Below are 69,837 nucleotides of genomic sequence, written 5' to 3' on the forward strand. Positions count from 1 at the left end.
GAGAAGAGGAGGAGTCGGCGACGGCACCGTGGCGTTGGCGGCAGCAGTCGACGGCGGAGCAAGCAACGGTAGAGGCTAGACTTTGAAGAAGAAGAAGGAAGAAGAAGGATGAAGAAAAGAGGAAGAAGAAAGAAAGAAAAAAGAAAAAGAAAAGAAATAATAAAAAATATTATAACAGTCGGGTCAACCCGACCCGACCCACCTACGACCCGATCCGACCCAGCAGCCCAAGAAAAAACAACAAAAACGAAAACAAAAAAAAAGAAACAAGCCCAAAAAAAAAGAAGAGCAGGCCATTTCTTAGCAGACCAGCAGCAGCCCAAGCCCAGGCCCAGCGCAGCCTAGCAGGCCAGCACCAGCAGGCCAGGCCCGCACGCACCAGCCCAGCAGAAGCAGGTCCAACGGGTTGGCCCAGCAGAGAAAAAAAAAGAAAAGAAAAAGAAGAAAAAGAGAAGGAAAAAAGAAGAAAAAAAGAAAAAAAAAAAAGAGGTTCAATTCGTGTAACCCCTTCGACGAAGCTCGTGTTTCGGTAGCTTTTCGGTAATTTCGTTTATTTTATTTTAATGCTCGTATTTTTATGTTATTTCGTTTTAATATTATTAGCATTTTATGCATATTTATATTTATATTTTTAATTTAATTTGATTTTTATTTTATTTTATTTTAAATAATTTTAATAAATAAGGCAACGAATCGATTTAACATAAAATCGTTGATTTCATCGCTATGTTGGGTGAATATCACCGGTTTGCGTTAAACTCGATACGCCCTTTTAAAAATAAAAAAATATTCAAAAAATTGTAATTTCAATAATCCTCGTGCTTTTAAAAATTCTCATGTTTCAAAAATCTTCGTGTTTTCAAAATTCTAGTGTTTCAAAAATTTTCTTGTTTTCAGAAAAAAATTTCGTGTTTTATAAATTTCCGTATTTTCAAAAAAATCATGTCTTTCAAAAATTTTCGTGTTTTCAAAAAAAATGACTGTGTTTCAAAAATTTCCGTGTTAAAAAAAAATCTTCGTATTTTCAAAAAATTTTCGTGTTTCAAAAATCTTCGTGTTTTCAAAAATTTCGGTGTTTCAAAGATTTTCGTGTTTTCAAAAACTCCGGTGATTTTTAAAAAAAAATCGTTTTCTAAAAAATTTCCGTGTTTCAAAAATTTTCGTGTTTTAAAAATTTTCGTGTTTTTAAAAATTCTCGTATTTTAATTTTTTTTAAGAAAAAAATTGTGTTTCAAAAAAATGTCTTGTTTTAAAAATTCTCGTGTTTCAAAAAATGTCGTGTTTTAAAAATTTTCGTGTTTCTGAAATTTCCGTGTTTAAAAATTCTCGTGTTTTAAAAAAAAACTTTCATTTTTTTAAAAAAAATTTCGTGCTTCAAAATTCTCGTGTCTTAAAAAAAGTTTTCATATTTCAATCGGATCACGACTAAATATTAAATGGAACTCGTATTTTTGAAAATTAAGACAACATGCGTTTAACGAGATACCAATTTTGGGCATCGCGAGGGTGCTAATACCTTCCTCGCGCGTAACCGACTCCCGAACTCTAATTTTCTCTGGATTTTCACGTAGACCTAAAATTACCTCTTTTTTAGAAAAGGTTAAAAATAAATTTTTCTTCTAAAAAGAGAATCCATTAGGTGTCCGATCACACCTATGAAAAAGATCGGTGGCGACTCCCTTTTCAAATAGATCGAGATTCTGTTTTCAAATTTTCAATATTTATTTCGATTAGCGCCCGTGCTACAATTTTTAGGTCGCTACACACACGAGGTGTCCCCATGGTCGTGTGTGCAAGTCAGATCTGCCCACGGGCTGGCCCCACAGCCATGGGAACCCCACGGGCTGGCCACATGGCCATGTCCCTGGCCACACGGGCGTGTGCCCCTATCTTCAAGGTAAAATTTCCAAAGTTGTCGATTTAATTCCCAATTACTTCTAAAACAAGTATTGGGCCCCGTAGACCCATATTAGGGACTTTATAGTGTAATTTGAGAAGTTTCGATTTGGAAATGAAAATTTATGAGTCGATTTTTATAAATGCTAGTGTATAAGTTCGGTAATACCTTGTAACCCTATTCCAGTGACAGTTTGGGGTTAGGGGGTGTTACATTTAGTGGTATCAGAGCTACTTAAGTTTAGTCGATTCTATGACTAAATTGAGCTCGAAATTGAGTCTAGAGGTACATGCCATTATTATGTTAACATTGAGTCGGGATTGGATGTTGATTTATATATACTGATAAATTAACTCTGTTTTATAGTGAGTAAAAGATGTCTGACGAAAGTATCGAGGGTACCGATCAGGAAATGTATAGTAGAGATGAATTATGTGATGTAAATTAATCTGAATCTGTAACCCTAAGTGTAAACCCAATAGCTAACCAACCACTGAATACTGGAAGAGATAATACAAAAATATTTAGAATGATTGCTGAAGCTCTTCAAAGAGCGGTAGGAAGTATGCCTGCTACTATTTCTACTCCTCCTACCCGACGAGCTCCTATTAGGGAACTGCGAAAGTATGGAGCTACAGAATTTCTGGAATAAAAGGAAACTGATTCAACAATAGCTGAAAATTGGTTAGAGACTACCAAGAGAATTTTGAAGCAATTAGAATGCACACCATAGGAAAGTTTAGTATGTGTTTTTTTTCTGTTATAAAAAGAGGCTTACATATGGTGGGAATTAGTGATTCAGAATATACCAGAAGAATAGGTAAACTGGGAATTCTTTCAACAGGAATTTCAGAAGAAGTATTTGGGAGAGACATATATGGAAGACCAGAAACAAGAGTTTTTGATGTTGAAACAGAGAGATATGTCCGTAGTGGATTATGAACGAGAATTTCTGAGACTGAGCAGATATGCAATTGAATTTGTACCGACTGAAGCTGACAGATGCAAGCGACTTCTAAGAGGACTGCGAGATGAATTCCAACTGCAATTGATGCCTCTACGGATTACAGAGTTTGTAGATTTAGTAGAAAGAGTTAAAATGATTGAGCAAGTACTGGAGAATAGTAAAAAGTCTAAAACTGTCCATTCAGGTGGAAAACGTCTTAGAATAACTAGTTCAAGTCTACAATTCAAACGATCGAGGGAATCTCGTGGTAGTGGAAGATTCAGTTCAAGATCAGAAAGATGAGACAGAAGTCGAAAGAGACAAACTATTGTATCTACTGGCAGTATCAGAAGCCCAGCTCAGAACGTTGAAATTCCAGAATGTGAATATTATGGAAACAAACATAGGGAAGAATGTAGAAAGTTAACTGGGGGTTGTTTCCATTGTGGATCCACTGATCATTTTGCAAAAGACTGTCCGAAAATTGGTAAGGCAGCACCAACGGTATCACAAAGATCTGAATCTGTTTCCAAAGGCCGAGGTTCAGGCCGAAGTGGTTCAGTTGCTAGAGGTGGAATTAGAAAGGCTAGTGAAAATGCTACACAGCAATCTGAAGTAAGAGCTCTGGCCCGAACATATGTTTTAAGAACTCGAGACGAGGGGGATGCTCATGATGTAGTGACAGTATATTCTTATTATATTCAGAACCTGTTTATGTTTTAATAGATCCAGGATCGTCACATTCCTATGTTAATACAAAACTAGTTGAGACGGGAAAGTTAAAACCTGAATTGTCCAAAGCAACGATAGAAGTGTCTAGTCTATTGGGGCAAACTATGTTAGTGAATCAGATATGTCGAGAATGTCTATTAATGATTTAGGATAATATTTTTTCTGTTGATCTGTTGATTATGCCATTTGACGATTTTGATATTATACTGAGCATGGATTGACTATCAGAACATGGAGTAATTTTGGACTGTTATAAAAAGAAATTCACTATTTAGAATAAAAGTGGTGATCAGATTAAAGTAAATGGCATTCGGACTAGTGGGACTATTCGTGTTATTTTAGCAATTAAAACTAGTAAGCTTCTTTATCAAGGATGTGCTGCTTTCTTAGCATATGTTATTAATTTCGATTCAGTTGAGAGTCAATGTAGTAAAATCTAAACTGTATGTGAATTTCCTGATGTGTTTTTTGAAAAATTGCCTGGATTACCTTCTGATCGGGAAGTTGAATTTGTGATTGAAGTATACCCGGGTACAGATCCAGTGTCAATACCTCCATATCGAATGTCACCTACTGAGTTGAAGGAGCTGAAGGTACAACTGCAAGACTTATTGGATCGGGGGTTTATAAGACCTAGTACATCACCATGGGGAGCTCCAATGTTATTTGTTAAAAAGAAAGATGGTTCGATGCGGTTGTGTATTGATTATCGACAGTTGAATAAGGTAACTATCAAGAATAAATACCCGTTACCTCGCATTGATGATTTATTTGATCAACTAAAAGGATTTTCTATATTTTCAAAAATTGATTGGAGGTCGGAATATTATCAGTTGAAGGTATAGGAGAGTAATGTATCGAAGGCAACATTCTGTACACCGTATGGGCATTATGAATTTCTGGTGATGCCATTTGGGTTAACAAATGCTCCAGCTACTTTTATGGATCTTATGAATCGGATTTTCCAACCGTACTTGGACCAGTTTGTAGTGGTTTTTATTGATGATATTCTAGTATATTCAAAATCTGAAACTGAACATGAACAATATCTTCGAATTGTTTTGCAAATATTGCGAGAGAAGCAATTATATAGAAAATTGAGTAAGTGCGAGTTTTGGTTAACAGAGGTATTTCTTGGTCATGTAGTATCAGCAGATGGGATTAGAGTAGATCCAAAGAAGATTGAATCCATACTTCAGTGTAAAGTTCCTAGAAATGCGTTAGAGGTACGTAGTTTGCTTGGTTTGGCTGGATATTATCGAAGGTTTGTGAATGGATTTTCAAAAATAGCTTTACCAATGACAAAGTTATTGCAAAAGAATGTTTTGTTTGTTTGGAGTGAGAAGTGTCAGAAAAGTTTTAAAACGTTGAAACAAAAGTTAACAGAAGCACCAGTATTGACTTTACTGGAGTCGGGAAAAGATTTTATTGTGTACAGCGATGCTGCCTTAAATGGTCTTGGGTGTGTACTGATGCAAAGTGGAAAAGTAATTACTTATGATTCGCGACAATTGAAACCCCATGAACGCAATTATCCAACACATGATCTAGAATTAGCAGAAGTGATATTTGCCTTGAAGATTTGGAGACATTACTTATACGACGAAAAGTGTTATATTTACACTGATCATAAAAGTCTCAAGTATCTTCTGTCATAGAAAGAATTGAATTTGAGATAGCGTCGGTGGATAAAACTTCTAAAAGATTATGATTGTGTTATTGACTATCATCCGGGTAAAGCTAATGTGGTAGCAGACGCATTGGGTAGAAAGGCTGCAACTGAATTGAAAGTAATGTTTGCACAGCTCATGTATTGTTGATGACAGAAGTCTTTTGGCTGAATTGAGAGTAAACCAGTAATGTTTGATCAAATCAGAACAACACAGTTAGAAGATGAAAAGCTAATGAAGAAGAAAAGCTAATGAAGAAGAAAGAGATGGTGCAGAATGATATGATAGAAAATTTTAGCATTGATGAGTATGATTGTTTGAGATATCAGAATCGACTTTGTATCCAACTACTTCAAAGTTGAGAGAGTTAATACTTCAAGAAGCACATGACAGTTCTTTTGCATTACATCCTGAAAGAACGAAGATGTATCGTAATTTACGAGAACTGTATTGGTGGCTAGGTATGAAAAGAGATATAGTGGAATATGTGGCTAAATGTTTAACATGTCAGCGAGTTACAGCTAAACATCAGATTCCGACTGGATTACTTCAGCCTATTAATATTCCTGAATGGAAATGGGATTGCATCACGATAAACTTTGTAATTGGGTTACTGATGTCAACTGGTAAGAAAAATGTTATTTGGGTGATTGTTGATCGACTCACAAAGTCAACTCATTTTATAGTAGTCAGAATAGATTAGTGACTTCAAAAGTTGGTAGAAACTTATATCCGAGAAATTGTAAGACTACATGGTATTCCTGTATCAATAATTTTTTACTGGGATCCACAGTTTACATCAAGGTTCTGGAAACAGTTGCATGAGTCTCTCGGTACTCGACTTCATTTTAGTAGAGCTTTTCATCCATAGACTGATGTACAGTCCGAACGAGTTATTCAGATTTTAGAAGACATGCTCTGAGCTATTATCTTTGATTTTGAATCAGGTTGGGAACGTTATTTACCGTTAGTTGAGTTTGTATATAACAATAGTTTACAATCAAGTATTCAAATGGCACCGTATGAAGCTCTATATAGTCGGAGATGTCGATCACCAATGTGTTGAACGGAACTGAACGAAAGAAAAGTGGTTGGTCCAGAGTTAATTCAAGAAATGGAAAACACTGTTAGAAATATTCGAGAACGATTGAAAGTAGCTTTTGATAGGCAAAAATCATACGCAGATCTAAAACAACGGGACATTGAGTACTCAGTTGGAGACAAAGTATTTTTTAAAGTCTCTCATTGGATAAAATTTTGAGATTTGGTCAGAAGTGTAAGTTGACTCCACGATATATTGGATCGTATGAGGTTATAGAAAGAATTGGACTGGTAGCATACCGTTTAGCTTTGCCTTCTGAATTACAAAAAATTCATGATGTTTTCTATGTTTCTATGTTAAGAAGATACCGATCAGATCCCTCTTATGTGATTTCAACTGAAGATATAGAGATTCGACTTGATTTGTCATATGAAGAAGAACCGGTTAAGATACTGGCACGTGAAGTAAAGGAATTACGTAATAAACGAGTTCCCTTAGTAAAAAGGAGTAGTCATAATATTGAAGAAGCAACGTGGGAATCAGAGGATACAATGAGATCACAGTACCCCCATCTCTTTTAGGTAAATTTCGAGGACGAAATTTATTAAGGGGGAGAAATGTAACGACCCAAATTTTAAGGTCATTGGAAAAGTGAGTTTTTGGGTCTTCGATTTTGAAAATTAGATTCGTAACTATTTCTAATAAATATTTATGAAGTTAAGTGGGAGGTTAATTAGATTTTAATTAAGTAAATTTAGCTTTATTAGGGCTAATTAAGTATATGGACTAAGTTGAAAAAAGTGTGAAGGTTTAATTATTAACTATAGAAAAGTCAAAGGACTAAATTAGCAAATAAGCCTTATGTGACAAGTGTGTGGTAAGTATAAATACATTTGTATTATTATAACTGGTACAAATGTATGTAAATAAATGTATTTACTTATTATTTAAGAAATTAATAATTATAATAATATAATAGTTAATAATATAATAAAAGAAATAATAAAAGAATAAAGCAAAAGGAAAAAAAAAGGACGAAACAGAACAGGGAAAGAAAGAAAGAAAAAGGGAAAGAAAAAGAAAGGAAAAATAAGGTTTTAAGGTTCAAGCTTTAAGTGGTAAGTCAATTTAATCCATTTTCTTGTAATTTTGGTGTCTATGGAATCTTAGGAAGAAATACTATTTGAATTTTGTTGAAATTTAGAAAGTTATTGAATTTTTAAGTGTTGATTAAGTTGAATGCATGAAAGAATTATTGGTTTAATTGATAGAAATTCAAGTTAGAAGTGAGAGAAAGATTGAATTGTAAAGATACATATGAGTTTTGTTATAGTAGAGATTAAATTGTTTAAATTGTAGAATTGATGTTTTATATTGAATATTAAGAGTTGAAACTTGTTTAAAGTAGGTATAAAATGAAATTTATAAGGTTATTTGAAGAAAAAGAATGGTTATGGTGGTAGGACCTAATTGGAAATATAGTAAAAGTTACATGGAAATTAAAGAGTGTGTTATTAAATAACATATATTGATAACTTTAAATGTTAAATTTTATGTAGCCAACGTAGCACCGGAAACGTCATCGAAAAAGGGAAAGGAGAAAGTGAACGAGGATATCGAATAAACTCGAGAATTTCGGTTTGTATTTCTATAAACTATGCTTAATGATCTAATACAATGTAATTGTTATTTTTAATAGTTAGAATGTATAATGAATGAATGTATAATGAATGATATGATGGAAACTGTTACTACTTCTGTATTGAAATGAAACAATTTGAATACCCTATTAACAGTGTCGGGCTAGTCGGATACAATTGGCATGCCATAGGATTGGAAGTGTTCAGGGATATTCCGACTGTGTGTCGATGAGACACTATATGTTTCGCCTTACTGTTACTATTCCGGATTCGTTCCGAAGTGGTACTTCGTACCTGACTATGACTGTTACTGTTACCCTACGGTGTATTCTGGTTTCGGCCAACGAAACACTGTATATTATCTCCGGTGTGTAGATTGGATACGAGTATCCGTTTAGGTCCGAGTTATGTTAATAGGGGTAAATAAAAGTACTGAAGACTTTCTAATATCAATTAAGTGACTATTATTGATTTACGAATGTTTAAGTTATCGAAAGACATGAAATATAAATATATATGAATTGCTTAACTACAGTGAAGAAATGTAAAATGAATGTAAGGGGTGAAGCTATTAAGATTAAAAAAGTAAAAAGTTTAAGTTACAATGTATATACATAACTTATTATTGTTTTAAGTATTAGTTTATAGAAATACCACTGAGTGTATACTCAGCGTACGGTTTGTTTTCCATGCGCAGGATTAAGTACAAAAGAAAGTTAAGGACTCAGCATCCAAGCCAATCCCGAACTCAAAGTGGTGAAGTACCTTTCTTTTGGTAAAATGGCATGTACCTAGGCTGTTAAGATTTTATTTTGTAAATGATAAGAATGAGCATGAAAGACGTTGTGTAATACCCCGAAAAGTTTTATAGTAAAATATTATCCGTGATATAGTAAAATAAGGAAATAAAGTGACAAAAAGGGAAATTTTGAGTTATGTCAATATTGGGAAGTATACTATGACATATTGATTCAAGAAATGATTAAATTGTAAAAGTGAGAAAAGTTTTGTGGCCCAAGAGTAAAAACTCAAAATTTAAAGGATTAAAGTGTAAATATGAAAAGTTTAAGGACTAATAGTGCAAATATTTTAAGGGTGGAATGATCTAGAAACCAAGGAAAATTGATAAATTAGGACCAAATTGAATAGCTGAAGAATTATGAGGGACTAAATTGTAATTTTACCAAATTAAGTGATGACTCAAGAATGAAATTTTAAAAGATCACAAAGGGCAAAATGGTCAATTGGAAGAGAGAGAAATCTAGAGACAATGATGATGTTGGAGATATTTTAGATAAAATAAATAAATAAATATTAGTTTATTAATACTTTAAAATTGATTTTTAAATGATATTTTATTATTTTATTATTATTTTATTTAATATATATATGTACGGAAAGAAAGGGGAGGATGATATGACCACCTTTCTCATGCAACTAACGTGAGAAGAAGAAGAAGAAAGAAAGTTTTCCTTTTCTTACAATTTAGTCCTTCTTCCAAAAATTCATTATTTTCACCTAAAAATTGAAAGAATTTCTATAGCCATCAAGAGACAAAGATAGCAAGGAGATGATGGGGAGCAAGAATATTAAGTTGGATTCAAGAAATAGAAGCTGGAGGAAAGAGAAAATCAAGTTAAAGATTATTATCAATAGAACAAGGTAAGTATATCAAGATTTCAATATGTTTTTAAGTTTGTTATTATTGACAAAGCATGGAAATAAGGTTATAGTAGAGTTTTCTTACATAAGGTCCTATGTTCTTGATATGTTAGTGAAGAGAAAATAAGAGAAAGTGATGAGAAATGGTGTAGAAAAAGAAAATAAGGGTGTTATAACATGGTAATTAATATCTTGCACTAAAACAGTTCTGGACAGCAGCAGTAGTCTAACTTTGAAAAATCACCAAAAATTTTAGAAATCGAATTATAGGATGAATAAAATATGAGATTAAATCTTATTGAGTCTAGTTTCTTATAGAAGAAATGATGCAAGTAATAGATCTGTAAATCATGAGATATAATGAATTTTGTGATACAAGGTCAGAATGAATTCGAGTTCCCCTGTTTTGACTTTGGAAAATCATAAAAAATTGGATAGAAATAATTACTGGCTTAAATTTATATTTTTAGAATCTTGAATGAGTCCATTTTCAATATAAATAAACAGGAATATCATTTGAATTCTGTACAAGGAGATAATTAATTTTTAGTGAAGAAGGGTCAGAACTGTCAGACAACAGAACATGGGTAACTTTAAAGAATAAACTGTACTTTAAATAATTCATAAAATTCTGTTTTATGGTAAGAATATATATAAGTCTAGTTTTAGGGAAAATTAGAGGATATTAATTTAGAGTTATATACCTCCAGATATGAATAATTTAGTGACTATGACACAGATGGACAGCTTGAATATTCATAAAAGTAAATAAAAAAAATATAGATAATGTTACTTACAAGTGTGTTATATACATTAAGGATGTGGAATGGAGTGGGGGAGGAGGAAAAACATATATGAATATTCATTTAGCATGGCTAATTTGCATATTTTAGGCTCAGAGACTAAATTGAATAAAAGTAAAACTTTATGGGCAATTTTGTAAAAATGTCAGAAATGACCAAATTGCTTGAAATGGATTAATTTTATTATTTAAATTACAAAATTGAATGAAATTATTAATTTAGTTCAAGATAGGGGGAAAACATGTTTTAGAGATTAAATTGAAAAGTTTTGAAATTATTGAAAATTTTGATATTTTATAGAATTCATGGATTGTTATCAATATATATGAGAATAATAGCTGTAAATAAGGATTAAATTGCAAGAATTTTATTTTCCTGACCCTAAGGATGAAATCGTCATTAATTAAAAGTTTAGGGGCAAAATGGTAATTTTTCCTAGAGCATTAATTAAATGCATTAGAATATTAAATGAATGAAAATGATGATCAAATTATTTATAAAGATTTGGACGACTCAACTATGAGACTTGATCGTGGAAAAGAAAAGATATCGGATTAATGAAATTATAAACACAAACAAGTAATGAGGTAAGTTTATGTAACCTGAATTGTATTTTAAATACTTGAAAAATGTGGTTATGCGATAAAATATGATTTGAATGTTCAATTCATGATAATTGATGAAATATTGCTAATACTCGTTATAAATTGAAAATAAATCCCGGTTGAATGAAAGGAAAATTCGATGGATGTCTGAAAAGGAACTGACGGTAAAAAGGATCTAGCCCGGACGGGTGATCCTATTCTGATATAGCCCTCCCGAAGAATACGTATAAAATGGATTTAGCCCAGACGGGTAATCCGAATTAGGGTCTGAATTTAGCCTGGACTGGTAATTCAGACCAAGCTCATTAGAATAATTGTCGTTGCAGGGGATTTAGCCTAGACTGGTAATCCCGACAATACTTTATAAGTTTATATTACAGGGGATTTAGCCTGGACTGGTAATCCCACTATAAGGATGAGGTTCGCGGGAGTGTGCTCTTTGATATGAAATGTGTAAGACCATGGTTGAAAGATACCATGGCAACCTGATATGAAATGTGTAAGACCATGGTTGAAAGATACCATGGCAATCTGATATGAAATGTGTAAGACCATGGTTGAAAGATACCATGGCAACGTGATATGAAATGAATAAGACCATGGTTGAAAGATACCATGGCAACATGACAGAAAATGAATAAAACCATGGTTGAAAGATACCATGGCAACGTGATATGAAATGACTAAGACCATGGTTGAAAGATACCATGGCAACATGACAGAAAATGAATAAGACCATGGTTGAAAGATACCATGGCAACGTGATATGAAATGAATAAGACCATGGTTGAAAGATACCATGGCAACATGACAGAAAATGAGTAAGACCATAGTTGACAGACACTATGGCATCATGTCAAAGATAAATAAGACCGTGGATGGGAGACGCTATGACATCTATTGAACAATTGATATTCAGGTAATACGTATCAGATGACGAATGGTTATATGAAATGGTTGTGTGAAATGTTTACAAGAACTGGTCATATGGAAATATATGTACAAAATAGTTGTATGAAATAATTATGAAGATAGATAAACGAAATAAGTATAAGTACATGGAATATAATTTATGTTAAGTTTGATATAAACTATTACCGGAATAAATATACATAAAATATATGGAAATGATGGAGCATGAAATATTGATATAATGAAATGAATGATATATGCTTATGAAGAAACGGTAAGAGCATGATATGTTTCATGACATGTACATATATGATTATCTTTGATATGTTGATACAAGGGAATTATGTAAGTTGAGACGATTATTAAACTCAAGTGCGATATGTCGAGAAAATAAGTATATTAATGTTGAATTTAGATGAAATATGTGCAAGTATACTAACAATGATGTTGTTTGATGCTTAGACAAGTGTCAAGCTATTGATTGAATGGTAACATGTTTAATTATAAGAAGCATTGAAATAGTAAGTACTTAGATGAAAATAAAATTTAAGATTTTGCGAAATTTTTTTATGACCCCGATTTAATTCCGGTTGGTTTTTAATGTATGTTTGGGGCTTCAAGGGCTCAATAAAGAGACGTTATGGTTATTTTCAAAATATGAATAATAAATGACTCAGAATTATCTGAAAATGTTCTGTAAACTCCAGTAATGCCTCGTACCTATTCCGGCAATGGATACGGGTAGGGGGTGTTACACGTTGAAACATGGTATGAAATATGCATATTTTGGAAGTTAAACTTACATGAGTTTGACTAGCATGATATTGTTGTATAATTTCGATATGAATTGTGGTACATAATCTTTAAGAGGTATTGAAGTGAATGAATGAATATTTGCTAAGTTTGAATGGCATAAAGAATGACATTTGATTTAAGAACTATTAGTAAATGTTTGGGCGTGAATTAGATGTGTTTAGCATGTGAAAATAACTTAAAAATGGTCAAAAATCATGTTTTCACATGGCCAAGTCACATGGACGTGTTCTCAAGCTGTGTGGCTCTCTGTTTATGTCACACGGGCTGTCCTCACGGTCGTGTGTGCAAGTCAGATCTGCCCACGGCCTGGCCCCACGGCCATGGGAACCCCACGGGCTGGCCACACGGCCATGTCCCAGGCTACACGGGTGTGTGCCCCTATCTTCAAGGTAAAATTTCCAAAGTTGTCGGTTTAATCTCGAATTACTTCTAAAACATGTATTAGGCCCCGTAGACCCATATTAAGGACTTTATAGTGTAATTTGAGAAGTTTCGATTTGGAAATGCAAATTTATGGTTCGGTTTTTATAAATGCTAGTGTATAAGTCCGATAATGCCTTGTAACCCTATTTCGGTGACAGTTTAGGGTTAGGTGGTGTTACATTTTAGGTGATTATCTAATGTTAATTGTGAATTTTGTGCTCCTAATCCTTTAAATTCATGTTTTAATTGTAACAACCCGATTTTCAGTGGTGTAAGAAACAATGGTTTGAGACCACCAAATCCGACGAGTGAGCTCATAAATTTTATTATTCAGTATTTACGAGTCAAATTTGGTTTTAGGAAGATCTTTGAATTAGTAATTTGTGTTTAATAAGTTTATTAGGTTAAGTGGTCTAGAAAATGAGGCATCGAGACCTCGATTTTATAAACCAAGCCGTAAATAGTTTTACAAATATTTACGGAGTGTCATTAAGGTAGTATTAAAGTTTCGTTAAAAAATTTTAACGTTTTGATTATTAATTAATTAAAAAGTACTGAATTGAAAAAGGTGAAAAACTTACTAATTAAAAAAATAGTGATTAAATAGCCTAAATGGTAAATAAAGAAGGGCTAAAAAGGCAATTAGACACACATGGGAAGGCTGAGGCTGCATAAACAGAAAAAAAAATGAAATTAGGTGATTAAGGGGTAAAATTGGAAAATGAAATAAAATTAAAATAGCTAAAAATGGGATTTAATAGTTTCTAGGCAAATCTTCATCAATCTTCAGCCTAAAAATACCATTGAAGAACCCTTAAGAAGCTTGTTTTCTATTTTAGCTCCATTTAAGTTTAATTCTTTCCTTTTTCTTGTAATTCTTGTGTTTTTAAGACTTTTACAATTAGGTCCAACTAGTTATTTCATTAGTTTTTGATTTTATTGGAAATTTTGGAAGTTACCATTGATAAATATTGGATGTTTTTGATGAAATAACATAGATTTAGAGCTTTAATTTTATTGTATGATGATTTTATAAAGTGATTTTGATAGATATTAATTTTAGGACTAAATTGAGAAAAGAAAAAATGTTAGGGTTTGATATTAAATCTCTGTTTAACAAAGCTTGTATGATAGGCTAGAATATTTAGATAAATTTTCAATTGATAAAAATTAGTTCATTTAATAGACTAATTAATAAGGGACTAAATTACAAAAGTCGTTAAAGTTAGGGTAATTGTGTAATTTTGAAGATTGAGGGGTATTAATTGTGAAGTGAATTGAAACTGAAATATATGCTAATGAATGGATAATTTTATATTTTAGTTCAAAAGCCTATAGACAATAATGAAAAAGGGAAATTAGTAGAATAGTCCCTGAACCACTACAAATCTTACAATTTAACCCAAGTAAGTCCGTATGGTTAAACTGTAATGTTATATACTTAATTTATGAATGGTGTTATGTATTTATTTATATCTATTGATGAAAGTAAAATATTGTTAAAATTATGAATTTTGAATTGAATACTCAAAACGAATGGAACGTGGGATTTAGTACAATTGTTCTGTGGTGAAAGATAACAAAGGAAGAATTGACGGAAAATTACCCAAGTTAACCGAAGTTCAACATTTGTTGCGAACTTTCGTGTTTAGTTTTCTATTAGCTTTCATGAGCTTCTGTTTAACTCATATGAGTTTCCGTTCAACCCTAATCGATTTTCGTTCAGCTTTTTTGAGCTTCTGTTTAACCCTTATGTGTTTTCATGCAGCTCTTCTATATGAACTTCCGTTCAACCCTTATGGGTTTCTATTTAGCACTTTTGTGCTTCTGTTTAGCCTGCAGGCTTCTGATAACAATGTACTTATATTCGTAAGCAGTTCTCCGATTCGGTAAGATTTAGTAAATGACTTATGTGGTTGAAATTGAAAGATTTATCGTTTATTACTGATATTGATTTGAAAGAAGTGTGTTCATAGATTTATGTTGTGTTTGACAGGAAGAGTGCATTATTAATTTACTATTTAATTTATTATATTAAGTTTGGTAAGATTTATGTTTAACCTATTGAACTTGCTAAGCTTCATTAAGCTTACTTGTATTGTTTAATGTTCTTTTAGATTAATGTAAGGTCGGGAGATCGGATCAGCACATTAAGCCACACTATCCAATTTAATCGAGTAGCTTTTGCAACGTATACTTTAGTTTATATGGCATGTATAGGGTTGGTTTGGAAATGAAATAATTTGAAATGTGGTTGTGAATGATATTGCTTTCATGTATGTAATTAGTAGTAATTTTGATAAATCAATGAGATAGATCAAGTAGGTAAGTTTAAGTATTTGAGTATTTGTGATGTTATGTCATGCTTAAAACATGATTTTGGCTTGTGTTGATTGCTTGTTTGGGATGTATTGAAGTATTAAAATATTGTGTATAGGTTGATATCAAAATAGGTGAGAAAAGTGGCCCTAAAATGGTCTATTTTCGTCCACATGGGCAGAGACACTGGCGTGTGTCTCAGTCGTGTATGGCACACGGCCTAACACATGGGCATATGCTCCGGTCATGTGTCCCCTGCATCTTTAAAATTGAGAATCAGAATGCCCAGGTTTTTTGCACATGGCCTAGCACACGGGGGTGTGGCTTGGTCGTGTGACCCCTACACTTTAATTTCGCTACACATGGCCTAACATACTAGTATAAGGTTTGGTCGTGTGACCCAAGTCAGAGAGTTACATGGGTATGGACATGGGCTGGGACACGACCGTGTGCCTCACATCGAATGCCCACACGGCCTAAGACATGGGCGTGTCTCTTGGTCATGTGAGCCACACGACTTGGCCACAAGGGTGTGTGTCCCCTGCACCTGAAGAAAATTTTGAAATTTTGGGAAAAATTCTTTGAGCTTCCGGTTTAGCCCCGATTTACATCTAATGCGTATATTGGGCCTCGAGAGATCATACAATGGACAATATGAGTGATTTATGATTGGGTTTTGATATGTGTACTAAATGTTATGAAAGGTTCGCATTTGATCTAAAAAGTTCGGTAATGCTCTATAACCCTGTTCTAGCGATGGATAAGGGTTAGGGGTGTTACATTAATGCTTAATAGAGCACTTGGAAGCAAAATGAGCAAAAAATGAATGAAAACCGGAGTGTCAGAGCAAGTTGCAAAAGCCACACGGGCTGAACCATTTCATACGGCCAGACCACACAACCGTGTGACCTACACGAGCATGTGATAGACTGTGTCATTTCACGGGATTGTGCACCGGACAATGGAAAATCATGATTTTTAGGTTTTTCAAGTATTCTAAGACGTATATATGGCAAAAATAAGAAGATATATAGGAGTGAGCCATCAAAGAATACTCAAGAAAACAACTCGAAATACACCATGGAAGCCGACTTTAAAGTAGATTTCTGTCAATATTGAAGATTCCCAATTGATTTCTTAGGAAGTTACCATGAGTTTCTTTATTTCTTTTGGTTATATTGTATATCAGATTTTTCTATTTTCGAGCATGATCTAATTTTCTAAATAGCTAAGGGAGATGAACCCTATGATGGATTTTTTTGTTTGATTATGCAATAAATATTTAGTTTTTTATTCTCAATTATGTGTGTGTAATTTTTGGTTTGATATTTCTAGAGTATTGATCTATATTTGATGTGCTTAAATCGGTAGTTGAATAGACCTTGTTTAAGATTAAATCTTGCATAATTGAATGAAGTTGCATGCAATCCTAAAACTAGGGCGGCATAAATCTACCAAATTAGAATCAAATATAATAGGGGAATCCATAGCACGAGTTAATGCGATAATAGGAGTTTTAATTAAAAGAAATTCTAATTAATCAACCTAGAGTCAGTTGCTCTTATGCTCGAAAGAGATCTTAGCAAAATTTTGGAATTTCTATGGATCAAGGTACTAAATAAAGAAATTGCATAATTTAGATTAATAGTGATAGATGAAATCTGGGTGGATTCTTTCATGGGTATTGTTTCATTTCTTGGTTGTTATTCGATTATTTTCGTGATTTGTTCTTTTTCGCGCCTATTAGTTAATAAAATTAGTTAATTTTAGTTTTAATCAATCATTTGAATTAATTAGTTATCAATCATTCGAATTATTTAGTTAAATATTAGTACTTGTTGTCCTCGTGGGAATAATATATTTGTTCACCATAACTATTTATTAATTGATAAGTGCACTTGTCTTAATCAAAATTTTAGTTAGTTATGTGATCATCAGCGCTTAAAGGTAAAACTCGACAAAGCTCAACTTTGTGACCTTGCCTGAACACCGCATTATATGAGGCACCTTAACACAATCACTAAAATATATATGGAGAAGAGTTTTTGTCAACACTTGTCAATTCATCGCCTCCACAAAGTTGCAAACTCTCCAATCGACCATCTTACATAGTCCCCTCTCATCGTCTCTACAATGCTCTTAGTTAACAATTCACCACTCTACCACCCGTTTTTATAGAATTTAACACTTAATGGTTGGGAGCCACACCAAGCCAACCTCCCTCAATAAATACTTCCTTTCAACACCAAAACAAAAGAAACAAACACAAGATCAAAAGTAGCTTACATTCTTCACAAACATTCTCTCAACTCAAATAAACAACCATCCTTGGTTGCCCTTTATACTCAACTCAAATAAACAACCATCCTTGGTTGCCCTTTATACCCTTAAGGTGTAAACCTCCACTATTTTTAATAGCTCTTCACAGTATTTACAATACGAACCATCATCATTATCTACTTTTAACACTTCATATAAACTTAATTGTTAATTTAAAGAATTCAATGCACATGTAACATATTCAGGTCATTAGTTATGAACTCGAGAAAGAAAGAAAAGATACATACAAGCAAGATATCAAGGAAGCTAGGAAAGGATTGAAGAAAGGAAGAATATTGACTGTTCAAAAAGAAAAACAACGGTGAACAGTATTTTTCCTAAAAATTGTGGGGCAATTTGGGTACATTCAAAAAGCAAAAGAATGATGGTTCAAATGAAAATCAGACCATGGGGCAACTCCAAGGAAGTTTAAAACCGAAAACTCATGCTCAACACCCTAACAAAAGGAAAGAAAAGTCGAAGTCAAAGGAAACATAATCTGGCACTCACAGATGCTTCAAAATTACCCTACGGGTCTCTATAATCACCAATCAAATGGTTCAAAACATTCCAATATTAAAAAAAAAAGGTCTTCATCTAAAACACCAAAATCAGGCCGTATCCTGATATCAGGGTACGTTAAAAAAAAAGTCTAATCATTTACCTATATTGACGTGTCGATTTCCTATTCGTTCCCTATATATAAATTGAATAAGGAAAACCTCATGCAAAGGAAACATTAACTGCTGTCTCTCTCACTGGTTACTGGTTAGGTTCCAACTGTCAAGTTCGGTTCCCTTGTAACAACACAAAGAAACCAATTCATGCAAGGGTATTTTGGGAATTCCATAGTTGCTGTCTTTATATCAACCGGCAGCTTCCTCTTGCCAACCAAACATAAAGGGATAAGAATATTTTTTTCTTTCTTTATTTTCTTGTTTTCACTTCAAAAATGGACCCTGAGACTTTTGCTAGTGGGAGCTTCTTCAAGTGGGATCCAAGGGGAATGATGGCACCAACGCCGGCTCGTTTGATGGAAGCAGTTGCCGCCGTACCTCAGCCGCAGACGGTGGCTGTGGCTGCTGCTGCTGCTTACATGGGGAGGCCGAGGGAACTTGGGGGTATTGAAGAGTTATTTCAAGCTTATGGAATCAGGTACTATACTGCGGCGAAGATAGCTGAGTTAGGGTTCACTGTAAACACCCTTTTAGGCATGAAAGAAGAAGAGTTAGACGAGATGATGAATAGTGTATCACAGATATTCAGGTGGGAACTCCTCGTCGGTGAAAGGTACGGTATTAAAGCCGCCGTTAGAGCTGAAAGGAGACGGCTTGAAGAAGAGGATTCACGGCGGCGCCACTTGGTTTTAGGTGACACCACCACCACTACCACCGCCGCCAACGCTCTCGATGCTCTCTCACAAGAAGGTTCGTTCGTTATTTTATATATATATAAATAAATAAAAAACCCTTTGATTACGTAATTAAAAGAATCTAGACAAGACTTCCCTTTGACAGTTTCATTTTGCTGTTTTTCTTTCTTTGGTAATATACGTATTTGATGTTCATTTTTATTACAGATACTATTACACGTAAATGTTTTGTATGAAAGCTTTGAAACAATCTCATTTTCCATGCAATAAGCTCGTCGTCAATATATATATATATATAAGAGCACCTTTGCCATCCCTAGGTGCAATAATATTATATGTATGTATATAGTTAGTTTTGCTGTATTTGTTGGGGGGCGTTGAAAAGAGTGGTTGACAGGGTTATCAGAGGAGCCAGTGCAGCAAGAAAAAGAGGCGGCGGGGAGCGGCGGATGGGGAACGTGGGAGATGGTAATAGGTGGAGGAAGGAGGAAGCAACAGCGGCGGAGGAAAGGGCAGAAAAAGGTGGTTGAAGTTGACAACGGGGATGAATTCGAGGGTGGTGATGATGATGATGAAAACGGTGATGGTGGTGGCGGTGGTTACGAGCGGCAGCGGGAGCACCCTTTCATCGTAACGGAGCCCGGCGAGGTAGCACGTGGCAAAAAGAACGGCCTTGATTACCTCTTCCATCTCTACGAGCAGTGTCGGGATTTCTTGATTCAAGTCCAAAACATAGCTAAGGACCGTGGCGAAAAATGCCCCACTAAGGTAACATATCAACCTTTTTTTTAATGTTTTTTTAAAGTTAATATGAATCTTAAAACCAATATGAAATTAATTAAAAAATTTCATATTAACCCTATTTAATTAGTTTTTTGTATTATATGTTATTTTATGATTTGGTTTAAAATATTAGTTATATACATTTTCATATAATAATATGAATTTTTTATATATAAGTAAAATATTAACCATTAGGTTTCACCTTTGTTGTTTTGGATCAATATTTTATGCATAGACATTATAAAATTTTATGTTCCATCCATTATTTAAAATCTTAAAAATTAATTAACTTATTTTCATTATGTGTCATCATGTGTATAAACTTATACATCTTAATTGCATCAAATATAAAATCTATTATTTTTTGTTAATTTTTTCTAAGCATGTTTTTATTTGCTAATTTATGTATATATGTTATCAAGTTCAACATGGATGCTTTTAACATAATTAGAAATTTGGTTAAATTGATATCATTAATTAATTGAATTTTAATTTAATTAAAAATTTATTAAAAATTTATGTTTTTCTTTTTACAAATCGGTATTACTACAATGAAAAAATTTGTCCGTCACACATAAAAACATTTAAACTTGACATCTTAGTATTTAAAATTTTTGACTTTGCCGTTTCAACTAAAACTTATTTTGATTTTTACATAAACTTTTAAAAAATATATTTTTATATAATTTTTTTCACCTACATCATGAATGTATCATAATTTAGTATAATAAAATATGTAACGAGTTGAATTCTAACTTTGAAGATTAAAGCGGATTTTTTTTTGTAAACAAAATTTTAAAACTCTTAAACTTTAATTAATTTAAACTCAAATCAAGTTTTAGTTTTTCAGTTTGCCTTTAAATTTATGTCTAAGTAAACTATTAAAAAAAGTTAAAATGTGTTGTTAATTAGTCTTTAAATTTTTATCAAAATACCCTACTAAATAAATTTAGTCCCTCTAATTAAAAACTTAAAAATTAAGTCCTCACACTTTTTCATATTTAAAATTTTCAGTACAAATATTAAAATTGTAATTTTTTGTCAAAATTTGTTAGCTTGAAATTTTGATTAGGTTGACAAAAAATAAACATGATAAGTTTACAAATTTTAAACAGAAATTACCAAGATAATGGATAAAACTAGAATTCTATACAAGTACAAGGATTAACAACATATTTAAAAGAACAAAAACAATTAGATTGAAATAAGGGTTAAGGGAGTTCATTTAACAAAAGTAAATTTAGTTGAAGGACTTGAATAGTTATTTAGCCAATTTAAAAATATAAGCAAAATTTGTCCTATCTAAAAGCAAAGAAAATAGGCATAGAGGTTCCCAATAAAGCAAGGGGGATTGAAAGCCAGCTGTTACAATGAAAATATGACAGATCTGGTACGGGCAGGAGTAGGGTCTGGGAAATATGGGTTCGAAAGAAAATATTTGCAGGTGGGGGCAGGGTAGGGTCCCTAACTGTACTTTGTCTGAAATCATTTCCTGTCTTTTTTACCCTTATTGAGCTGGCATGCCCCCCATGTGACATCTACTCTCCTTTTTTTTCTTACATAACCATGATTTGTCGTTTTCTCAACCTTTTACTGTTTTATTAAAATACAAAATTTAACTTAATATTAATCAACTGTTTTATTAGTTTTATTATATGATAGTGAACTTTTTTTATATAATTAATTTCTATTGTTCGAACTTGCATTCTCTTTTATATAATAATAACAAATTGATCAAAATATTATTTTAATCGATTATCAATTTGAAACAGGCCAAAATAACAAACCAAATTAGATCCATAATCGAAAAAAATCACCCAAATTGAAGGTGACTAAACCGAATTGGTCTCCTCTATTTATACACCCTATTAATTTCAAATCTCACTTTTTTTGCTAAAAATATTAATTTTATAGTACATTCTCAAGCTATAACCCTCGTTTTAAATTAATTTCTAAACATTAAAATATTTTAATTATGTTCTTAAATTATCAAAGTTAAATCAATAAGAGTCTACTATTACTAAAATCATTAATTTAACTATCAAATGAGACATCAAATCTTATATGGCATAATTTAAAATGTAAAATTTAAATAGAAATAAATATTATCAAAAGAATATTGTAAAAAATCTTAATTTTGAAGTTTTTAAAACTTTTACAAAAGCTTTTATTGTTCACTCTCTTTTTTTTTTCAATTTTACTTTATTTTTAGTTTTAACTTTTAAAGGTACAATTCTTTTAAAAATTTCATTTTAAATTATGTTATATAAGATTTGATGTATTTTTTAACGATTAATTAGTAGTTTTAATAATATAATGACTTGATCGATATAGCATGATAGTTTTAGAATGTACTGAGAATATGTTGAAGCTTAGGATCAATTTATAACAAAAATATCATAGTTTGATAACGTCTAGTGCATTTAACTCTAAAAAAACAAAAATCAAAGTTGATATAAAGTTTGATTTTATTGGTTTTTAATTGCTTTTTTTGTAGGTGACAAATCAAGTATTTAGGTACGCTAAGAAAGCGGGGGCAAGCTACATCAACAAGCCTAAAATGCGACACTACGTGCATTGCTACGCCCTACATTGTCTCGATGAGGAAGCGTCGAATGCGCTGCGGAGAGCTTTCAAGGAGCGAGGCGAGAACGTCGGGGCATGGAGACAAGCCTGCTACAAACCACTAGTTTCGATTGCGGCTCGCCAAGGTTGGGACATCGATGCCATCTTCAACGCCCATCCTCGTCTCGCTATTTGGTACGTCCCGACTAAGCTTCGACAGCTTTGTCATGCCGAACGTAATGGTGCTGCTGTCGTTGCCGCTGCTTCGAGCTCGGTTTCTGGTGGACATGATCATATGGGGTTCTAAAAAGCTTTTGATTTTATATTAATCAGTTGAGGATTTTAGATTATATGTATGGTTTAAGTTGGAACTGAATTAGAAACTTTGAGAATTAATGTAGTTTAGTTTAGTTTAGCGTCTCTAGATTTTAGGTTTATCAGATTGTATAATGTATACTGTACATTATTTCGAACTGAACTTAATTTAAGCAAGAAATTGTCTGCCTTTGTTTTCAAGTCTCTCGCTGTATAATAATCGATTGGTTAAATTTTTCTATCAGTCCTTGTACTTTATGGAAGTTGTGAATTTAATATTTATACTTTTCGAATTTTTAAATTGCAATATTCACCGAATATTATTATTAAATTTATTAAGTTAAATTCTACTGCTTCCAAAATCTGATGGAACAAACATATTATCATATATGTAATGATATGTCAGTTTGTTATTTTCACATAATACTCGCTAAAAATTTAGTTTATGGATTAATGACTTGTGTTTGTGCCAAATATAGGACCTTAGAATGATTTAATTGATAATATAAACTAAATATACAAATATATGTGTAATATAGGATTAGTAATTGAATTTTAAAAAATAGATTTAACTGCAATTATTTGGATTAGGATTAAAATTTTAAAATTCAAAAATTATTATAACTAAAATTAATCAAGTCAAACAATATAAGAATTAAAATTGGTCAAATAAAAGTAGATAAACTAAACCCACAACTTCCATAATATAGTAATAGATATAGTGAAAACTTGATTAGGTTTCTAAGATGCTCGAATTAGATATTAAAATGCATCAATCTAACTCTCTCGATAATTTGAGTGGTTTAAATTCAATCTTAACTTGACAATTACTGAAATAATTTTTTTTGTTAAATTGAAGGGTTTTTTTGGTCTTTTATTTATCTTCTGTTATTATTGGAGAATTCTTAATATAAAACTCGTCGGTATCCAAAATTTTTAAACCTGTTGAACTGTTACAGTTAAGATCAAAAGGTTTTGAAATACCGTTTGGATAATTTTCCCGCCAAAAAATGGAGAATCGACGGAGATTACAGGATTCGGCATCTGAATCAACTTCTTCGATCGGCGCAAAGCTTACGAGACTAGCTTCGCGGCAGGAGGAAGTGAAGATTGCTTATCACCAACTCAAATCGCAGATCAAAATCGGTTTGGCCGAAGTATTTGCTTCTGATTTTCGTGATTTTCCTCTCGTTTGATTTCGTGTTTTTTTGAAGAAATTAAAACGATGAATCGCTGTTGATTTTGTTTTTTTTTTCAGGCAGAGGATGTCTTCTCTTCCTTGGCGATTCCTTTGATGAAGTTGGTTGGTTTGAAAACAGAGGAAATGGCTGAAGAAGGACGGTTCACCGCGATCATCGTCGATGCTGATTTCTCTCCTGTAATCTAGAAATTTTGAAAAACTAAATCAGTAAACAAATAACAATTCTAAGATTAGGTTTTAAATTTGAATTTTGGTTTCATGGCAGAGCCAGGAATTCCATAGGAATGGTCTGAGTCTCACACCTGAATCACCAACTGCAGCTGGAGGAGAATGGAACGATCAGATTTACAAAAAGGTAGTTTAATACATAAATTTTCATTCTGCAAGAACATTTAAATACATTTATCAAGTTCAAAATCTCTAATCTTTCTTTTAGCTTATTATCAAATCAGTTAGGGAAAGTATTGTCAAGTATCTCCTGGCATCCATTTTTTGTACCTTAAAGTCCTCTCACCTCTAATCATTCATTAGCTAAAATTTTACATTAGAAAAGTTAGGAATAAGGATCTAAATCAACGAGAAAAGCTTAGCCAAGAATATTGGGCTTTATGGTGAGGTTTTAATACATAACTACCCTCGTAGACTACATTCAAATGTTATCAATGTATATAATCCGATGAAGATTATCTTGCTCCTACTTTTTTTTTGATTTGGATTGGAGCTTCTGCCATGGTGTTGTATAGCCAAAGAGAATATTTGATGTCATTTCTCTTGGGTCAAATTATGTTTTTCATCCATGTATTATACTCATTTTCGGGAATTTAATTCTTATATTTTAATTTGACATAATTAAATATTCATATTATATTTTAGATCACTAATATCTTTAGAAAGATTTTGTTGGTTGAATGATGTGGAATTTTTAAATTTTTTTAAAGAACTCAAACTTGAAACTTCGTTTTTTTTTATATCTGTGAAAGTATGGTAATTAAAATAGTGGTTTTCCACTATTTTGTCATTCAAGAACAATTTCAGGTTAGCCTCTTTGTTTTTCTTTTTAATATATTCTATATTAGCCTACTATTGGATTTTTTAATGATGTCAGTGATGATATTAACAATAGTAGAAAAAAAAAATACAAGTTGAGTATTATACACCTTTGTATTACACATTCAATAACCCAGTTTTTTATCCTTGCAGGAAGAAAACTGTGCTGCTAAGGCAATAATAGCAGGCAAAGAATTTTATGAGAAGCAAGAAACACAGTTACTGCAGCTTGTCCACCTGCTTAGACAAGTGGAAAACCAAGTCAATTCTCACCAGGATGACATTCTTCAAAGCCTTGCCACTCAACGGGGCTCCCTTCAAAACCTTTTCCGCAAAGCAGTTTATTATATATCTGCTTTTCATAGTCAAAACCATGACATCTTTCTAATCACGCAGAAGCTTCTTCAACTCATATTTTATAAAACAGATGCAGTACTTAGCTCAGTTGAAGATAACGTGCAGGGACTAATGGAAGACTTAGCTGAACGAATGTGTAACCCAATGGTAGAGTATGTCAAAGGCCTGAGAGCTGATTTGAAGATTGGAACATGTGCACGTTTGCTGGACACTGTGGATGAGATGGAAAGATGTATGAGAAATGGTAGGATTGAGTTAGAGGAAGCAAGGAAGAAGGTCAGAGTAGCAGAGGAGGGGAGGATCAAGGCACTGTGCAAGTTAAAGGAGACCGAAGAAAAAGTTAGGAAAATGAAGCAATACCATGAGTTCATTGCTGCAATACAAAACCATCATATTGAACAACTTGCCTCAAGCAAGGTTTAACTTTCCTGCCTTTTTGTGCTTTGTAATTGTGGTTCATTGCTTTCCAGACTAGAGAGATGCATGGGTACAGCTTAAGGCCTGCCACTAATAATTGCTGCCCCTAATAACTTGGTTTGAGTAAATTAGTCAAATTTAGGTAAAAGCATCGTGGAGACCACTGTATTAGAAGTCAGATTGTATTTTGATCCCTGTACTTAAAAAATGAGTAAATTAATTCCTATACGTTAGAACTAAGAGCAAACTAATTTTTTCTATTAAAATTTTCATCAACTTCTTTTGTTAAAAACTAGCATGGTTGATAAAATAGACAGACAGTTATACATGGGTGCCATGTGTACCTTATCTTAATGCATAGGAACTAGCTTCTAACAATAAAAATGATGGAATTTTTAATAAAGGACAAATTTGTTCTTTAATTTAACGTATAGAGGTTAATTTGCTCATTTTTTTAGTAAAATGGACAAAATGTAATCTAACTTCGGGACTCATGGTACTTTTTTCCGTCAGATTTAATGATTAGAAGGCAATTGAAGTCATTGTTTCACTTTCTCCTCATGTTCTTTTGAATATGTCAGGGTATCACTTGGTCCACTAGTAAGGTAGAAACAGAGGCAAATGTGCTCGGTATAGTAATTGATTGATATAATCTCTTTTCTTACTGTTTTATTTGTATAAAGTTGTTAGGCGTGGAGGAAGCTAATGCAAACGATAACAATCTAGTATGGGAACTAGAGAGGAAGATGAGGAAATTTCGAACACCTGGGAGTCCAATGGGGCCTAAAGAACTTGTCTACCATGAGAGAAAAAAGAAGCACCATCAATCTACAAGAGCAAGGTCTTCATTATATCACAGGTCAGTGATTCAGAATAATGTGCAAGCTCTGGGTCCAGAAACCACATGCGTCGACGCTCGGATCCCCTTAGGTTTATCACCTTCATCGGCAGTGCAGCAAGTGGTTTCACGCAAGCGCATCAACCCCTACCCCTTCAATCCTTGATGTCATGTAAGTGGTTTCATGATTTTTCACTATTTCGAATTTAAATGATCAAATGGACCCCGGTTTTATTATCCTACTGTTGTGTGTGACCGCTTTTGAGAAAGATTAGGAAACTTTTAAACCAAGCAGTTGATGAAACATGCTGTTAATTTCATGTTTTAATGTGCATCAAATATTATTTCAAGACCATTCGTATTATATCTGTCATATTATTTCGTACATTCACATCGGGTTTAAATGACAAGTTGGAGTGATACCCGAAGGAACCAACTAGATTCAGCAATATTTCAGATCTATCAATTCTTAAAAGCTGTCCCACTGTCATGGCTTAATTTGAGATCTAGAGTGTATGATTAGTTGGACAGCTAAATTTGGTCAAGAGGTGAGAAGGTTAGTTTGGGTGAAGTGTATTTTTTATTTTATCCTTTATGCTTTTTTATTCTTCATACTTAGAGTTTCTGCTGTCTTTAGTCTCAACAATGTTATTTTTAAAGTTCAAATATATATTCTCTACTTGAGAATTTAATATATTTTATTATTGCATATAACACTTTTGATGTTTGATGAAGTATATGATTATGTTAAAATTTATTTTAGTTTATTTGTAACATGTCCATAAATGCATACTGGGTTGATGTTAGTTTTTGTATTATGTTAAATTTTACATAGTTTATAATAATTCGATTTAAATAATAATTTATATATTTATTTTGATTCGTGATTTGTGTTAAAGCATATATGTTGTACATACAATTATTCACTTATCAGTATTTAGGTAAATGAATTAATTTATAAATGGGTCTAGGATTAAGTAAATTTGGATCCTATCTGAATCATTGTTAGTCTGAATAATTACATCTCTATTTTTAGGAGTCAATTCAGTTCCAATAGTCAAGACAAACATAATAGTCTTAATATGAGTCATTTGCTCATTATGACCCTATAGAGTTTAGACCGTTTAGATTATCTATTAATCATCTTCTCCATTACACATAATTCTTATGATACAACTTAATATTAATTAAGTGAATTAATATTTACTTAATCATTTTATTTTTCATGAAAAAAAAAACATTTAGGACATTCATATAAAAAATATTAAATAATCATATAAAAATTTTATTAATTCAAATAGTTTGAAATATTATAAGTAATATATGACGGAATAATTACATTAAGGGCACAAATTCTATCAAACAAATTCACCCTCAAGTCAATTATGAAGATAAACCACAGATTGATACTTGAGTTAAATATGAGTTAATGCCTGAGTTAAACATGAGTTGTGACACATAAATCAGATTGAAGATACAAAGATTGTCATTTCACAAGTTACAACTCTTGTTGATGAGATAGCACACTGCTACATTCCCTTTAACAAACCTGATAGAAGTTGACCACGAGAGAATGGAGTAAGGGAAGAAATAATGAAGTCTTGATGTTTATTTGTGGTGTTAATGATTTCTCATGTTTCGATTACAGTTCTATTTTTCTTGCTTTTTGGTTTACTTGTTTTACAGCTTGTTGTCACAAGAATCACCATAATCTGCCTGGCCAAAAAAGATATATGGTTTATGCTTGTTGTTATTTGTGCTACTTTTGATTGTGGTTTTTGAGATGCTATTACAAAGGAGAGACATGCTTAGGGGAGTATATTGCACAATGGTTATGACTTTTTCTTTTCTTTTTTACTGTTCTTTTTGATAGACTACTTCTATGCGTAGGATTGTGGTGCTGTTATTTTGACGTTTGTGATAAAAAGGGGGAGAAGTGATGATAGGAGGAGAGAAGAATGTGGATTCTAATTTTCTTTTTTTTTTTTGGGGGGGGTGTGGTGGTTGAGGGAGGGATGAATCTGTGGATTTTTTTTCATGTTTCAATGTTTTTCTGAAGGTTTTTCTTTTACTACAAGTTTTCTTGAAAAATGTCAAATCGAAAAATTGTTAATGTACAAAAATTGTGGTTCACATTATGGTTCAACATGTAGACACATCACAGCTCATGTGTTGTACGCAATTTATGCATCATTTCGATAAATTAACAGTTTTGACTTACAAGCTTATTATTTAGCCCTTAAGCTATGCTTTTAAGCAGCAAAAACTCAATTATTTGATTTGTTATTAAAGAAATAAATTACTAATGATGAAATATGGTGCGGTAATTGTTCATCTCACTCCTTAATCGTGAGATTTGGGATTTAGTTTCAGGGGCGAAGCCAGAAAATTTTTTTAGGGGAGGCCGGATGAAATTTTAATTTTTTATAGTTTATATTTTTATAATTTGTAAAGGATTAAATTGAATTTTTATAATTTTAGGGCGGACCAAAGTGCAATTTTACTTTTACTAATTTAAAATTTTTAAAAAATTTCAAGGGCCTAAAATGAAATTTTCTATTTTAGGGGGGGCTGGGGCCATGCCACCCCCCCGGCTACGCCTCTATTTGGTTTGTTTATGGGAATGAAGCACATTTTATGACTAATCATTACTTCTTTGAATAGCATTCACAGTAAGAAAATTAGTTATTATTATCGACGATAGACACTTTGGTTATATTTGTATGCAAATTAATAAATTAGTTTATTACAAATTAAATTTATAATTATCGTTAAAATTAAAAATTTTAAGTGTGAACTTGAGATAGATATCATTATTATACGTTATTTTTGGACCAATGTGCGCTACATAAATTTTAATCTTGTGCGATTTAAAACTAAAAATTTTAAGTGTGAACTTGAGATAAATATCATAACTATTTATTAACTTTGGACCAATTTCCACTGCATGAGTTTTAATCTTGTGGAATTAAGTTAGAGGTGATTATGGGGCGTGTTGGACCGTAACAAAATTTTAAGCCCGTTTGATAGGCCTTAGGCTTGGTCTAAAAATGGGTATAAAATTTTACCTTGGACCGTAACAAAATTTTAAGCCCGTTTGATAAGCCTTAGGCTTGGTCTAAAAATGGGTATAAAATTTTATCTTTAAGTCCGGCCCAGATAAAAACATTAAAACATGAACCCGACTCGACCATATTAAATTTTTTATATAGAAATAAATTTTAAAAATATAATACATCAAATACACTAAAAACATTAAAATAAATGTTTACTAACAAATTGAAAATAAATTTTTTTTAAAAAAGGTCTTAGTAACACTAAAATAGGCACAACTTAACAAGCAAATGCCTCTAAAATAATAACAAAATTAATAATAAAACAAGAATTATACAATATCCAAACAATAACAATAATAGTGAAATGATAGCAAAATAATGGAAAAACAATAGCAGTTTTTTTTTTTTGCAAGTTCGGGTTGGGTCTTGCTCGAGGTCCGACTCATTTTCTAAACGGGCCTTATTTTTTGTATAAACTCATTTTTTGAGCCTATATTTTTTCTCAAACCCTCTCACTTTTCGGGACGAACTTTCGGGTCGGGTCGAGCCGCCCGATTCATGATCAGGTCTAGATTACATATATGAATTTTAATTTGATTCAATTTTCACAAATAACAATGTAGCACCATTTTATATTTACATATTTCATAAAAAAATTATTATATTTATTCAATTTGATAAATAAATGTATTAATTTATGAGATGTGTATAATAGAATCAAAATCAAAGTTTCATAATACAGTTAAATCATAATCAAAGTTTCATATCTATAATTACACCAAATCATAGATCATTTATCACATTGCATATTTTATCAAAGTATATATGTAAATTTGATATTTATCGTTTGTCAACTTGAAACTAAAAATCAATTACGTAAATATTCTTTAAAATTTTAAACTAATAAAGTTATCCGTACTTTTATTTAGAATTCACATTATATTATTCTAATTAAAATTAGTAAAATTTAAATAATATATTTTTTATTAACCAATTTAAAATTAAAAGTAATTAAAATTTTTATACCTATGTAACCTTTAGTAATTTATTTTAATTTTAAATGAACTAAATATATAAAATTATAGTCAATGGGTTTAATTAAAGAATAGTTGTTTAACTTACAATTAAATCATTAATTTTTTTTCTTTTCTCGGGAATGTTCGTGCATGAAGGGGAGAAACTGAGGTCTTATATAGTCTTAGAAACTGGAAATCTTGTAAGCTGGTAAGCTTTCTAATATCACTGTATTATCAGAATTAAGTAAAAGAATGTAGTTAAAAATTTCAGTTGATTATTGATTCTGTTCTATTTTGAGTAAAGTGGCGGACAACCATTTATATCGCCCTTGCATACAAAGAGATTATGATTTTTATGATAACGAATGGTCTTAGTTGGATTCTGAAATAGTTGTTATGTTGTATCAACTAAGGAGACTCGTGTTACAAGGGAAAAAGGCTTAGTAGATGGATGTGGCGTACCTTCAGGTGAGTTCTAAAAGTGAAGAATCAACTCAAGGCTGAAGCAGAGGTAACGTGTTATATGCGGTGTGTTTAAAGATATACAATCGTTGAGTGTGTTATGTTGAAAATTTGATGTATTGTGGCTGCGTGTGGTAAGATAGATAAATACTCATTTGGTAGTGAGTTATCCAGGATGAATGAATGAAATGTTGGCATAATGCATGTTGTGAAAGGATATGGGGTAGTATGGCTGAGAGTAATTATGACTATGTTGCTTGAATGGTATGATTGGCGGCGCATTATATGTCACACGATAGGCAATATTCGTTGGCTGAGTGTTTGAGTATGTTATGCATTATATTTATGTGCTTGGAGGAAGTTTGGATGGTCATGCATGAGATTGCATATGCATTATATTTATGTGGCTTTGTGGGAGGTTCAGTTGGATTGAGCCAAGAATGGAGATTCAAAATGGTACAAAGAAAGGTGCGCACCAATATATAAGAGCCCCCTTGTGTGGGACGTATAAAAGTCCTTAGTGGGACGAATGGAAATCTATGGACATAGCAATACCGTATATGTGGAAACCCGTGAGGACTATCCAAAATGTGGGAAATCCGTCAAGACTATTTTTTGTGAAAGTCTGTCAGGACTATCTAATATGGGAAATGTTCGCCAGGACTGATGTTGTGAGGAAAGTTCACTAGAAGTATCTTGTAAACATGATTTCACCTTATGTCCGTTTGTATGAGTCCGCAAAAAGGTGATTTATTATTTTGGGTAGGCCATTGTGCCCGTGGTAGCAAATAAACTGAGGCGGATATAAATTATGACGATCTCTCGGCTTATTCTTACAGTTTTGCAGCTACCATAGTTGTGGAATTCATTTTGGTGAAAGTTGCAAGTTCGGTTAGAGATTCAAATCTAAATTTATAAGTACGCATGCTAGTAGCACATCCTATGATTGATCCCACTGTACAGGTAAATTGTATGGAAGTCACATTATATATGACAGTTTACTAGGTTCTTTTGGGGACGATGCAAGGATATTCTCCTATACTTCTGAGATGAAAAAACAGTTTATTTAATTAAGTATTGTATCTGACTATGCGGCTGAAAGTAAGGATTCACGTACTGGAGCCTGTTAAATCAAGCACTAATAATGGTTCATGGTGGAGGGTATTCTCTATGATCTACCCTTCACCATAGGTATGACACAAGATAGATGCACGAGTGTCTTTCTTAAGTACGCAAGTGAGAATTCGCAAAAAGTATTTCGTAAAGAACAGCGAAAGGGTCCGCAAGGAAAATTATGGAAGAAAGGATTGGCGGAAATTACCCGCCAACATACTAACGTCTCTACTACGCAAGCAAGATTTGATGGATATGCTCTTACACCGGCAAGCCATGTGGTTTTCGAATAACAAACTGCTAATTCAATAAATGTTATGTCAACGTCAGGTATGAATTACTTACTAGGGTCAATCGAACATACCATTATGTTGCTATGAATTGCAAGTAAAAAGAGGAATTTGAGAGTTTAAGAAGGTCTCAAGCCAAAATCCGCCGAGCTATGACAGATTGTCTCTTAATCGTAGTGTGCATACGATGGGACAGCCTTGAGGCAAAGCCTCAGGTCTTAGATGTAATTTTAACTAGCTGCATCTAGAAGGTCTCTTTCCAGCTTAGTCAAATGATCAGTATGTTGAAGATTACTTGTAAAATATCAGAGGTCCTAGCATAATTGGAAGTAAATTCACGTCCATTGCAAGGTTCATTAAATAATTGAGATTCTATAATACTCATACCACGTGATTATAAAACTCGATTGCATGTGGCAGGAATGATTAGACAATCGTGTTCTATTATAGATTGCATTAAGTTCAAATGGCGGAAGAGAAATACATATAAACATGTTACTAATCAAGAATGTGTTAGAAATTTCGGATCTTGAGCGTAGCACCTCATAGTTCGGATCCGACGATTGGATCGGACATAGGATGTTACAATTATAACAGTAGATATATATAACAGTAGAGCTTCAACCAATACTTGTAACGTCCAAAAAAAGGGAAAACATTAAAAATTTTGAGCATTCTTGAGCTATACGTTTTCCCCTGATTCAATAAAATCCAGATTCCGTACTGGTTTGTCGATACTGTATAAGTTTAGCTTCAGAATCAAAAACATGTTCATTGACCAACTCCTCTTCTTGGATGAGTTGCAAGACTTCAGTTCAAAAGCAAAAACGAGGATCAAGCAGCAACAGAGCAAAATGAGAGCAAATGCGGAAGTTGCTCTCTCATGGGAACGAACATGCTGTCAGATACAGAAAGGTACTTCTACATTTTGTGCAGTCCGATTTGAAGATCAGAAGATATGGAAATGAGAAGGGGTAAAGAGTGATGCCATACAGCTTTGAAGACTCGTCTGTGATGAGATCGGATTGATTGGGATGGCTTGCAAGCATTGTACCTAATATCGAAAATGTGAATATCAGGATCAGCTGAACCTGATGAGAGGTATAAACCATCAGGAGACCAAGCTTGATTGATAAGAGCCGAATGAGATTCACTGCTTTCTTGTTTCCACCCAAATGAATGCAGTTCGGCATACATCGATCTAATATCATAAAGCCGGAGCTGCTTTTCATGGACCCTGTAAAAAGATACATCACATTGTTTAAAACTTTGGAAGGTAAAGTTATATTACTCTCTTAACAATATATGCCTCGCAATATGTATTCGGAGGGTCATATTACTATACCTATATCCGAATATGCATAGGATACAAGCACTTCCATGAGCAACAATAGGCCAAAAATATCCAAGATTTAGATAGGTATAAATACTATAAAAGTTCTTGTACTAAGAGTCAAATTACATTTTGCCCCCTTTACTCAAAAAAATGAGCAAAATTAGTCCTTATACATTAGTATTAAAGAGAAAACCAGTCCTCTATCAAAAATTTCATACATTTCTATGTTTAAAAACTAGTATGGTTAACGGAATAACCAAACTGTTACACATGGTGTACCGTACATACCACATTCTAACGTACAGGGACCAATTTTTAACAATAGAAATAGATGGAATTTTTAATAGAAAAATCAGTTTGCTCTTCGATCTAACATATAGGGACTATTTTACTCATTTTTTGAGTAAAGAGAGCAAAACACAATCTAACTTCCAATACAAGGGCTTCCATAGTACTTTTAACAACTTAGATATTTTAAATTACGAACTGCAAAACTGATTACAATACCACAATTATGCATAACAGCCCTAGTGCCTAACTCAAATGTATCCAAAATGAAGGTTCTAGGAATATGGTTTGAAGTGTTACGGGTTTATTTCATTACCAATATTCAAAAAGCACGAAAGGTTAATGGTCAACAAACATAAAGAAGCTTTTCTGGTCACAGAATAGATGTTTCTTACCCAGTTTGAATCATGAATAGATTGAAGTCACAAGGATTTGGTATAACACTCATGCATTTACTTTCTATTAGATGCTTGAAGTCTACATGTCCGGCAAGCACATCAAACCCGACAATTCTTTTATCAGCCCCGGCAGACAGTACAATCTGCTTTTGCTGCATCCCTGAAACTCCCATGACAGCAGAAGAATGTAGAGTTCTATGTAAGGTCTTTGGCTTCCATACGTTCTCATCTTGCTCGCCCCAAAGCACCACCGCATGATCACTGCCACCAGTGACAAAACAGGTATCTTCCCAGGGCGTGAATGTTATGCTGTTGATGATACCTTTAACATGAGGCTTATCCTCTAAGTACGTTACATTGGATCTCTGTCATTGCACATGCAAGAAAAACGATAGTTGACTTTATATAAAGATAGTCCCCTACTAAAATGGAAAACAACTGTTCTTACTAAAAGAATTACAGGTTATATTGTTCTTAGGTAAAAATACCATGGAGGCTCTTCTATTTTGCATTTTGCTTTCTTTACTCAAAATTTGAGTAAATTAGTCCCTGTCCATTAGATAAAAAGCAACCTGGTCTTTTCTGTTAAGAATTCCATCCATTTCTATTATTAAAAACTAGCATGGATGACAGGATAACCAAACAGAGAAATGTGATGTGTCACATGTACCTTATGCTGACATACAAGGGTCAGTTTCTAACAATAGAAATTGATAAAATTTTTAACAGAAGGACCAATTTACTTTTTTATCTAATGTACAGGGACTAATTTGCCAAATTTTTAGTAGAAGAGGCAAAATGCTATCCGGCTTCTAGTACAAGAGCCTTCATGATACTTTTACCATCTTCCATAGTCTCAATACATCCAAGAATATATTAATTCGAAATAAATTCATATATATATATAACACTTACCCCTTCTGTTTTCTTAAGATTTAGTACCGATATCTGAGAATCACCTGCATCTGCAGTGTATACAGAAAAAAGGCTGTTTCGATGTGGATGCCATGCTATATCTTCTGGCCATCTTCTCTCTCCCGACGATACACAACTTGTGGTACTAAGCAAAGAAGCTGATGATCTGAAGTTCAATGCAAATAAACAAAAAAAGAACAAGAAAACCTTAGGTCTCAATTGATACAATTGATAAATATATTTGCAATAAGCACCAAATCACAGCCTGATCTAAACATGTCAGTTCTGCAATTTACTCATAAATGTCATCAAAGCAAAAAGTAAGAAAAATTAATGAACATGCCACTCACAGCCTAAATCAATAAAAGTACCATAGAAGCCCTTGTATTGAGAGTCAGATTGCCTTCTACCCCCCTTTACCAAAAAAAATGGACAAATTAGTCCCTATACATTAAATCAAAGAGTAAACAGGTCCCTTCTAATAAAAATTCCATCCATTCCAACTGTTAAAAGCCAGCATGGGTGATGAAATAACCAAACAATTACACGTCGTGTGTCACAAGTACCTAATGCTAACATACAGGACCAGTTTTTAACAATAAAAAAGAATAGAATTATTAACAATACAGGGACTAATTTGCCTATTTTTTGAGTAAAGGGGGCAAAATGCGATCCGACTCCTAGTACAAGGGCCTCCATGGTACTTTTACCTGCCTAAATCATAACATGAAGGGGAGGAAAAAGGATCAATGAATCATACCGATAAACTTCAGAAGAGCTCAGCCTAAAATCAACCTGATATTGTATTTTCCATAGAGAGTCAGAAGATAAACCACTCATTTCAAAAATGGTGCATACAATTTAGGCCTTAACCACAATTATCCTTTTCCTCCATTTCACATGCTCTAACCACACTAACCTTATCATGCTAGCTAAGGTACTTAAAAGACAACCCTCCCCTTTTACCCTAGGGCAGAAGAAATGTCACAGTTAACACCTTTCGGCAAAATGAATGCTTCACTACGTCTATCAAATGTATCATATTCATAATCCATCATGGATATAAAGATAAACCCATGTATCAAATGCATACCATGATATAATTTGAAGATCAATTATATGAAAATTTTGCCTTAACTCACCCTCTACCTTGAATTTGCCACAAGTTGACTAATCCATCCAAAGCACTGCACGTGATACAAGACACTAGAAAAAATAAGATCCATAGAATATAAAGAAACTATAGAATTTTGCATGCTTAATAGTTCAAACAATGAAGTGTATTGGGCCTTCGATCATGCTCCCAAAACAAAAGTTTTCTCATAATGAAAGGCATACCTTCCGTCTCAATTATTAAAAAAACATACCTGGTTACAAAAAGCTGATCATTCACCGGACACACAGCAACACTTCTCAACTTTCTTTTGTGCTGACTTGGGATCAAATTGCTTGAATAGGATCTGATTAATGTTGGTGAAGAGCTACTTTCAACCAAGGGAATCAAGTCCTTGTGTTCCTTTTTTTCTATAGAGAAGGAAGTTTGTAATGTTCAAGTAAAATCCAACATTGAAATAAGTAATCAAAATCTAGTTCAAGGTGATTGCCTTACCAAACTTCCTTTTAGTTCCTCCATCTTTAATTTCAACAACTTCCACATCTGTAGTAGAACTTGTATTAGATTTCTTAGCTCTTTTTCTTACAGCCCTATTAGAGGCAGCAGTTTCTTCGAGATCAATGATAGTTTTCACAACTAACTCTTCCGGTTTTATAGGTTGTGAAATCTTGGGACTTACGTTAGGTATTATGAGTTCCGTTTTTGGTTGCAATAGGTTTTCAGAACCTATATTTATATGTTCAGGACTGACTATTCTCTGCTCTACCGTCACCCTTTTAGTAGCCAACAACGAAGCATTAGATGATGTCAGGAAACGTCGACCTCGAAGGCGAGCCAATTTAGATTGTGAATCTTGAAACCTCTCCTCAGCTTCAAGAAGCTATGTTTCAAAAAAGCAAGAAGAATAAAACAATAAAACAAGGCAATCTGATATAAATGCACAGTAAAAGTACTATAGAGGCCTCTTTACTAGGAGTCTGATTGCATTTTGCCCCCTTTACTCAAAAAATAGGCAAATTAATACTTGTAAGTTAGATCAAAGAGCAAATTAGTCCTTTTTGTTAAAGATTTCATCCATTTATAGTGTTAAAAATTGGCATGGCTAACAGAATAACCAGACAATTATAAACCAATTTTTAACAGAAAAAATAGATGAAATTTTTATTAGAAGGACCAATTTACTCCATGATCTAAGTACAGGGACTAATTTGCCCTTCTTTTAGTAGAAGAGGCAAAATACAATCCGAGGGCCTCCATAGTACATTTATCTCATTACAATTTACAACACACTTGCCAACAAGATAAAAGAAACAACATTATTAACAAGCAACTTGGTTCACTAACAGTATGCCTCTAAACAACATGATAATCTCATAAACCCCATAATAAAATATTTAACAAATAATGAAAAGAGAGTTTCTTTGTATTCTACTACTGATAACAGCCTATAAAAAGTGGTAAATTTTATCAGATTGGTCCTTTCACTTCAATGTCACTTATTTAAACTTTTGTTTCTCAAAAGAGAAGGCATTAAAGCGTACATAGTAAAATGGAAAGAAAAAAATTAAAAATATGAAAAATCGAAAGAGAAAAAACTACTTTTTTTCATCTATTGTTTAGTAAAATTGAAAAATGAGAAGAAAAAAAATTAAAATATTTAACTTACATTTGTCATTTTTCCCCTTTTATTATTCCAATTTAAGATTTATTTATTTTTACACAAAAAAAATTATTTTTCCACAGAATACACTCAAAAATCATTTTCCACCAAAAAAAAAATGAAGGAAGGAAGAACCTGAGATTTGTAATAGGAGACACGTTGGCGAAGAAGTTCAACTTCTTTGGCGCGATGTTCCACTAAAGCCACTAATGCTTCTTCTTGCTCTACTAAGTCGTTTTTGTCTTCTTCATATACTTCTTCTTGCTTAACTCTCTTTGAAATCATTGAACCGTCACTCATTTCTTTTCACCACTTCTTCACCTCACAGTGCCACACCTTCTCGGCTTCCTCAACCCCAAAAACCCTTTGGTGTTCCTTTTCATTCAAGTTCACATATTAGGGCGCGTTCTTGGCGTTAAGAGGGTCTAATTTTTAAATGTGTAATTTTTTATTTATTTTTATTTGATAATTGATGTTTAATTGATAATATTTTAAAATAAAAAAATTAATTAAGTGGTTAAATTAGATCGATAGTGGAATCGACTAAGCTGTTGGTTTATTCCGATGGTCCAATTAACAAATTAAAAATATTAGAATTTAATTGTTTTATTTTTACCAATTCTCGTTTTTATTTGTTTAAGTAAACACTACTAATTTTTTACTTGTTTAAATAACACAATGTTGTTTGAAGTAACTTTAAGCAATTATTTTAGTTTTTTCTATATTACTTTTTAACATTTTTTTAATTCTAATTATCTCATTTTATTCTTTTATAAATATATAAATAATTAACCAATCATTAATTTCACGCAAGGAGTAGGTGATCAGAAGACTAATTGAAAATAATAATAATAATAATAATAATTTGATATATTAATGATGGAATTTTCTAACTCTATATAAATTCCTCATAATTATGAGAAACCAATTTAACACTAGATTTATCAATTCTGACTTGAACTCAAAGTATTTGATCCAATTAATTCAAACCAATTTGATCAAATGATGCAAAATACCTGAATTGAACTGAGATAATCTGACTCGAAAACTCAACTAACACAAAATAATTCAAAACTGAAATAACCCACAAATTTAAAAACCTTTGAAAAGGCAACCCAATTTGTCTAATTGACAGATCTAGCAAGAACTCAACTAATTTCGATGGCTAATGAAAGTACGAAACATCTGCAATTATCAGCTTCACCTTTGCCTCATTTTCAGACAAAAACCTCCTTAAAATTCCTGTTTCTGTTACTAACATAATCTGGCAAATATTGAAACAAAAATTACACAAAGATCTAATGCTTCTCTTATACAACATTTTTCGAACCAAGTTGTTATTTTTGGGTCTTAGTTCGACGAACGAAAGCAGTTCACCATAAAGTAGTCATCCAAGTTGTATGTTACAGAACATAGAAATAAGAGAGGACATACAAGAGACCAAAAAAAGAACAAGAATATATTTCCATTAAAGGTAAACAAATAGCTTCAAAATTCCACAACTAGAAAACTTAGATATACTGTTTCTTGCTCTCTGTATCTCTCTCTCTCTCTCTTTCTCTGTAAGCAATTACACCCCAAATAGACCAAAAGCAGGGATTATACGGATTTGAGAACCCCCGGGGTTAAAAAAATGAGATTCACATAATTCAGGTACAAAAATGAAACAACAAAGGATTCCCTAAAGTTGGTGCATAAGCCCAGGTACTTCTATACAACATGATACCCTTCGATCATAAGACTATCCAAAATTTGAAGCCCCCATTACGCGAGTCTTTATACTCATAATGGCCTATGGGCTTTGATAAAAAAACAAAAATTTTCAAGTTTAGTTTTGGTTATGCATCTTGCTTTCTGAAACTGATTCTCTATAGCCAAAAAAGAGTCATCAGTCCACCATCAAATACAGAGTATTGTCTACAAAAGTTTTAGTACTCTGCAGTTAGAGATGGATAAGTGGAGTGCTCAATCAGAATCTTTGGAAGAAACCAACAATGAGTCGACCCCATTGGGAAATTCCTCTGTGTTAGCTAAAGTTGAAGAACTACCTTGGCAGTGGCTCTCGTCATTGCTAGTTGTTCGAGCTCTCCTTGGTCTTGGTCGAATATTGGTACCCATAGGAAATGGCTCCTACAAAAGCAAAGAAGTAGGAATTAAATACTCGAAACATCCATATCCATTACAGATATGAGCTTGTTTAGGTAAAAGCACCATGGAAACCCTCGTACTAGGAGTCAAATTGAATTTTGCCCACTTTACTCAAAAAAAGGGTAAATTAGTCCCTATACATTAAATCAAAAGACTAAACTAGTCCTTCTGTTAACAAAAATTGATGAAATTTTTAACAGAAAGAACCAATTAGCTCTTTGATCTAACATACAAGGATTAATTTGCCCATTTTTTGAGAAAATGGGGCAGAATGCAATTTGACTCCTAGAACGAGGGCTTCCACGGTAGTTTTACCGCTTGTTTATGGTGTCAAGCTAGCTTACCTGATCACCAGCATTTGGGCCATTAGTGTGAAAAAGAATAGGGCGACATCGTTTATCTTCATTCATCAAGCTCGAATTCTGGAAATGAGTAATAAGAGCAGCCTTTCCCTGGATCCTAGCAAATGCAATAGACGCAACCTTTTCACTGTTGAACTTCTCCCATTTCTTGCCATTGAATGCCTGAAAAGATGTATTGGTTTAACCCGAAGGTTTGATTTATCAAAATATAACCACACAACACACATGCAAATGACAATATTTTACAGAGCTAAGAGATATTAGTGTGAGATATCATCCATTTATCAAACCTTATAGAAGGGAACGATATATTGCGGGTCAATCATGTTGATGAAAGCATAGCCTACATTGAATTTATTCTGACAAAAAATAATTATTTGTAAAAGTTTAGGTTAGTAACATTGAACTACAAGTAAATGTAGCACAACCAAGCATGTATCAGAATGTCGAGGATGGAAAATGCTTAAAGGACCAATTGAGTTACTTGCCTTGAAGTCAATTGGCAAATAAATAAAATCATAAGTTCCTCGACAGTGCTCATCAATGGCTGCCAGAAGCATCTTTGAGGTATACCTGCGAAAATCAACATTTTTCTTAAGTTGATAATCATTTTGAAAAAAGAAACATAGGGAAAGGACAAGCAATAAAAAACCCAAAGGATGAACATTAGCATAACATCACATCAAATTCATTAAGCATTCACCACCTTCACTAACTCACTTCAACATATTACTATAAATGATGAATTAGAATGAACCAGAACCAATACGTCAAGTAGTCAAATAGAAACTACATTGCAAAATTAGTGATGCATCAACAATTAGTCCATTTTGTAGCAACAATGAGATATAAAGGCAAAGTGCTGCTAATCATCACAGGCTATCTGCAACTTTAAGATAATTCATCGCACGGTTTTCTTCAAGCATGAGAAAGTTCAAACAGAAAAAATATTCTAAGAAATAAATTATTTGAATAGTAAATAAAAATAAAAATAAAAATTCAAGGCATTATACATAAAGAGTAAAATGACTGAGGAGCAGTTCACATACTTGTTGGGTATATTTTTAATCATAAGCGTTGTTCTGCTGTCTTCCCCGCGTATGATTCGGTCAATATCAAGTTCATATTGTTTTTTATCAGCATTACTAGTATTTGATTCATTTCTGCGGTATGAAAAGTTTCTGACACGATCATTAGGAGAATCAAGAGATGCGGGCATCATAGGGTTCCTGCGAGGGAAAAAGTGGCACATTTGCTGAGGAGAGTGTACCCCACCAGTTTTTGTCAAATCCATGCAATTTCCACCAACATGAGAAAAAATGTTGTGGGAAGCATATTCCACCGGATGTGATAGCGAGCTACTAGGAAAGCCCACGCTTCCAAGAGATCCAAGGGGAAAACCTGAAGTTTCAGGAGACTCCCCGATATAAGGATGCCGCTTGTCCCAGAATGCAGAATTAACTGGTGGTGCTGAGCCAATGTGGTGGTGTACAGGTGATCCTACATTCAACATTACAGAAGGAGCCCTAGGAAATGCTGGGATATGTGGAAGGCGATTAGCATGAATGCCATTAACAAACGATGGTGAATTTGGCCAAACCATGGCAGTTGGCAGATTTTGCTGGGGCGAGTTGGAGTTGTTCCACATGTAATGGTTTCCATTACGTGACAAGCTTCCATTTCCAGATGACCCAAACACTAGGGAATTTATTAGTAACAAAAAGTTAGTTTTAGGAAAGTAAAATCCAAAGCATAAGTATCATAATTGAATTCAAGAATAAAGAAGAATTACATTAGTCAGAACTTTTAACATAATAAATTGTGAGCTTTATAAAAAATATTAACATACTGAATTATGAAATTCCTATAAATTCACAAAGGGGTGCAACAAAGATGCTGGAAAACAATTTTAATTAATATTGGATACCATAATCAGCTGAGCTTACCCCCTGCATTAGGTTGCATTAGGTGCCCATTTGACCTTGCTCCTCGAATATGCCTATTATCAAGTCCTTCAGCCATCATGGGACTGCTGCTGCTAGCCATGTCTATTATGGTACTAGAGGAATTGAATGGAATACCATTGGCTAAGCTATCATGATACTCAGGTAAAGAATGGGGATGGAAACTTGGTACACCTTGGTTAGCAAACTTCATTTCATCTAGAGCGTGGTCGGGCTCCCGAAAGCTTAAGGGTTTTCCTATCGGTGACACTCTTGCTGGAGAGGCTAAGTTAATTGGCACAGTAGAACTTTGATGAGTTTCAGCAAATGTACTCACAGGTGCAACAACCTGGGTAGACCCATTATCCATGCAGCCAGATGCAGTCAATCCTGGAGAAACTGTCAGAATGAGTATATGAAGCAACAGAAACATTTGCTCTGAAACAACAGTTTATAATGAATTGATCAGATGGCAGAAATTTAAGGGGAAATCATACCACAGTTTCCCGATGATAACTCATCAAAAGGGCTTTTGCATAGGTTAGGTTCATCTTGCTCTGACTCAGGCTGTTGTGTAAAGCTGCAAAAGGAATTCTGATGTATTATTACTTGTAGAGGCCACAGAAAACAAGAACTTTTTTTTACTAAAAGAAAAAAGAATAAGGAACAGAATACAACTTAGATGCACAAAATGCAAATAAGCTATCCCAAAAGTTACCAAACATGATTTACCAACCCCATATTCATATTGAAGTAGACAATTAGCACAGAATCATCATGTTAAAAATAAAAACAAATTCCCACTTTCAGGAGCCAAGATCATGGAAAGGGAGAGAATAAGTTTATGATATTACCATCCAATGCCCCATAGATGGCTTGGTTCAATTTTGATCTGCTTCCCAGCAATGTCACTGCTATTCAATGCTTGAAAAGCAGCTTCTGCAGCTCTAACATCATAAAACTCAATGAATTTGGGATTATGCTTCTGCAGAGTTTCATGGATCTGCCACAAAATTTTATTACATGAGATACATTATCATCCCAAACATAAGGGAATTGTGAAGCTGAAGGAAATTGAGTGAACCCTTTACTTCTTTAATTTCTCCAAAAGCACCAAATATTTGTTGAAGTTTATCGGATGAAACAGAAGAATCAAGGTTGAAAACCACCAGCGTCCCATGGTTCACATCTTTTTCAGATTGGTTTTCCTGAGGTCACAAGATTTTGGAAAATAAATTAATAAAGCAGCAACATGTCACATGAAGATGAAACAAATTGGACAAAACAAGGTTGTAAGTTGAAACAACAGAGAGTAACAACAATAAAAGAAGACATAACCATCCAGAACAAATTGGTTGAAGCCAAACCTTTGGAATTGAATAATGTATATCAAGTTTCCTACGCCTCAATGATTTATTCTGCAGAGCCCTCATTGCATTTTGGGCTGCTCTTAGATCATAATAAGAAATCATAACAAACCCACGATGCTTGCAGGCAGTATAGAGAGTTCGAATATCTCCATATTGCTGACAGAAGAAAACAGGTTGGTCAATTAACTTACTAGAACATGTACCTTTAAAATGAGATTTGATGGATTTGCTTGCAGAAAATCTCAATAAACAATGTATCAGATTCAAAGGAACACGAACCTCAAAGAGAGTCTTTAACTCTGAGTCTTCGACATTGCTATTAATGTTCCTAACAAAAAGTGTCCTAGAAGGATACTCACCATATGGATGTTCACCAACAATTAAGCCATTTGAACCCCCTTGAATGTTGAATACTCTAAGAAGATCAGAATTCCTCGGAACCATGGATACACGATCATCCCCTTCTAGTTCCATTCCTCCACCACTGCTGAATAGGTCAAAGTCTTCTAATTCATCTACTTTACTGTCAAGAGTATCAAGTCCCAAGTCATCAATCACCCCAGAGAATAGATCATCTTCATCAGGAAGGAGATTTCCGATAGTCTGTGCCTCAACTTCTTCCATAGATTTGAAAGGTTCTTCCTCAACGTGTGGAGCAGCTGAACTGGCATGTTGACAAGATAGATCATTCCCTAATAATCTCACTGAATAAAGACAAAAGCAAAGCAAATCATAGATAAAAAATTTATTAATTGTACGCTAATGAAAAGAAAAAGACAGTGAGTAACCAGAAAAAATTGGGGGAAAAGGAATCATTGCAGTGAAGAATGATATCAGCCATGGTTTTCAGTCAGATGGGAAAATGTCCTACTGGGATGAACCTCTAGTAGAGAAAAAGGCAAATAGAGAAATACATGTGTGTGTGTGTCTGAACAGATTAATAAAATAGACAAACCAAGAAGTGATTAATTAACAATTTCATATTTTCTTTTAGAAATTTTAGCAATGATATGGTAGGAAATTAATAGTCATCAATCAAAAGATTCAACACATAAAAAGCTATATAAGCATCTGATATCAGAAAATCAAGAGAGAAACAGTGCAAACATGGAATGCAAAAGCATCTTGACGCATGAGTCCAGACACCCATAGATATGCACAGAAGCTTGATGCTTGTGGTAAAAACACTTACACTTTCTATTAAATACTTCAGAGAATGAACTTGAAAACAGGCTACTTTCATGCTGGATCACATTGCCATAGGTCCTGTTTCTATTCAAGTTCTCTGCTGGTTTTGTATACAGATTTGACATTGATTTAGGATGGTGATTCACAGAATTCCATGAATGCTCAGACAAATTGGTAATTCCCTTCCAACCAATGCTTAACTTTTCTTCTTGATCTCTGGCCAAATTTGATGGGGGTTGTTCCATATAGTCAGTAGACAGTTTTTCCATCGGAGATGAACCAACAATCTTGTCTGCAAAGACCAGAATTTTTTTTACACAAACAGGAAACAAACCATGCAAAAGGTTTTTTGCACAGAAAAGTACATTAAGTTTTCATTTTAAAATATCCGAGATATAGGAATGATATCCAAAGTTTTACATGAGACACCAGCAAAAATTCCATAAAACAAGAAACATATTGCTAACAAGAATAAGAAAAATAAGTGAACTTACTAAACCTATCAAGGTTAATATGCATGTATGCTATCTCAAGGGATAAACCTCATGTTCCCAGAGAGATCTCACAAGGGGTGAATTCTGACAATAAATACAGCATTTGCAAAAGGGGAAAAAAACTAAGACCAACACCAATTGTTGGCTCTCAATTAAACCGAGTATATCACACACTTTTGGAATTAATATATTTGTAGTATTCACTAAACCATAAAGGTTAATGGTGATTCTTAAATACACCCCATATGTCATTCCTAAGTCAAGGATGCATATGTCATCGTAGTAACCAAGAGACTGAACTGGTCATCTATTAAGTTTAACAATGACAAAAGCTACAAGTTAAGTTTTTCTAATCTAAGCCTACAGGCAAGAAATTGACAACCAGTTTAAACAGTCAATGCATTTAAAATAAACCAATTAGAAGCAGAGAGAACAAGCAATTCATTTGTCTATATCTTTGTTCTCACCTTGATTATCAGACATTGTATTCGGCTTCCAAAATCCAACTTGTCTCTGCCCAACAGAAGTAAATGTTAAACAACATGAAATAAATTACTGTTTTTTGATACAGTGACTTGAAAGCTTCAACGAGAAGAAAATGTTCACAATTCAAAAAGAAGCACATACAGGAACCTTACAATTTGTCTAAAACAAGACAAAAAGACCCACTAATAAACTCAAAATATAAAGAAAAATAAAAATTGGGTGCATCATTTTTCCCTACAATACCTCAACTGGGAAAAGAATGTCTTCTAAAAAGCGGGACGATGCCGATGCTGATGCCGATGCATTACTTTGATCCATGACCTCGAATGGCATTTTTCGGTTTTAACACCAGACAATCTGAAAAACTGAAAGCTAAAAGCCCAACATTTGTCAGTTGCAACTCCGCCTGACTTGATGGCCCTATATCAAAAAGCATTCAACAACCAGCAATTCCTAATCAATAAACTTGTAAGTTTTCATAAAATAAAGATAATATAACATTACAAGAAGTTCAAATTTTGAAAGAAACATGAATTTACTAATTTAAATTCTAAACTCTTTCGTTTCAATATATCAAAAATCATAGAAAGAACAGAAGATAGACACAAAAGCTACCTACTTTCTTAAAAATTTGGCAACTTAAAAGCATTTTTAAAGGAAGAACAGGAGGCCATTTTTTTTTTTTTACTTTGTGGTAATTCAAAAATAAATTGAAACATGTAACATTAGAAGGACAGCTTACCTACCAACGACCAAATGAAATTACCCCCGTTGGGTTTCCAAGAAAAGGTACATATTGATTATGGGGAACTTAATTTAAAAGTGATAAAAGAAACATACATGATGCTGATTAAGGTGAATTTTCCATTTGCGAACCAAAATAAAAATTACAAATTTTTTATAAAAAATCATTAAATTCCCAATATTTATATTCTAGTTTCCTTTTCTTTTCCCTTTTTCCCACGACCTTTTTGTAGGCAGCTAAAACAAAACAAATGATTTATGCAACTTCAACCCTGAAAAGAAATTTGTTACCTACAGCACCAGTTTAAACTTTAAACCCAATCTTGCATTTCTTAAATTTGATCAGATCGAGGAATTTAGTCATGAAAAATGCCTAAAGTCTGAAATTAACCTTTAAAAACCCAAATTTGTCAAAGTTTGACCTCAATAAAACAGAAACCAAACCTTACCTTTTGAAGCCAAAACAAAATTTGTTCAAATTTCTGCAAGCCGTTGCATGAATTGATACCCAGGTCGAAAGCAACACTCATTCAAATATTTTTTTTGAAAAAAAAAAGAGCAATTCCGAGAGAGATAAAAGGGTAAAAAAAATCAAGGCATAGAGGAAGAAGACAAAGCAAGGGATCTCATCATCTTTTTCCCTGCATTGCAAGCCATTACTCACCACAAGAGAGAGAGAATACTTTTCCCCTTTTTTTTTGTTGGTTTTTTGTTTTCTTCTACAAAACCATAATTACATAACCATTTAACATCAATTTGAAAAAAAAAATGAAATTCAATTCTCTCGGCAGCTTTAAAGAGAAAGGAAGAAATACAAAATTCTGACGATCAGAAAAAGCGAAATTCCGGCGAGATTTGGATTCTCGCCGGTCGCTGAGTTTTCCCTTTAAAAAGAGAAAACAGAGAGAGAATCAATTTTAGATTTTTGGATTTTAGAGAGAAATATATATAATTAATTAATTAAACGGAAAAAAAAAAGGTGTTTTGCTTTGTTAGTTGCCTTTGAAGGGAAAAAGAACATAAAAAAGAAATAGGCGCGCTGGCGCGACGGCTTTTTATATTTTGTTTTTATTTATTTATTTATTTACATTTCTCGATTAAAAAATAAGGTTAAAATGTGCCATAAATCCCTGTACTTCTCATAAATCTAAAATTAGTTCCTATATTTTTATTTCTAAAAGTTTAGTCTTTCTATTTTTTTATTTTAAAATTCAGGTTTAATGGTTATTATTGTTAAAATTATTTTGTTAAATTTATATTTATTCTAACGTCATTTTTTAGTTACATTATTATTAAGTTAGTTTTTTTTATTTCAAAATATTATACAAACAAATTTAACAAAAAAAAATAACAATGTTAACCATTAAATTAGAAAAAATAAAGGGACTAATTTTCTAAAAATAAATAAATATAAATTAAATTTTAAATTTGTGAAGAATACAGGGACCTATTGTACATTTTAACCAAATAAATAAATAAGTTCCGTCCCTTAAAACACGACCGCAAATTTTGGTGGCTAGTAGTAACCGGGATATAATAAATTGAGATGCTTTTTTTAAAGATATTTTTAGAAATAAATAATATGGTTAATTTTACTAAACGAGGTCTCAAACTTTAAAATATTGTAATTGAATTTTTTAAATATCAACCTAGGTGCCAAGGGACATAAGTCACATACTTGCAAGTATGGTTCCACTTTAGTTATATTAGGTTGGTGGTTTGAATTCGAGTGTCAAAAGATTTGCAGAATCGAACTAGTAGTCAAACCAATCAAACCACCGATTCTCGATTCAATTAGTCTAGTCGATTTTATCTAATTCAATTGAATAAATTATTATATATTAGAGAAAACTAGTTCACCTATCTATTTAACTAGTCCAACCCCTTATTTCAGACTAGTATCTCAATTGATTCCTAGTTTGATTTTGAAAATAGTGCCTTGAGCACAGTTGATTTACATAATTAATGTTATGTATCATACCTTATAAGTTGTATCTCTGCTAATCGAGATGCTCCCCCTTTCAAGAACCCTTTAAGGTTCTCGACAGAGGAGGGAGACAAAACCTCAACACGAGGACAATACATGTTGTTATTAGAGTTTGGTTGGCTACCCTGTGGTTGACACTTCAAGGGCTTCTCACGAATAAGTCAACCCTCCTTAACGATACTAATACTTTAAGGACTCGCTTAGATTATTTTGTTGTACAAATAGTAATTTAGATTTTAGATCATAATTCAAGGACAAGAAATGCAATTATCCCGAAAACAATAATAAATTGTTTTAATTATGAAGAGAAATTTTGTAGGTAATTATGAACTGCTTTGTTTACGTTAGAATTGATAATTAATATTTCTCATATTTAACTCTGTTTTCTAATAATTTTTTATAAAAAATAATAATAACAGATTTACGAAATCAAGCAAAGGCGGGCATGAGAATTTGAAGGCGCCAGCCAGCTAGTTTCAATCCGGCGCCATCTAGTTTTGTAAAGCTCCGCGTATAAGATTTACGTCCTTGTCTTAATATCCACGTGTCATTCATCTATTAGTAGTTCAAATACACCTAACATGATTTTTTGATAAGAGCAAAATTTACAATAAAAATAATAATAAAACCATTGAATTTTATTTTTAATTTGTATTTTGTATAAATAGAATAAGTGTTTTAAATGAAATATTGATGCATGGTAAATATTGGGGAGTGTTTAGGGATGTAGACGCAAAGTGTTTAGTTGATTTTTAGATGTAGTTAGGAAAATATTTAATTTTTAAGATTGAGATAATAGTCTTGTTACAAGGTCTACTCTTATCATGAAGAAAGGGTTATCGATAGTTGAAAGTGAATCTTAGTTGATCTTAGTCGACGGAGCTCTGGAAAGTTATTTGGCTGAATTACGTCTTGTTCATCATTTGTTAAGTCGAAACTGGAATGTTCCTGTTCGTCATATCCCAAGGTTCCAAAATACTATTGCTGATTATATTGTCAAGTGTATGGCAACAAATTCACATAAATTCATTGGTTTGAAAATCGCCCACAATCAACTAGAAGCTTAATTGAGATAGATTATGTTATTTCTTTGAGATATTACTGTATTATTTGGTTTTTACTTTAAACGGTATTTATCTACCAAAAAAATATATAAGAGTTTAAATGCAAAAGTAAAAAAAAAATGAAGAGATTCTATTACAATTGATGCATCTAAATAATCACAAATCAAAATTAATATTATCAATCGAATATATTCAAAATTAAATTAAAATAAATTTAATTCTCTTTTAAATGATTAATAAAATTGTACATTAACTCCCAAAATTAAAATATATATGTTTAGTCTTTTCAAAAATGATGAAATTATAAATTAATACATAACTTAAAAAATTATAACTCGATATCGATTGCCTGAAAAAAATTTCGAATTTACCCCGAATAAATTTAGACTAAACTTACACATGATCCATATAAATTGAAACTTAAATACAAGATTTTAATTTTATCATTTAACCAATACCTCATTGAGGGATAAAAATTTATTTAAATGTTAATTTAATATTTGGGGGGGGTTATCTCTCGGTTGGCTTTTTTTTTTTAATTTATGTAGTGGAAAGTGATGTGTATATAGATCATCCTACAAACATTCATTCCAAGGATGTAATGGAAATGTTTGAACAAAAAAAAAAGAAATGGAGGAAATGGGAATTTTATAAATTCTTTTATAGAAAAAAAAAGAAGGAAGAAAAGAAGTCAAAGAAATCATAGAATCTTTGAAAAATATAAGGACCTTTCATGAAAAAGGGGAGACTTCAACATAATAATCTTTTAATCCTAAAGCAATATAAGAATATAGACAACTCCATGAAACCATGGATATGATGTCTTAAAACACTAAATAAAATTAGGATAATATTTGCTACACTTTTATTTAACCCTCAAATGGGTCATATAATAAATTTACTTAAATCTGTTTCTGAAATTTAAAATTTTCACCTTCATTAAATTATTATTAAATAATACAATAAATAATATAATGTTGATTGAGGTGATAGAATAAATTTGAGGGTTTTTTTTCCTAAATATAAATTAAATTTGATTAAAAAATAAAAATTTTAATTTAAATCAATGTTTTCGTTCAATCAAGAAATTAGAAAATTTCGATTTAACCACCAGTTTAACTGAATTTTTAGTCCAATTCAACTAATTTAATTAATTTACAAATCAACCAATCAACATCTTATTTTAGATCAAAACTCAGACCAATTTCCAATTCAACTATTCAATCCAATTCTACAAACAGTTATTTAAACTAAAAAATTCCAAACTTTAACTAGACATAAAATTTAAAAGCATATTAAATTAATTTCATTTTTCATAAAAATCCAAAATTAATTTAATCATCCTAAACCCTAAGAAACCTGAGAGAATTTTAATTAAAAAAACTTCCAACCTTAATTTGTATCTAAAATGTCTCATCCCAATTCAATTACCACCACAAAATCAATATAATTTGTTGATTGAATTTTCAGCTTCGTTTCAATTTCTAACAAAATAATATATCTTTATGAAATTATCAGTAAAAAAAAAACTATAACAAATAATAAATTTTGAATAAGGTGATTAGCAATTTCGAGTTCATTTTTTTTTAAAATCTCATTTATAATAAAATTAAAATTTCAATTCAAATCAATGTTTTTATAATTAATTTGGTGACCGAACCAATTAGATCATTATTTTTCGATTCGACTGGTTCGATTGATCCAATCAGTTTATTTGGTTAAATTGAATAAAGTATTAAAATTTAAAATTTAAAAATATATTATTTTAAGAAATAGAGAAAACTAACTCAACCGCCTATTCAACTGATTTTTTTAATTCAATTCAATCAAATCTCGAGTTAACCAATTCGACATATTATTCCGAATCAAAACCCTAACCGATTAGTGATTAAAAAAATACCAGACTTAAATTAAAAAAAGCATATTAAATGAAGTACATTTTCCAAAAAATAAAATAAAAAATTAATTACCCTAAACCTAAAAAGAAAAAGAAAATAAAAAAATCCAACCTTAATTTAAATATAAAGTGCGTAATGCCCCAATTGAATCAGCACCACAAAATGAATGGAAAACCTAAATTAGGCAGACTTAAATGGACCCCACAAGTTAAAGCTTGAAATAGTATAAAGATCCATGTGATGGATCAAATTTATGTCCATCATTATTAACCTAATCCATTGTCTATTATCCAAACAAAAAATGCTTAGAAAAATACAGCATGGCATGTTCACTTTTTAAGTACCTCTAATTATGGATTCTAATATCTTTTCCAACATGCTTTTGTCGGTTCTTTTATTCCTTTTGATTTCCATTTTATATATTCCTTTCCTCTTCAATATTCATTAATAATTTATCTTATCACAACATGGTGGAATATTTTTATATATAGTTCACAGTTTTATTGGTTTTATAAACAAATATTTAAAAGTTTCAAAAATTTTGAAACACTATTTTTAAAAATAATTTTATAAGTTTTTAAACTTAAAAACAATTAAATGAAAATATTTTACGAGAGTTTAAAACTTTTTTTTCTTTTTTGTGGTTGTGATTATTAAATATTTTTAATTTTTATTTAAATAACAATATTTTTATAAAACATACTAACAACCGATGCACCGCCTGAGATAGTTTTTATTCTGTATAATCGTCAATTATGAGGAAAATTTATTGGTTTTATAAACAAATAATAAAAATATAATTTATTTATTTTCGAATGTTTGTATTTAATATTATTTAATAAAATCTCAATGATTTGTATTATGACTTTTTTATTCTTAAAAAATAAACATAACTATCCGTTCACAAAAACAACCTTACATATACTTGCTTTGAACATTAGGATTAATACAACTAATACTTAATTAACTAATTTTCAGTTCCGCATCAGTTATGACTATTTCGGTCTATGCGTATTATTTTAGTAATTAATTGATGATTTTTTTTTTGCGCCGCTTAAATTTTCAACTTGTTCCACCCAATTTTGGTTGTAACGATCAAAATATTATGCATAAATCCATGCCAAAAAAAAATTCTAATTATTGTCCGAAATGGTAATAAATAATAAAAATTTTAAAAGAAACATTGTACATCGACTTGTGCATCAATATTTTATATTTAAAATTTATTTAGTACCATTCATCGGTTATTTTTAAATATTTTTATATGCATATATTAATTTTTTTTTTCAAAAAATATGACTAAATTCAAAATGGTATACCGAAATGGACCAATACCAATATACAACAATTCCAGTAGAAAAATAATGCATATACTAGTACAATATTAATTATCTACGTCAACCTTCAAAGTTAAAAATTATTGACTTGTAATGTTTTAAAGTGACTTGTAAAAAAAAACCAAACCAAAATTCAACATATTTCAAAACTCGAACAATGACTAAATTACTCAATTTTTTTTTCAAAGTCACTTTGAAATACGACAAATCTATCATTTTTTTTTCAACGTTCTATTGGATACAATTTTACCTATTTGCTTCAAAATTAAATGTAAAAAAAAAATCGATTTTATAGTAGAGAGATACAAAGACTCTCAAAGTAGTTTAACATATACAAATTTGAGACTAGCATGCAACTAGTAAATAGGTTGTATTACAACTTGAATTACCATTAAACATAAGTTTTTACAAGCTTTTAGTGTGTAATGACATAAGTATAGTTCAGTACTTTCAGGTAAGAGTTGGTTATGCATAAAATCTCCTATTAAGAGAAACCTAGAATCAAAGATCAGGGATATTCACCATACCGTCGATACCCTTGTCCTCTTTTCTAGGTACTTTCTTCCTCTTCCTATCGGATTGGGGTTCTTTTGCTTTAAGCTCATCGCTGTAGGACCTCAACGAGGCAGCTAAGTGTTCATTTCTGTGAGCTGAAAATTGAAACAAATATGAGTTGGCTACTTCTAACCTACTGATACGAAATGCACCTCAATGAGACAGCTAAATGTTCATTTCTATGAGCTGAAAATCGAAACAAATATGAGTTGGCTACTTCTATCCTACCGCTACAAAATGTATCTCAATGAGGCAGCTAAATGTTCATTTCTTTGAGCTGAAAGACAAAGCAAATATGAGTCGGCTACTTCTAAGCTACCAATACGAAATGCATCTCAACGAAGCAGCTAAATGTTCATTTCTTTGAGCTGAAAATCAAAGCAAATATGAGTCGGCTACTTCTAAGCTACCAATACGAAATGGACCTCAATGAGGCAACTAAATGTTCATTTCTGTGAGCTGAAAATCAAAACAAATATGAGTTGACTACTTTTAACCTACTGCTACGAAACTGACCTCGATGAGGCAGCTAAATGTTCATTTCTTTGAGCTGAAAATCGAGAGTGAATAGGTTTTTATGTTTCTCTAGCTCTGAACAAATATGAATTGGCTAGTTCTAACCTACCAATACGAAATGGACCTCAAAAAGGCAGCTAAATGTTCGTTTCTGTGAACTGAAAACCAAAGTGAATAGGTTTTATGTTTCTGTAGCTCTGAACAAATATGAATTGCCTACTTCTAACCTACCGATACAAAATGGACCTCAATGAGGCAGCTAAATGTTCACTTCCATGAGCTGAAAATCAAAGTGAATAGATTTTATGTTTCCGTAACACTGAACAAATATGAATTGGCGACTTCTGACCTAGCGATACGAAATGTACCTCAATGAGGCAGCTAAATGTTCATTTCTGTGAGCTGAAAATCAAAGTGAATAGGTTTTTATGTTTCTGTAGCTCTGAACAAATATGAATTGCCTACTTCTAACCTACCGATACAAAATGGACCTCAATGAGGCGGCTAAATGTTCATTTCCATAAGCTGAAAACCAAAATAGATTTTATGTTTCAGTAACCCTGAACAAATATGAATTGGCTACTTCTGACCTACCGATACGAAATGTACCTAAATGAAGTGGCTAAATGTTCATTTCTGTGAGCTGAAAATCAAAAGTGAATAGGTCTTTATGTTTTCTGTAGCTCTGAACTAATAATGAATTGGCTACTTCTAACCAACCGATATGAAATAGACCTAAATGAGGCAGCAAAATGTTCATTTCTCTGAGCTGAAAATCGAAGTGAATAGGTTTTATGTTTTTGTAGCTCTCAACAAATATGAATTTCCTACTTCTAACCTACCAATACAAAACGGCCCTCAATGAGCCAGCTAAATGTTCATTCCTGTGAGCTGAAAATTGAAATGAATAGATTTCATGTTTCTGTAGCTGTGAACAAATATGAATTGGCTACTTCTAACCTACTGATACGAAATGGACCTCAATGAGGCAGCTAAATGTTTATTTCTATGAGCTAAAAATCAAAGTGAATAGGTTTTTATGTTTCTGCAGCTCTGGACAAATATGAATTGGCTACTTCTAAGCTACTGATACGAAATGGACCTCAATGAGGCAGCTAAATGTTCATTTCTGTGAGCTGAAAATCAAAGTGAATAGGTTTTTATGTTTCTGTAGCTCTGAACTAATATGAATTGGCTACCTCTAACCTACCCATACAAAATGGAACTCAATGAGGCAGATAAATGTTAATTTCTATGAGCTGAAATCGAAGTAAATAGGTCTTATGTTTCTATAATCCAAACGAATATGAATCTGTTACTTCTAACCTATCGATACAGAATAGGCATGCTCTTTCTCTCAAAATAAGTCACTACTTAGAAGATGAACAAGATTGTCACTAACAATAATACCACAAAAGAAGAAATACTTCCAAAAGCATTGTTTGACATTATGCACTCACCAGAAACTATGACATCTGTCATGGTCACAGATTTACGACCGGCATGGTGTGCGAATAGTTCAAGGTCTTTTGCCAACTGACCTGCAACTCAAACAGCCCAAACATTTCATTAAATCAAGCAATCATTTTTCATAATAATATCAAACAACACAAAGGGTTCTATAAGCAAATGTAAATTTCTCACCTTCTGCAATTGATAATGGTTACTGATTGTAGTTATAAAACCACAGGTATACTGAGAATATAAATATACAATCACATTCAATAAAACTTGAAATTATATGATAATTATACCAAATGCCTTAGTGCTCAAGCACCAACGAACGCCAAGTCTCAGCGGTGTCCGATGGTACCCAATTTCATAGGCCATCAGGTGCAAATGGTGCTCGAACACCAAGTATTACTAAGGCATTCCGAATCTTGCAGAAATAACTCCTAAATTGTTAATAACTAGTTCATAAAGGTTCTTAATATAATAGCAATAAATATCCTCTATGGTTGCCTACACTGTAAATTGACACAAAATCTTAATAATTGCTTCTTTCAGCTTCACCGTTAAACCCAATAAAATAATGAATTGGAATATTAAGATGTTTCATATTCAAAGAAGGAAGTAGAAACAACATAAAAGAAAACCGATTCACAAAAATAGAGAATTTAAATAGTAACGAAAAGTGAGGTATTTTACCGATGTATTTGAAGGCCAAATCGGCAATACAAGCTACTATCGGTGGAGAAATTTCCATACCGCTTCTCTTCGCTGCGACAATTAGTTGAAGATTTGAATTCAATTTAGTCAATTATGAAAATTCTTTAACTAGAAAAAAAAATTTGCTAAGAAGCCAAAAATAAGAATAGAAATTGTGTGGAAAAAAATGGACCTTCGGATTCGGCGATGGAAATAGCGGAGAGACGAAAGCGATCTCTCAAGAGATCGGAAACTGAATCGTCTTCTTCCTCTTCTTCTTTCTCGAAATCGCTCCTATTATGTTCGTCGACTTCCATAGTTCTTTCAAATCTAGGGTTCAAATTTCCCGGTCTTCTTCAGTTCCATCTGATGAGAAGATGGAGAAATGCGCGGGAATTTGATCCAGGCGTACGGTTTTGGGCCCTTGAAGACTCCTATATCTTGGGCTCCATCATGGGCTGCCTTTATAGTATGGTTTTAAAAATCGAATAGTTTGTCAAACCGGTCAGACTATCAATTTCCGGTTCAATTTCTTACCTAATTTTAATTAAATAAATTATTACAATTTTATAAAAATGTATATTCAAATTATAAATTTGATTCAACTTATTATTGTCCTGATCTAATTGATTCCAAATGATACACTCAAAAATCGGTTCAACCCCTTTATTTGTATCGATATATCAGCTAATTCCCGAGCTCAAGTCCAACTAGTCCAATTTGATTACGACAGCCTTGTTTTATAGATCTCTCAGTAAAAAATCATAATGATTGTTAAAATTTTGTAAAATATTAGCTTATTTTCGTTGATATAGTACAAATTAGGAGAGGAGTACATGGATTGAACTTTGAAAACTAAAGGTATCAGCACATAGCTTCAATTATTATCGCTGATGATGTTTGAGATTAGCCTGAAATCCATCTCAATACAGTTTTATTTTATATATATTTGTGTTTTACATTTGTAGACATGGTATAATCTTTTGCCCGTTTGATTTTTTTTAATTAAGTATATTCATGAAATGGTACATTTGGATCGGATCCTACCACAGCATCCATTCAAAGCTTAATTTCACCCACAAGATAGCTGCTATTTTCTACTCTTGAAAATCCACCTCTGATGCCAATTAGCACTAAATTAGAGTGATATTAAATTGGTTAGATTGAATTTTTTTTAAATTTTTTAATAGTTTATTATAATTAGACTTCTTCTTGTTCAGTTCTTAATTTTTTTCATATTAATTTTTTATTTTAAATTTTTAGACTTATTTTGATAAAATATGCTTTGCTTTGTGGCTTTTGAGTATTATTTTATAAAATTTCAAAATCTTTTTCGTAAATATTTTTAAAAAGAAAAATAATTTGTCAAGAATTTTTAAAATATTTTCACCATTTTAAATATAAAATATTCATTTTCATATCATAAAAATTTAAAATTAATTATATATAAGTAAAAAATAGAACAAGATTTGGTTTTGAATAATCGCGATTCTTAAACTTGCATTTCGTATCGGTTCGAGTCAGTTTTCAATTTTTCGGTTTTTCTTGCTCAGCCATAATCTGAATCAATTAACATGCATGAGAATGCAAAGTTGTTTACTCGGTGAAACAACGGAACAAACATTTCATGCCACTAATGCCAAAAATGCTTATGGTAAAGAATAGAGTACGAGCAAGGAGTGAACCATCGTCAATGTCGGCATCAGAACAGGACGAACTTCAGTAGGATTCAGTTTCTTCATACTATAACCAACACAGTGTTGGCCAGGTCAGATTCGGTTCAATACCAGAAAAGATGGAGTAATCTTCTTACTGATTTCATGAAAATATTAGATGCAGTGTAACTAATTTCATAATCCAAAGTTTCAGTGGTTAAATTTATAATGTTGTAGATTAGGTCTGATTTGTATTTAAATGTCCTAACATTCCTTTAAGGGTAACTTTAACATAAACCAACTTCATAATTTTCATTCTTGGGAAGAGCTTGGAACAAACAAAGAATGAACTACTGTCTCTCTTCGACCGGACAGGTGAAGCTAAGGACGGACCGAAGCTGAGGCGGTTGTCAATTGATGCAAGTGAGGGCATTAACTAGAAAAAGGTTATCGAAACAAAGAGTAACATTCCAAGTTCTGAAGCTCAAAACATAAACTACCAACTAGATAGGGACCTAAGGAAGGATCAAGCAGATAACTTGGTGGCTGCCCTCAAAAAGTGAAAACTAAGATAAGAGATTTAGCTTCACACAACACAGTGAAGCAAAGGGGAAAGAGTATTAGGGAAGGCAAGAACAGGGGAACGTAAAAAAGCCCACGGTTCAGGAGACAATGCAATGAAAACGATAATTAGAGAAATGTTCAGGATTACAACCGATTAAAATCGCCTATATACATTTTCTTAAGCTTTATGATTATCAAAACCATCTCAAGTTCTAGTATTGTAAAGAGACCAAGAGGAAAGTAAAAAGCTTTCGAACAGAACGGATAGCAACATAACCTGGAAACCTGTTAAGACTTTCTCACATATCTTCTTCAATTTGACAATGAAAAAATTAGAAAAGTTTAACATATTGTTCTCGCAGAACTGTACATCGAGCTCAAGAAAAAGGGCACAAAGAAGGAAAACATTTTACCATGACATTCGGAAAATTATGCAATATTCTGACACGATTATGCAGACAACATCAAATGAACAAAGATTAGTCACTAGATCTGATAAAAAAGAATTGTTAACAAGTATTGGAATTTAGATACAAGGACATCTAATATACAATTAAGCACATAAGCAGATATATATAGTAATGAGCATACAAGAAAATTCAGTGCTTAGAAACATTCCGGACATTTTTATGCCGAATAGGTAAAAGAAAATGGAAATAAAATCTAACCTTTCCTCCTGGTCTAACTATGCAGGGACAGCCTCGACAAGTCTTGCAAAGTAGAACTGTGTAGTGATTAGCCCTCTCTTTCTTATTTTCCATCCAACCCTATTTAGTGCCCTTTCTACATCTGCCTCGGCATGAAGATATGCCCTCGTTGCTTTAGATGGCCCTGGAAATAATTCACCGATCCTCTTCAACAGATCGTAATAAAATGTCTTCGGTGCAAAGCTCAAAATTAATCGGTTTTCGGCAAGTGAAGCAAGGTGTGCGATCATTCCGTCAGCTTTATTCTGCGGATAATGTATTAAAACATCTAAACACACCACAGTATCATATTTCCCATCTAAACTCTCCAAATCCTTCACTTCAAATTTTGGCGTAACTGGCGCAATATCACCATTCCCAGCTGTTAACTGCTCTTTCGCCTGAAATCATAATATCACATAATTCAAGCTTCTAATTCCCAATCAACAAAGCACAGTTCATTGCAATTGAATCTGAGAAATGGATAAAATTTTAATCATTTGTTGAAATAAACATTTAAATTGGATCATTCAATAAGCATTCATTACTTAAGATTCAATTATCCAATCAACAAAGCACAGTTCATTACAATTGAATCTAAGAAATGTAAAAAAAAAATTTCATTCATTTGTTGAAATAAACACTTAAATCGGATCATTCACTAAGCATTCATTACTTAAACTTCAATTATCCCAACAATAATGGTAGAGAGGAATAACTAACTAACCTGCTTCTCAGCCTCGGCCACCATGGCGGCGGAAATATCGCTGGCGGAAACAACGGCACCTTCTTTAGCTAAAGGAATGGAGAGACAACCGGTGCCACAACCAGCATCGCAAACAGTGACGCCATTCAGTGAGCCATCATCGGTCAACATTTTCATCACATTTTCAACGGTTTTGGAATGCCCTAACCTAATATCAAGCTGGACTTTATTCACATCATCGGTCTCTCCATAAATCTTCTTCCACCTTTGGAAACCAGAATTATTGAAGTAATTCCTAACGACTTCTTTATCGCCCCCACCGACTTCTTCCGCCTGAAGACGACGTCGGCGTTCCGGGTCAGTGAAGGAGAGAACCGCTGCTAAGGCAGCGACTGAACCTCCACCTATGAGAGCAACAGTGGTGCTATCCAAAACGGAGAGGTCGGTAACCGATGTAGCGGTGGATAAGGGTGGAATGGCCGCGACTGTGGTGGTTGTTACGGTTGTTTTCAGTTTGTTAGGAAGTTTTGGAGGGAATGTAGAGAAGAATCTAGAGTTAGTGTGGAAATGAATGGGAGAAGATAGAGAGACTGAGTACGACATTTTGTTTGAACTGAATTACTTCGATGAATTCCTCCAATTTCTCCGATAAATTCCTTCGCCAGCCGGTGGCGGAGGGGTGGCTACGTGTCTACTGTGAAGGTGGTTTGCTGTAAGTTGTGATTTTATTTTGGTTATATATTCTATCTTGTGGATAGCATGAAAGGATAGCGCTAATCTCAGATTCCATTTTGTAGGGTCCACTCTCTGTTATGCCGTGTTTGGTTTCGCACACTTTCTTTTTTAAGGATAAACTGCCTCATAATTCACTAAATTATGGTTAATTTTTTATTTCACCACTTAACTAAAAAAATTATAATTTAATTATTAAATAATTTAAAAATTTTTCATTTAAGTCACCTTATTATTAAAATAGATGTTATATAGTTTTTTCTATTCATACTACTCGTATCAATTAAAAAAAATTTCATTTAAAAAAAATTTTCATCTTCTATAATTAATTTTTTGTATGAAACAACTTTTATCACCACGAATTTACGAATAAAAATTTAAATAATTTTTTCTTTAATCTCTAACTTAAATTAAAAATTTTAAATAATTTAATAATTAATTTATATATTTTTTAATTAAACGACAAAAAAATTATTTATATTTTAATAACTAAGGGAATAGTTTAATAACTTATCTATAGTTAATTTTTTCCTGCCGTGACAGTATTGGCCAATCACCTGACATCCTCTTATACCTCATTTTTCTTTTTCTTTTCTTCTTAATTTCCGTCTTCTTTCCCTTTTTATTTTCATTTCTTAATTTTCTTTCTTCTGTCAAAAACCCATTTGCATCTTAAAATGCCCATTTGCCTTCTTCTTTTGCCTCTCTTTACAGTCTTCATCACTGAAGAAGATGAAGCAATCCTAATTTCTCTAATCCATTTCATTGTTTCATTCCTCCTTAACCCCAAACCTACAAAATCCCATCACAACAAAACCCCCAAAGCACAAGCTTTAAACCCCATTATCCACACCTTATCAGTGCAAACACAAAAAAGATGAACCCTAACATCCCAAAAAGCAAATCACTACTTATCTCTTTCCTAAACAAGCAAAGAATACAATACCTTAAAATTACTAAGAACCCTAAAATTTTCTTGTCGTTTATTCTTCGAGTTGTTGGTTTTTTCCATCATTTAAATATTACTTCCTTGAAGTCGTTCAAAAACTTAAGCCCTCATTCATATGCAACAACTAAAACTTGAATGATCAGATCCAACGGTTGAAGTAAGATCTTGAGATTCGAAGCCAAAATTGAGACCAACTCAAGTGCGAGCTTAGTTGATCCGTGAGACCCATTTCTTCTTTTGCTTATTTTTCGCGCAAATAATTGGTTTTTGGATCTGGGTTTTGGGTGAAAGAACAGAAGAAATAGTGAAAATGGGAGATTTCCATGAACAATTGAAAGTTTGAAGAGAAATGGTGGATTCGAGAAATGGGTTTAAGAAAATATTGGTGTTGTAGTGAAGGATTTGGGATTTGAATTGAATGCTCTTCTCTATCGTTCTTGAAAATGGATTGGTAAAACAAGAAAAAACAAAAAACAAAATGAAAATTTGAAAAATAAAATGGAACTTATAGGATATGTTTGGTTCAGTGTATTACCTAATACAATACAGGCCGAATACGCGCGTATTACATGACGCCTCTAATCCGGCGTTTGGTTCGCTGTAATAGGCATTACGGGCGTAAACCAATCCCGACCTAATCCCTTTTTTGCTGCTTTTGTAATCCCTTCCCAAATCCCTGTAATACCTATTACGTCCGCCTTCCGTCCCCTGCTCTCTGTTTTACCCTCCCTCCCTACCCGACCCTCTCCTATTCTGTCCTCAAAATTTCTCCTTCCATCTCCCACCGTTTTTGTTTATTATTCTGGCTCAGTTCGATGCCGCCGGGAAAGAAGTCCCTGATTTCGAATACACTCCGCGAAGCATTGCTCATTTGTACAATCTGGCTACCGTCTCGCAGGCAAAGACTCAAGCTGCCAACATTGTTGCCAACGATTTTCGCCAGAAAGCCGCCGAATACCGTTCTCAAGGTCCTAATTTGTTTTTTTTCTTTCTAAATTGAATTGAAATTCTCAAATTCAAACAATTTCATCTTGTTCTTCCTAAAATTGAAATCTCTTATAGCTGCACGAATTAGAGAGATATTGGAGAACGTAGGATTAGCGCAGGAGAGTTTGCCGTCAAATGTGGTTGCATCGGCGCAAGTTCTGGCAAACGTTGCTAATTTGTTGAATATTTGAGACACCGAACTTAGTAGTTGGGTTGCTTTCAATTTACAATTTTGAAACTTCCGTAATTCATGTTGATTTCCATGTATTATATGGCTTAGGGAGAATTTGTCTTTAGCATATGGTTATTGAGAAGAAATTGATATTTTCATATAGGACATTAGCTTTCAATTTACAATTTGAAAACTTCCGTAATTCATGTTGATTTCCATGTATTATATTTGGAACCTAACGAGGAAGAAACAAAATGGATCTAGTTTTCTTGTAGCAATGGGTGATATTTCTTTGAAAGACTGGGGTAGATGAGAAGAGGGCTAAAGTGCACAAAGAGTCCAAAACTCTTCTTGAGTATACTCGAAAAGCAATAGCTAGGTTAACCTATTTGAAAAGGTAAAGAATTTGTACGTTTACCACCTAAATTTAGCCCTTCGTTTGAGTCTATTTGATGTTATTGAGAAGAAATTGATATTTTCATATAGGACATTAGCACAACTAGAAGATGATGTGGCTCCATGTGATGCTCAAATGGAAAATTGGAAGACGAACTTGGGTGTTATGGCGTCAAAGGAGCGACAGTACATGCAATAGTATAACAACTACAGGGTATCCTTTGTATTTTATTTTCAGGGATGCATTAAGATGCAAAACTAGTTACAGAAATTTAAGCTGTTGGTTCTTCTGAGATGAACATGCTATTTATCAGTTAAAAGGGACAAAAATGGGTGGAAAGAGAAGCTGCCTTTGCCGTAAGTGGATGAAATTTAACTGGATATGCATGGTTTGATTTGAGTGGTAGGGTTAAAGTTTATCAACCATATAGACAGGACATTCAATGTATAAAATGACTTTTTATTACTATTCGAAATTATAAATAAAATGGATTGAACAGGAGACTTAGAACTTCATATATAGGCAGAGTTGGAATAGAATTATTGTACGGATTCTGTTTTAAAGCTGAAAAATCATTAGCTGAGGTACTAGTTCATAGTCTTGGACAATTTATCATTAGATCATTTTAGTAGAAGAATCATTTTCCTTGGTGAATATTGCACTTTTGCATATATTGGAATTTAAATAATAAAGTACTGCATATAAAGCTACAAGGATGTAGCTATTCTTGTTTTCTCACTCATTGTTAATTTATCAAGATTTTGGCTATCTAATTATCACCTATATGTTGCTTGCATGAATTCTTTCTGCGTTTCATTTATGCTTAATCTTGTTTGACAGGCATTACTGAATCGTGTGGGCTACACACCTGAAATTAATCATGGGGTGTTGGTTGAAATGGCCGAACACAGGAAGGACTTAGAGAAGAAGACCAAACCCATCTTAGATACTTTGAGGAGCTACCAGGACCTACCTCCGGTAATATGTTATCATGGTTGGCATTGGAGCACTATTGTGCTTTGGTGTTAATGTTTTCTATATACATATCAAAATTTCTTCTCCATTATACTTGGTCTTTATTTCCTATATCAGACTCTTTGGTAATGGATCCTCTTGTCTGTTCATCGCCCATCATGTCTTCATGTAAAGCTACAAGAGTAAAATAGTAATTGTAAATATATGAGGTTTCTATGGATCTTTGTAGTGAAGCTTCACATAGTATTTTTGTATATTTCTCTCTCAAGATTGTTTATGGTTTTGATATAAATAAATGAACAGAATTTATATTTGATGTGCATTTAATCTCATCAAACACATAAGTAGACGCACTTTTTCCACGTGTCTTAACATTTTGGTGGTACCCTGCTTGGCACTGCTTGTTATGTAAAACTTGCATCCTTATTGACAAGTCATAATATAGGTAACATTGTTAATTCAGATGGTCTATGTTCAAAGTTCAATTTTGGTCGTCATCTTTGTCTAGAATGTTTTGGACTTGGGGCCCTAGTTTCCATATCCTTGTCCTTGCAATGAGGGAATGTGCTCTAAAGAAGTGCGCAGTATTACCGTTATTTTATTTTTGTTCGTGCAGGATAAAGCTTTAGCTGCCTTAGCAATTGAGGACAAGAAAAGGCAGTATGCTGCTGCTGAAAAATACCTGGAAGATGTGTTGCAATCAGCCCTTGCTACGTCAGATTGATTGGCTTACAATAGAATTTACTTTCTTCTGAACAACATGCTGATTTTTTATTAGTGAACTTCTGAAAGGGTGAGTTTGCCCAGGTGATCGAAACCAAAAGACAGTGTGATGTTGCAGACAGCTATTCAGATTTATGAGATTCAAGTTGTAACGTGTTATAGTATTAATTTGAAGTTGGTATGTACGCTATGTGTGCTTATGCATGCACGTTGTAATGTTATCGTCTTAAGCTCCTGCTCTTTCCCCTTTGTCATCAACTTTTGCAAATTTTTATTATCAAGAATTTTATGAAATTATATATTATTATTAAATTATATGTAATAATTATTATTTTAAATTATACAAATTCATAAACTATAATCATATTAGTTATAATAATTTTAAATTTTATTAAATCATATATTTAATTAAATCATATTAGTTATAATCATATATTATGATTTGAGTAAATTCATATAAGAATATTAATTATTAAGAATTTTATTAAATTATATATTTTAATTATATTATATTTAATAATAATTATGTTATTTTATATTTTACAGTATCATATATTATGGTTTGAGTAAATTCATATAAGAATATTAATTATTAAGAATTTTATTAAATTATATATTTTAATTAAAATATATTTAATAATAATTATGTTTAATATGATTAAATTATTTATTATTGATATTAATCTTATTAAAATTTAAATAAAATAATTTACCAAAACAAATTTCTGCTAATTATTAAGAATTTTATTAAATTATATATTTTAATTAAAATATATTAAATAATAATTATGTTTAAATATGATTAAATTATTTATTTTTGATAATAAATAATCTTATTAAAATTTAAATAACAATAACAATAATCATTTACCAAAACAAATTTATGCTAAGGGTATTCTGATCATTTTAGTTTTCTCCATTATGCTATTACACCTCTATTACATTCAACCAAACACAGTTTTACTATTACGCCTCTATTCCATTACATTCAACCAAACAGTTGATTTGCTATTACACCTCTATTCCATTACACCTCTAATCCAATCCAATACACCTCTAATCCAATACAGCGAACCAAACGTGCTCATAGAGTTAATATTTTATATTGATTTTCGATTTTTTTTTGAGATAAAAAGGAGGAAGAATTTATGGCTGATGAGCGATTGAGCTCCATCATGAATTTTTTTCTCCTTTTTTTTCAAACTTTATGTGGCTTATTAAAGCCCTATTATTTGTATGATAATTCAAAAGCTTGAACCATATAAAAATTAGAAAAAGAAATGAAAATGGAAATTTGGGTGTCGGAAAAGTCGGTCTTTGTGGGTTAGTTTGAAAGGGGAAAATTTTGGTGGCATGAGTTTTTACTGAAGAAAGAAGGGATGAAGGAGTGTAGAAGCAAAAAGGGAAGAAAATGAGGAAAAATAAAAAGAAATTTAGGTACAATAGGACACCTTGTGCAAAAAAGTTTAGGTATTAATCCGAAACATAAAAAATTTATAAGTATTAATTCGGAGAAAGTGAACAAATTTTAGTACTAATTTTATATTTAACCATAATTTTTTTATAGTTAGATGATTATCCATATAGTTTACCCAAAGATCAATTGATTACATGTTTTAAGTTTTTAGACTTTTGTTTTAGTTGATTAAAAAATGCTAGCACCTTTCCAAAGGGATTTGAGTTTTGCACCAGTCTTCTTATGCCTTGGAACATTTGTACTTATTTGATTAAATTTTTTACTTTAGATATAATGATAAATGTTCATTTAAAAAAAATGAAATTCTATTGTGCAAACTTTGATATATTTTCTAAATGATTTTCTGATTTGTAAAACATTACGATATGATATAATGATGGTAAAAATTTCTTTTCCAAGTTTGAGCACACCTCAATCATATAAACTTTCGGGTAAGGAAATAAACGTGCGGATGGTCTTGCTCGTCTTTGAAGTAATCTTAGAGACCCTTTTGAATTGAACATCCTATTTTCTTGCTCAAACAATAGTGCAAATGTGTTTGCGTTTGTGTTTAATTATTTTGAAAATCTATGCATATGTTTAATTCTATCTGATTATATTAAGCCTTTCTTGTTGGCTGAGGTCAGGACTTTTTTGCTATATTGTATATTATTTTAAGTTTAATAGGTGTTCATTTTCTCAACCCAAAAAAAGTTGGGACTTGAAACATGAAACATTGTGAATATTTGTAAAAACATTTTCTTTTCGAGCTTTCAAACATTTTACAAAAGCTTCATCATTCCCTAATTCTCTCTTTTCTAGTTTTATTTTATTTTTATTTTTAAAAGTTATGCAATAACATTTTACCTTTTATTTTGTCTTTCTTTTTAAATTATGATACACAGGATTTAATGTGCCATTTAACAATTTTAGTAATTGAAGAACCTAATTGATATAACCTCAATAAATTGAGGATACAATTGAAATGTCTAAAGTTTTTGGGACTAATTTAATATGAGAGTCATAGTTTGAGGACTTTTGATGGATTTAACCCACATCATATTTATCTGCCATACGCGCACTATCGTATCTGTGCAAAAGTAACGAAGCAAACGGTTCGAATCAGGCCCAATCTCAACAAAGACTACCCGACCCAATCAAATCCCCTGCAAAGAGGCCCAGCATAGGCCTATGAAATCGAGATTGGCGGTGCTTCAAATCTCAGACGGCTGTCTACGGTAGCACGCCATTCTTCATTACCATTAGATTAATCCAAGGTAACGCCATCGGTACTGTCAAAATTTATAGATCTCCACACTTGGTTTGCTCGCCGGTAAAATGCCTTCATATTTTTTGGTTGAATTTTTTCTGTCACAAATCTGCCAAAAACCTCTGTCATTTTCGTTATCACATGCAGTCTTATTGTTGTCTTTTTTTTTTATCGAAGGTGTTATGGCGAAGGTTAACGAAGCAGCGGCGATGGAAATTGATGATCCAAATTCAAACATTTCTGACCAGATCAGCCCTAAATTCTCAATCAATGGTTTGTTTTTTGATGTTTCTTTGTAGAATTTTTAACTTCAACAATTGCATACCTGTACTAATTTGTTAGCGAGATTGTATGTTCTGTTTGATTTGTTTCTTGTTTATTTGAAATTATATATAAAAAAATTGGCTTCCTTTTCAGTTTTGCAACTTCTTAAGTCTTCTCAGATGCAACATGGATTACGACATGGAGATTACACTCGTTACCGGTAAATTCACTTTGAAAATGATTACAAAATTATGGAAATGTTTTATATTTGGACATTGTTAATATTTAAACGAATAATGTTGGGACTGCAGGAGGTATTGCACTGCTCGTTTGAGGAGGCTGTATAAATCATTGAAGTTTACACATGGCCGTGGTAAATACACCCGAAAAGCCATTTCGGAGTCCACAGTCACTGAAGTGAGGTCAGCCTTGTTAATTTGCTGTAATTTGACAATTTTTTACAATATGGAAGTTGCTTATATTTTCGCTTTACAAGTGCTTATTTCTTTGTGTTTGTGCAGACATGGTTAGAGGGTAATTATTGGTGTTGTGTTGCTTGTGAAGTAATAGTTAGAACATGTTTTAAAGTTTCTTGCATTAACATGTCTGGTTTTAAATTGTTTGCTTTAGAAGCTTTTTGTATTGCAAGGGATTGGTTGGTCTATGCTGTATGTACTCAAGTTACGATATCTTTTCAAAGCTTACAGTGTTACTTTGATTTGATGTGAAATAGGTTTCTTCATGTGGTTCTGTATATGGCAGAGAGAGCTTGGAGCCATGCCATGGAGAAACGACAGCTTCCAGATGGTCCAAATGCACGCCAGCGTATCTATTTGATTGGTAGATTACGCAAGGCAGTCAAATGGGCTGATCTCTTTTCACATTTGTGTTCTGTGAAAGGAGATTCTAGAACATCTTTAGAAGCTGAGGTTGGTTTGCAATTTTATTGTTATTTGTACATCTACCATCTTCAACCCACTTTTTTGGGTCTTAAGGAAGAAATGAAAAAGCATAAAATAGTTATGTGCGTACATTATTTCTTTTAAATCTCTTGCTTTTTTCTTTTGTTATCTTTGGTTAAATGGTGTGTCTTTTGAGTTGTGTAAAGGTGTAAATGCTTTTAATTAGTATGTAAATTATTGCTTATGCCTTACAATAGCATCGCAGTGAGCTTAATGAATTTTTGCTTTCTGATTGAGTTTGCTATTTCTGGATGTTAACTATGCTTGGAGCAGAGACTTTGTACTTGTTGTGGACAAGTGAAGCTAGGGATGTCTGTAAATCTATGTTTATCTTAATCAAATTTACAATTTTGTTTCCATGAGCCTTAATTTACTCCAGTGTTTGCCGTTATTTTGTATTGTTTTCTTTATGAAGCATGTCTGTAATTCTTTGCAGTTCATCTTTTTTTGATTTTTTCTTTCTAGGCCTATGCGTCCTATATGAAAGGGAATTTGTTGTTTGAACAAGACCGGAATTGGGACACTGCATTGAGGAATTTCAAAAGTGCCAGGTTTGTGCTCGTCTCCAATAGTATCCTGACATAGAAATAATAAAGTAACATGTTCAAGTAGATGGCTAATATTTTTGCTTGATCTCATGCTCCTATCCTGTGTCAAAAGGAAAAAAATCAATATCCTTCGTAATACTTTACCCAATAGTTGTTTTGTCGGTTCTAGCACAAAAGGCTAACATCTTTGATTATGTTGCAGGTCGGTTTATGAAGAACTAG

General features: G+C 32.6%; 8 protein-coding genes across 18 annotated transcripts in view; 4 read left to right on the plus strand and 4 right to left on the minus strand.

The window, feature by feature from the left end:
- Positions 1 to 18,667: 18,667 nt before the first annotated feature.
- On the plus strand, positions 18,668 to 23,022 carry LOC107955953 (floricaula/leafy homolog). 2 transcript variants are annotated; one of them, XM_041116526.1, is made up of 3 exons: positions 18,668 to 19,213; positions 19,565 to 19,926; positions 22,439 to 23,022. In XM_041116526.1, exons 1-3 carry the CDS (start codon positions 18,739 to 18,741, stop codon positions 22,811 to 22,813), a joined length of 1,212 nt encoding a protein of 403 aa, XP_040972460.1. In that variant the 5' UTR covers positions 18,668 to 18,738; the 3' UTR covers positions 22,814 to 23,022. The 2 variants fall into 2 exon arrangements, with proteins under 2 accessions (XP_040972460.1, NP_001314573.1); NM_001327644.1 differs by having other exon boundaries at positions 18,739 to 19,213; positions 19,556 to 19,926; positions 22,439 to 22,813.
- A 738-nt stretch (positions 23,023 to 23,760) lies between these two features.
- Positions 23,761 to 27,280, plus strand: LOC107953589 (uncharacterized). The gene is made up of 5 exons (XM_016888936.2): positions 23,761 to 23,978; positions 24,080 to 24,199; positions 24,288 to 24,377; positions 25,223 to 25,843; positions 26,527 to 27,280. The coding sequence occupies exons 1-5, from the start codon at positions 23,832 to 23,834 to the stop codon at positions 26,845 to 26,847; spliced, it is 1,299 nt and encodes a 432-aa protein (XP_016744425.2). The 5' UTR covers positions 23,761 to 23,831; the 3' UTR covers positions 26,848 to 27,280.
- Positions 27,281 to 33,044: 5,764 nt separating this feature from the next.
- Positions 33,045 to 38,743, minus strand: LOC107943936 (protein tipD). The gene is made up of 7 exons (XM_016877748.2): positions 38,465 to 38,743; positions 37,165 to 37,549; positions 36,923 to 37,079; positions 36,698 to 36,742; positions 35,556 to 35,721; positions 34,638 to 35,005; positions 33,045 to 33,855 (listed from the first exon to the last, which is right to left on the minus strand). The coding sequence occupies exons 1-7, from the start codon at positions 38,627 to 38,629 to the stop codon at positions 33,540 to 33,542; spliced, it is 1,602 nt and encodes a 533-aa protein (XP_016733237.1). The 5' UTR covers positions 38,630 to 38,743; the 3' UTR covers positions 33,045 to 33,539.
- Positions 38,744 to 39,767: 1,024 nt separating this feature from the next.
- On the minus strand, positions 39,768 to 48,057 carry LOC107943938 (protein MEI2-like 1). 6 transcript variants are annotated; one of them, XM_041117340.1, is made up of 15 exons: positions 47,514 to 48,057; positions 46,564 to 46,740; positions 46,302 to 46,347; positions 45,345 to 45,632; positions 44,432 to 44,856; positions 44,150 to 44,308; positions 43,874 to 43,990; positions 43,637 to 43,785; positions 43,280 to 43,362; positions 42,786 to 43,172; positions 41,889 to 42,537; positions 41,328 to 41,412; positions 41,130 to 41,198; positions 40,822 to 41,001; positions 39,768 to 40,459 (listed from the first exon to the last, which is right to left on the minus strand). In XM_041117340.1, exons 2-15 carry the CDS (start codon positions 46,651 to 46,653, stop codon positions 40,295 to 40,297), a joined length of 2,892 nt encoding a protein of 963 aa, XP_040973274.1. In that variant the 5' UTR covers positions 46,654 to 46,740; positions 47,514 to 48,057; the 3' UTR covers positions 39,768 to 40,294. The 6 variants fall into 6 exon arrangements, with proteins under 6 accessions (XP_040973274.1, XP_040973272.1, XP_040973271.1 ...); XM_041117338.1 differs by having other exon boundaries at positions 42,786 to 43,181; positions 47,514 to 48,027; XM_041117337.1 differs by having other exon boundaries at positions 42,786 to 43,181; positions 47,729 to 48,016.
- Positions 48,058 to 53,622: 5,565 nt separating this feature from the next.
- On the minus strand, positions 53,623 to 57,014 carry LOC107943937 (protein MHF1 homolog). Its single transcript, XM_041117343.1, has 4 exons — positions 56,763 to 57,014; positions 56,570 to 56,641; positions 55,882 to 55,962; positions 53,623 to 54,000 (listed from the first exon to the last, which is right to left on the minus strand). Exons 1-4 carry the CDS (start codon positions 56,884 to 56,886, stop codon positions 53,852 to 53,854), a joined length of 426 nt encoding a protein of 141 aa, XP_040973277.1. The 5' UTR covers positions 56,887 to 57,014; the 3' UTR covers positions 53,623 to 53,851.
- Positions 57,015 to 59,257: 2,243 nt separating this feature from the next.
- LOC107953584 (magnesium protoporphyrin IX methyltransferase, chloroplastic) lies at positions 59,258 to 60,961 on the minus strand. The gene is made up of 2 exons (XM_041117344.1): positions 60,202 to 60,961; positions 59,258 to 59,875 (listed from the first exon to the last, which is right to left on the minus strand). The coding sequence occupies exons 1-2, from the start codon at positions 60,781 to 60,783 to the stop codon at positions 59,474 to 59,476; spliced, it is 984 nt and encodes a 327-aa protein (XP_040973278.1). The 5' UTR covers positions 60,784 to 60,961; the 3' UTR covers positions 59,258 to 59,473.
- Positions 60,962 to 61,558: 597 nt separating this feature from the next.
- Positions 61,559 to 65,369, plus strand: LOC121232021 (AUGMIN subunit 1-like). Of its 3 annotated transcripts, none has more exons than XM_041117346.1 (4): positions 63,308 to 63,417; positions 63,507 to 63,773; positions 64,258 to 64,395; positions 65,009 to 65,369. In XM_041117346.1, the coding sequence occupies exons 3-4, from the start codon at positions 64,315 to 64,317 to the stop codon at positions 65,114 to 65,116; spliced, it is 189 nt and encodes a 62-aa protein (XP_040973280.1). In that variant the 5' UTR covers positions 63,308 to 63,417; positions 63,507 to 63,773; positions 64,258 to 64,314; the 3' UTR covers positions 65,117 to 65,369. The 3 variants fall into 3 exon arrangements, with proteins under 3 accessions (XP_040973279.1, XP_040973280.1, XP_040973281.1); XM_041117347.1 differs by having other exon boundaries at positions 63,507 to 63,630; XM_041117345.1 differs by lacking the exons at positions 63,308 to 63,417; positions 63,507 to 63,773 and adding an exon at positions 61,559 to 62,829.
- A 2,338-nt stretch (positions 65,370 to 67,707) lies between these two features.
- Positions 67,708 to 69,837, plus strand: part of LOC121232022 (signal recognition particle subunit SRP68) — a 6,496-nt gene continuing 4,366 nt past the window's right edge. For 2 of the 3 annotated variants that reach the window (XM_041117348.1, XM_041117350.1), the window contains exons 1-7: positions 67,763 to 67,904; positions 68,019 to 68,114; positions 68,259 to 68,325; positions 68,417 to 68,527; positions 68,839 to 69,034; positions 69,533 to 69,618; positions 69,818 to 69,837. The exon at positions 69,818 to 69,837 is cut by the window's right edge and continues 176 nt beyond it. In XM_041117348.1, the coding sequence (XP_040973282.1) occupies positions 68,024 to 68,114; positions 68,259 to 68,325; positions 68,417 to 68,527; positions 68,839 to 69,034; positions 69,533 to 69,618; positions 69,818 to 69,837 (571 nt within the window). In that variant the 5' untranslated portion in view covers positions 67,763 to 67,904; positions 68,019 to 68,023. Of the gene's footprint in view, positions 67,905 to 68,018; positions 68,115 to 68,258; positions 68,326 to 68,416; positions 68,528 to 68,838; positions 69,035 to 69,532; positions 69,619 to 69,817 lie in introns of all 3 variants that reach the window. The other variant, XM_041117349.1, reaches the window with a different exon arrangement.

The sequence above is a fragment of the Gossypium hirsutum genome, chromosome A07 (assembly GCF_007990345.1).
Source record: "Gossypium hirsutum isolate 1008001.06 chromosome A07, Gossypium_hirsutum_v2.1, whole genome shotgun sequence".
Lineage (NCBI taxonomy): Eukaryota > Viridiplantae > Streptophyta > Magnoliopsida > Malvales > Malvaceae > Gossypium > Gossypium hirsutum.

Excerpts from the sequence above, each read along its gene's own strand:
- LOC107955953 (NM_001327644.1), top strand. The coding sequence starts at position 18,739 with ATGGACCCTGAGACTTTTGCTAGTGGGAGCTTCTTCAAGTGGGATCCA. Across the intron at positions 19,214-19,555 it reads CGATGCTCTCTCACAAGAAG|GGTTATCAGAGGAGCCAGTG; the intron begins GTTCGTTCGTTA and ends AGTGGTTGACAG. Across the intron at positions 19,927-22,438 it reads GCGAAAAATGCCCCACTAAG|GTGACAAATCAAGTATTTAG; the intron begins GTAACATATCAA and ends CTTTTTTTGTAG.
- LOC107953589 (XM_016888936.2), top strand. The coding sequence starts at position 23,832 with ATGGAGAATCGACGGAGATTACAGGATTCGGCATCTGAATCAACTTCT. Across the intron at positions 24,200-24,287 it reads TCGATGCTGATTTCTCTCCT|AGCCAGGAATTCCATAGGAA; the intron begins GTAATCTAGAAA and ends GTTTCATGGCAG. Across the intron at positions 24,378-25,222 it reads ACGATCAGATTTACAAAAAG|GAAGAAAACTGTGCTGCTAA; the intron begins GTAGTTTAATAC and ends TTATCCTTGCAG.
- LOC107943936 (XM_016877748.2), bottom strand. The coding sequence starts at position 38,629 with ATGAGTGACGGTTCAATGATTTCAAAGAGAGTTAAGCAAGAAGAAGTA. Across the intron at positions 37,080-37,164 it reads AGGAACTAAAAGGAAGTTTG|AAAAAAAGGAACACAAGGAC; the intron begins GTAAGGCAATCA and ends CCTTCTCTATAG. Across the intron at positions 35,722-36,697 it reads TGGCAAATTCAAGGTAGAGG|ATCATCAGCTTCTTTGCTTA; the intron begins GTGAGTTAAGGC and ends ATTGAACTTCAG.
- LOC107943938 (XM_041117338.1), bottom strand. The coding sequence starts at position 46,653 with ATGCCATTCGAGGTCATGGATCAAAGTAATGCATCGGCATCAGCATCG. Across the intron at positions 43,991-44,149 it reads TACATTATTCAATTCCAAAG|GAAAACCAATCTGAAAAAGA; the intron begins GTTTGGCTTCAA and ends TTGTGACCTCAG. Across the intron at positions 41,199-41,327 it reads ATTTGCCAATTGACTTCAAG|AATAAATTCAATGTAGGCTA; the intron begins GCAAGTAACTCA and ends ATTTTTTGTCAG.
- LOC107943937 (XM_041117343.1), bottom strand. The coding sequence starts at position 56,886 with ATGGAAGTCGACGAACATAATAGGAGCGATTTCGAGAAAGAAGAAGAG. Across the intron at positions 56,642-56,762 it reads TTCCATCGCCGAATCCGAAG|CGAAGAGAAGCGGTATGGAA; the intron begins GTCCATTTTTTT and ends TAATTGTCGCAG. Across the intron at positions 54,001-55,881 it reads GACAGATGTCATAGTTTCTG|CTCACAGAAATGAACACTTA; the intron begins GTGAGTGCATAA and ends TTCAATTTTCAG.
- LOC107953584 (XM_041117344.1), bottom strand. The coding sequence starts at position 60,783 with ATGTCGTACTCAGTCTCTCTATCTTCTCCCATTCATTTCCACACTAAC. Across the intron at positions 59,876-60,201 it reads TGGCCGAGGCTGAGAAGCAG|GCGAAAGAGCAGTTAACAGC; the intron begins GTTAGTTAGTTA and ends TTATGATTTCAG.
- LOC121232021 (XM_041117345.1), top strand. The coding sequence starts at position 62,677 with ATGCCGCCGGGAAAGAAGTCCCTGATTTCGAATACACTCCGCGAAGCA. Across the intron at positions 62,830-64,257 it reads CGCCGAATACCGTTCTCAAG|GCATTACTGAATCGTGTGGG; the intron begins GTCCTAATTTGT and ends CTTGTTTGACAG. Across the intron at positions 64,396-65,008 it reads GCTACCAGGACCTACCTCCG|GATAAAGCTTTAGCTGCCTT; the intron begins GTAATATGTTAT and ends TTGTTCGTGCAG.